This window comes from Onychomys torridus, chromosome 7, assembly GCF_903995425.1.
Source record: "Onychomys torridus chromosome 7, mOncTor1.1, whole genome shotgun sequence".
In the NCBI taxonomy this organism is placed as follows: domain Eukaryota; kingdom Metazoa; phylum Chordata; class Mammalia; order Rodentia; family Cricetidae; genus Onychomys; species Onychomys torridus.
The window spans coordinates 38,708,118-38,779,813 of record NC_050449.1 but is presented as its reverse complement, the minus strand read 5'-3'; the positions used below and the strand labels follow the sequence as shown (position 1 = coordinate 38,779,813).

Below are 71,696 nucleotides of genomic sequence, written 5' to 3'. Positions count from 1 at the left end.
AATGTTGGGGAAGGTGGTACAGAGCACGAGGCAGCTGGTCACCTTGCATCCACAGTAGGAAGCAGAGAGATGAACGCTGCTCAGCCCACTCCTCCATTGTATTCTGTACAGGAAGGGCCTTGTGGGCTGGTACCATGAACATTCAGGGAGAGTCATCTTGAACCTTCACTTTCTCTTGAAACTCTCTTGAAGACATGCCTAGGTGGTTTTAAATCCCAACATATTGATATCAAAATTAACCGTTCAAAAGGATTGTCAGTGAGGGACTGTCTTAGTGTTTCTTTGCTGTGATAAAATTCCTTGAAAAAAGCAACCTAAAGGAACAGAAAGTTTATTTTGGCCCGTGGTTCAAGGCCTGGCTCATCATGCCATGGAAGTCAAGGTAAGAGCTAGAAGCAGTTAGGCACATTGCACTCACAACCAAAACAGAGAAGGATGAATGGAAGTTGCCGCTTGGCTCCCTTTCCCACTTATGTAGTCTAGGATACTAGCCAAGGGAATGGTGCCACCCTTAGTGAGGAGGTTTTCTTTCATCATCTCAGTGAACATAATCAAGGTAATCCCTGTCCCCAGGCCTGCATAGAGATCTATCTCTCTGGTGATTTTGGATGCTGTCAAGATGATAATTAACACTAACGGGTAACAGAGAATAGTATTTTTCTGATCTCTCATTCCAACCATTAAGCTGTTACCCAACCCTCCCACAGGTCTTGAGAACATTAATCCTGTTTTCCCCAGGTCTGGGGAAAATGATTCAAGTGTTTCTGACTAGTATTAGCACACTCACCTGGGTGCTAATGCATCAAGACCAGAAAGTTAAGAACACTGGAATTCCTAGTCAACTCTTCATTCCCACCCCTGACTGTGCCCTCGGTGAAGCTACAATTACATCAATGTTCCTGTTCTTCAGCAAGACCCAGTCTCTTAGCACAAAGTCTTTGACCTCTTAGATTATCTACTTCTCCCACAACACTGGGAAGCAAAGGAAAGAGGAGAACACAGTTCCAGTAGTATTTCCAAGAAGGATCTGAACTCAGTCTCACCCGGTTTCATTGTGGCAGGGTTCAGTGTAGCGGTGGTGGGGTTCAGTGTAGCGGTGGTGGGGTTCAGTGTAGTGGTCCTCAAACTAGAACCTAAGACCTACTGGGGTGCCACAGACATTTTCCAGGGACCAAAACTATTTTCCTATTCACATTCCAATGTCATTTGACCTCTTCATTTGGTCAACATTTGTACTAATGGCACAAAAGTGATGGCAGATAAAAGTCTTGGCTCCTTCCCATGAATCAAGGCAGGGCATCAAACCAGACCTATAATTACTGTGTCCTGAGCATTCACGTGCTTGTCAGTTTTACTGAAGAACATCCTCGGTGAAGCAATTAACTTATTACTATCATTAAGTCTCAACACTGAGCAATAGTTTCTTAATATTTGTTGAGACAAAAAGGCAAATCTGCACAAAGCATTTCTGAAGCGTGTCCAAGTATCGTGTTTATTTAAGGAAAAGCACTGTTTTTTATTTTTTAGCCATATGCGGAACTAGCCACTTTTCTCCATAAAACATTATTTTTCCTTGACTGAAAATTGACAGACAAACTGTGATTTTTTTAGACCTAATAGTTGGGAGTCATTTTCCTAGAATGAACAAAATAGGCTTGTCATTCTGAGGAATTTACAACAAATCACAGAGAGTTTTTCAGGTGGAAATTAGAATTTTCAAGGGAAGCATGTCTGTTTCACCACAAACTTGACGGTCATCTAATCGCTAAAGCTTTTTTCAGATGTTAACACATGTAATTTTGATATTGCATAATAAAATGGATCAACACTAAAAGACATTTGAAATTCAGATAACTGATGTTTTCCAAATGGCCTTTCAAAGGATGCCACAAAATTAGACGTGGGTGAAACTCAGTCAGAGCATAACACAGAGCGAGAGACTTCAATTTAAAATGACTGGAGAAGGGTCCTTGGTATGGTTTCAGCTGCCATGCTGCCGAGTGTGTGTACAGTAGTAAATAGAAGTATTCACATTTATCTGAAAAAGGTTTCAAATACCTTCTGCTTAACAATTCTTTATGAAGTTGAATTTTCTTCATGTATGTTAACCAAATAATATACCACAACACATTGAACAGAAGCAAGTATTAGAATCCAGTTTTCTTTTGTTAAGGTACATACAAGCTTGCAGAGATGGCCGAGCAATTGAGGGGGCTTATAATTCTTCCAGAGGGCCCCAGCACCCATAGAGGGTGGCTCATGACCGCTTGTGAATCTTGCTCTAGTCACCTGAACATATGGCACTTACACAGGCATACATTAATAAAACAAATAAAATAAATCTTCAAAAAGATAAGTATATTAAAGAGTTTTGCAAAAACGTTCAGTAATTCTCTTAATTTTTTAGTGGTTATTATACTAAAAATGTTTTGTTAGCATGTGGATACTTAGCTGAGAATCTAACCAACTAGATGGAGGATGTGCATACTGAAAACTACAGAATCTGTAATCACTTTTTGAAAGAAATAAAAAATACCTAAATAAATATAGCAATATACCATGTTCACTGATTGAAAATTCAATTATCAGTGACAGATTCTTTCTAAAATGATATAAAGATTTAACACAATCTTAACCAAAATTCTAGCAGAATTCTCCATAAATACAAATGAATTGATTCTAAAATTTATGTTGTGATTGTAAATAAACAAACATAAGCAAAAATGGTATAAAAATATGAACATGGAGGATTCACTTCACTCAGCTTTGGATCATACAGTAATTAACACAGTAAGGTGCTGATTAAAGCATAGACTTGTAGGACTGAGGCAGCACAGCTCAGCAATGGAATACGTGCCTAGCATGCCTGAGGTAACTGGCATGCTGGGATTTCACTCCTAGCACTGAATAATAAAAATAAAAATAAAAAATAACAATAATAATAATAACAGACATATAGCTCAATGGAACAGAATGAGTAGTACATATATATGCATACTAATATTTTCAATTAGTTATTGATGAAGTGTAGCTAGAGTTTTCCTCCAGTCCTGCCTGGCCCACAGTCAGGACAAATCTCCTCACCCACCAGTCCTGCAGCTGTTCAGACCCAAGCAAGTAAACACACAGAGACTTATATTGCTTATAAACTGTATGGTCATAGCAGGCTTCTTGCTAACTGTTCTTATATCTTAAATCAACCCATTTCTATTATCTATAAGTTGCCATGTGGCTCGTGGCTTACCAGTATCTTAACATCTTCTCATGGTGGTGGCTGGCAGCGTCTCCTGACTCTCTGCCTTTCTGTTTCCAGAATTCTCTTCTTTGCTTGTTCCACCTATACTTCCTGCCTGGCTACTGGCCAATCAGCATTTTATTTATACAGAGCGATATCCACAGCAATGAAGTACAAAGACAATTGATGAAGAAGTGTAGATTTTTCAACACAGAATGCTGAGAACCCTGGACATTCATTTGCAAACAAACAAAACCAAACTTTAATCTATATCTAAACAGTATCAAAGTAGGTCACTGTCCTGATTGTAAGACTTAAAACACTAAATTTAAAAAAAAAAATCAAATGACATCCTCATGAGCTTGGATGTAGCAGTCTTGGCTGTAACACAATCCAAAAAGACAAAGTTAATAAATTGAAGTCACAAGGTTAAAATAATTTGTTTAGATAAAGACACAGTTAAAAAACTGAGGGAAGTCATACAGAGAAAGCATCTGCAGAGCATATTTCCAAAAAAGACTCCTGCCGTGTGTGTGTGTGTGTGTGTGTGTGTGTGTGTGTGTGTGTGTATGTGTGTGTGCGTGTGTGTACCACTCTGAAGATCTGTATTGGTTACTTTTCTAATTTCTGTGACAAAATGCCTGACAAAAACAAGTTAAGAACACAAAATTCTATATTGACTCACAGTCTGAGGATGCACAGCCTGAGGATGCACAGTCTGAGAATGCACAGTCTGAGGATGCACAGCCTGAGGATGCACAGCCTGAGGATGCACAGCCTAAGGATGCACAGTCTGAGGATGTACAGCCTGAGGATGCACAGCCTGAGAGTGTACAGTCTGAGGATGCACAGCCTGAGGATGCACAGTCTGAGAATGCACAGCCTGAGGATGCGCAGCCTGAGGATGCACAGCCTGAGAGTGCACAGTCTGAGGATTTACAGTCTGAGTGTGCACAGTCTGAGGATTTACAGTCTGAGAGTGCACAGTCTGAGGATTTACAGTCTGAGAGTGCACAGTCTGAGGATTCACAGCCTGAGAGTGCACAGTCTGAGAGTGCACAGTTTGAGGATTTACAGTCTGAGGATGTACAGCCTGAGGATGCACAGTCTGAGGATGCACAGCCTGAAGATGCACAGTCTGAGAATGCACAGCCTGAGGATGCACAGCCTGAGGGTGCACAGTCTGAGAGTGCACAGTCTGAGGATGCACAGTCTGAGAGTGCACAGCCTGAGGATGCACAGTCTGAGGATGCACAGTCTGAGAGTGCACAGTCTGAGGATTTACAGCCAGAGGATGCACAGTCTGAGGATTCACAGTCTGAGAGTGCACAGTCTGAGGGTGCACAGTCTGAGGATGCAGTCTACAATGGTGAGGAAGTCATCATGGCAGCAGTGTAAGGCAGCTGCTCACATGTCTGCAGCCAGGAAACTGAGAAAGATGAGAACTGATACTCAGCTTGCTTTCTCATGTGTACAACTGGAGTTCCAGGCACATTCAGGGTAAGTGGATCTCCTATCCTCTTTTAAACCTTCATGGAAACATCCTCACAAACACTCCAGAGGTGTTTCCATGGTGGTTCTAAAGCTGGCTAAGTAAACAGTGAAGATTAACCATCACAAAATTCAATAAGAAGCAACCAAAGAAATGTTTAAAAGAAAATTAAGCAGTACTTCACCAAAGATGATGTACAGAGAGCAAATAGACACACAAAAAGGATTGTCAGTATTATTAGTCTTCAGGAAAACACAAATCAAAACATCAGGGATAGCGTTAAACATCTATTAGAATAACTCAAAAATTGCTGACATCACCTAGTGCTGGAGAGGATACAGCACAATTTAGACTCTTACATCACAGGTAGCAATTAACAATAGTACAGACATTACAGAAATAAGAAGTTTCTTTGTTAAAGATGCAACTACAAGATGACCCAGAAAGGGCTGGAGAGGTGGCTCAGCAGTTAAGAACACACTCTATTCTTGCAGAGAATTGAAGTTTGGTTCCCAGCACCCAAGTCAGGTAGTTCCTAATCACCTATAATTCCAGTTCCAGGGGATTCAACACCCTCTTCTGGACTCCTCTGGCACATACACACATATGCTTATATGTACACACAGACACAAACCCATACATACAAAACAAAAACAAGATGATTCAAGAATTCTACCTACAGTTATTTGTTTCAGAGTAATGAAAACTTCTATTTGCATAAAAACCTGAGCATAATTATTGAAATCTATGCTCATCTTGATTTTTATTATGCATTTTTGTGTAAAGCTCTTAAGAGAAGCAAGCTGGTGTGGCTCCTGGAGAAGTGCCTGCTGGGGGTTGGACAGAAGAGAGCAGCCTGAGTCTGACCAGAGTATGGGATTTCAGAGACTATAGATAGGTTCTGGCAAGTTTGGAGGCTTCCTCCACCTGGGCATTCTTCTGGGTGACATCCGTGAAGACACCCAACCTGGAAAACAGTCTACCTTTTACTCTCTGAGGGAAGAACATGAAGATAGGTAGTGTTCAGTCAGGCTGCAGCAACTCAGGCAGGTTAATCTGATTTAAGATTTTGTGCATTTGTGACATTTCTTGCACCTTAGTGATATGAAGCAAATTCCTGATAACTCTATAGAAATCATTTGGAACCCAGGAAAAAGATGATATGAACCCTGGAGCACTGAACATGAGTATAGCTCACTGCTATATGAAATGTCCCTCACAGGCTCATATATCTGAACATTTGGTCTTCTCTGCCACTCTGCGATCTTGGTCCACTGTGTCTTCTCCATAAGGAGGGAATGAAATCCCTAAAATCATGAACCAGAATACACTCTTCCTCTCTTCTGCTGCCTCTGTGGAGTATTTTGCCACCATGAGAAGAGAAATAGCCAATATAATCATGTACCACAGAAGAGAAGAGAGCCTGGCTTGGTCTCCCAGCAACACCCTCACAGAGCTTATGGACCACTGAGAAAAGTCAACCAGAGGCCCAGAGAAGGAAGGGAGAGAGTTGGTGATATTTTATAGCTGAGTTGATTTTGTCAAGGGCAGGGGTGTGCTCAACAGTTAAAACCCACAGAGATCCCAGTAAAATGGGAACTTGTAAGTTTCTACTGGCTATGACAACCCAGACATTCATCATTGTCATGGGGCATGGGCAGGTGGCTGGGGAGAGAAGAGGACATGTGACCCTCACCACTCTGAACTGGCCAACTCCATTTGCTGAAGAGTCAGAGGCCACTGGGGACAAGATACTGAGTTCTAGAGGAGAATTCTTCCATGGACAGGCAACTGGAAGGGAGCAGATGAACTCAACTTGGGGTTTGTGGCTTAGAGAAATGACCAGCTGGCTATCCATCTGCCCTAGGTAACAGTGTCCCCTCCTGAAAGATGAGTCCAGGGCTCAAAAACTAGGGGAAAGTTTACACAGAGCAATGATAAATTTACTAGAACTTAAAGATTTGTTCACATGCCCTCTCTTGTTTGTTTGGTGAAGCGATACAGAGACAAAGGAACTGGATAATCTCTTTGTGACACTTGTTTGTCTACCATCCCATTTAATTTTACAGCATGTGGGAGATACACACACACACACACACACTATACATATGAGGAAACAGAGGGATTGGCTTGCCCAGGATCACATAGCTAAGTGAGTGGCAGAGCCGGAATTTGCACCTCCAGGTACTCCAGGTCCAACCCCTCCCTACTACAACAGTGTAAATAGGAGGAGCCCCTCAAGGCACAGGCGTGGCCTCCACCTCTGAGACTCAGACTTGGGCAGAGAAGGCATCCCGAGATATCCACATTCCACGTCCTCCTCAAAGAAGCTGAACTGGAAAGGATCAAAGATCGGGTCAGGTCTTCACCATTCTGGGAGGTCTTCTTTAACAAAGCTTTCTTTCTGGATGTTCCAGGACCGATCATCTAGTATAAGTCCCTCCTGGTTCTCTGGGCAGATGTGCTGTAAGATCAGGATGTTGTTTACTTATTGGGCTGAGCTGCAGCTTTTCCAAATGACAGGAAGTGTGGACCAGTGCAGAGGAGGTAGGGAATGAATGGCATGTGCCTTTTAAAGTCGTTGACCCAGATCAAGGAGACATGGAGGCGTACTGAAAGACAGCTTTGTCATGGCTTGAGAGAGCTTCCTGGAAACCATCCATTTGCAGGTGAGGGAGGGGCCTCCTCCAAGGTTCTGGAAATTGCCAAGTCTAAGCTTCTGGTCATGTGACTCTCCAAGAGTTGTGCCCAGCTGTCTCTGGGGAGTTGATCCACGCCTCCTATCCCAGAAAGATACACAGAGCCAGATGGCAGACCCTACTGACGTCACAAGTAGGAGAGGCTTCCCCTGGCTTTGGGAATCTGCCGTGTGCAGAGTTCAGGCAAACCAGATTCAGTCCAGACTCAGGCAGGATTCAAAGCCCAGCTTTGGCCCTTGAGTGCCGTGTGGTTGTGGGGAGCACTTTGCTTAGCCAAGCCTTTGTCTCCTTGTTTACTGAGTAGGGGGTAGCTGCCACGTGTGCCCTGTGGAACTGCAGGCTTACAGGAATAATGGATGTCAGGTGCTCAGCACGGCATCGGTCACAGGCAGATGCTGAATTATTGTCCCTGTCCTCCTCATTGTCATTGCCAGGAGCATGTGCAGCTCCTCATGTTCTCCCAATTGCATCAGAACAAAGGCGAGCAATTATGAGAAACAATGGCCCCTGGGAATCTAATCAAACCCCAGAGGCCGCCAGATCCCCAGCCAAGCGGGAAGTGGCTCCTCTCCACAGAGCCATTACCTGCCCTGCTCCCAACAGCTCAAGGGGTTTTTCATTTGCATGCCAGAGAAATTCCATGGAATCTCAACAGCCAACAGAGGTGGCAAAACCAAAGGGTTTGATTGTTATGTGGAGATGTTTGGGATCTGGGAACCTGGGATAGTATTCCTGTATTTGCCCCTTACATTTCCCTGCCTACCTCCCTAGAGATTCTGAACTAGTTTGGGAGTCCCATTACCCACTTTCTGTAAGATTTTTAGCCTTTAGAGACGTCTTGCGTTAAAGAAATTTATTTTCTGTGATTCTCCGAACAAGAACACTGCAGGTGACATTATGTCAGGTCTGCAGGGTTTTCCCAGGCCAAAGCATCAGTGGCTGCCTTGTCCTATAACCACTGGTGATACCAGACCTGCAGGATCCCCCTGACTCAGCTTCCTTAGACTGTAAGCATAAGCCAAGCTACCTTGCCTGGCTCGAAAGTTCTTAGATGGAAAAACAAAACAAATTCTGAGAAAGCTGGATTCTTCTTCACATATAGCCCATATACAAGACTTCCCTGTAGCCTTCCCTGAAAACAGGCTGGGTCTTGAGAAAGAACTCAGAGTTTTCTCGTAAGAATGTACAGGTTAGCAGGTTCCTTATAAGTTACAGTTAAGCCACAGTCAAATCACTTATTCCCCAGTGCCTTGGTTTCCTCCTTCATAGTCTGAGAATGATTTTTATTTCGTAGTGGTCTTGTGTTAAGTGAATTCATAAAATAAAATGGCAGGCACAACATGGTTCAATAAATATTAGCATTATTCCTTATGATGGTACCGATTAACTGAACAAAGTAGAACTTACAGAGACACTTAGGCATGGAGATTTATTTAAAGTTTTAAAAATGTATTGAAGTTTACTAAAGGGTATATGCATGTATGCAAATATCACCATGAGACCCATTAGTTTGTACAATTAATATAACAATAATTATAATTAAAAAGCTGTAGAGAAACTTTTGAAGGAAGGGATCATATCTCCCATATACTTTGTTCTCTCTGGCGCTGTAGACATCTTGGGTATTTACGGAATAAAAGTTGTTGTTTGCATAAAAAAAAAGACATTTTTTTTCCATTTCCTTTGCAGTCCAACTTTTTCCTTATACTGTTTCCATGCCCTTCCCTACCTGCCAATTCAGCTTATAATTTGAAAAGTCTGACATACCCTGGAAAGAGCTGGTTATATGAAGAAAGACGAACAGGAGCGGCCAAAATCCTGTTACTCCACCCCAGGTTTGGCTTCTAGAGTTATATTGAGCTTCTTCTGGTGGACAGAGATACCTGGCTGTCGTCTCTTATGGGTGTGAGGCAAAGGCTATAATTCCTGGCCCCACATGTATCACATCTGAGCCAGGCATTCAAGAAATGGGTGTGTCATCTAAATGTTTTCCTTTTGGCCAAAAGCAGACAATAAGGCCATGACAGTCACTTGATGGTAAGACACAGGTCCTAGAAGCCCCACAGGAAAGAAAGCCTCCAGCTGATGGAACACTCTCAGGGGACTGTTAATGGATGAGACCTAGACTCTGACTGAGTTAAACCATGGAAATCGTAGGAACCATTAGAGTCATGATACTGTGACCACATCCCCCACACCCCCACCACCTTCCTCTGCAGACAAAGCAAGAAAAGAGTCAGAGGAGGGATTGTTGGGCTCTGATACAAACTAAATAGTAGTCTCATAGGCCAGGCACATATAGTCTGAGAAAATGCTGGCTGTGGCCACAGACACGCGCACATGTGTGGTAGTGGGGCTGGACAATCAGTGGAGTCATAACTGTTAAGGTTAATGAAGTAAATGCTAGAAAACGTGAGGGTGCAGCATGGAGGGATTTATCTTGCAGAAGAGGCCAAAGGTCACCCACCCAGCCCTCTGGTAAAGAAGTAGATAATCACTGGGACTTTATGAGCATGCTTCTTGCTGAGCTAATAAAGGCAGAAGGCAGAGAAAGAGGGGGAAAGACTGGCCTAGAGTGCCCTCTCCTTGTCTACTTTAGGAATGTTTACCTACTCTTTAAAACGTCAAATCTCTTCTCCTCAGCCAGGCCTTTGCTGACCTCTGTAGATGGGGCTGGTGGCTCATATGTCCACGTTCCAAGCATGCTATTCACCCTTACTCGTCACTTCCATCACACAAGGTGCTGTGCTACTCTGTGGATAGCCTGGACTTAGCGTGAGTGCCTGGCATCACTGAGCTCTGATATCACTGGGGAAGGAGTCAACCAACAGATGTGGAATTGGCTAAACAGCATCCAAAGGCGAGACACTCAACAAGAAGCACGTCTGAGATGCCTGGGCACCGGGGCAGAGTGCAGGCCACCTTGATTTTCTGCCGATGTCATTAATGAAACATCCAACAACTTCTTCATGTCACACACTTTTATTATTGGAGCTCATTGCTGGGAAGTTGTGCAGACGTGAAGGCTGTTCCCCTTCCCAGCCCTGAAGATATTCTCTAATGTTCCAGCCCTGTCTAATGCTGCTCAATCCCTCTGGCTACCTCCAGCTTATCTGAGCTTCCCTGAGCTCGTCCCATCTCCTTGAACTTGCCTCTGAGACTCAGTGTCACAAGAGGTCTGATCGGGCCAAGGAAGGTAAAGGGAGCTGAGGAGAAATGGGTGACCATGAAGAAAGGCCTGGAGGAAGACCAGGACTAGGGACAACTTGGGCCTTCCAGAAGGGCTGTTAAAACCGTTCTGGGGACAGTTCTTGTTTTCTCTTCACGGACTCTTGAGTCAGTACAAAACTGAAAGATGGAGGAAGCCAGAAACAAACTCCATAGTCCCAGCTCAGCCCTTTGCGATGTGTCTAGACTTTCCCAGTGGTCCTGGGAGGATAAGCGAGGTCGTGCACACATCTTCAGTTCTGTCTGGCTGTAGTTCTTGGAGGCCAGAGCAGCATGAATTGCCTTTATCTGTCAGTCCAAATGAGGATTTTCTTCCCTGAGTATCTCAAAGGGCCCTAGTCTCCACACCATCTTAGAGATGTCTGTCCTGAGGATTTCCCTGAGGCACTTCACCTAATTTCATGAAGCCGGTAATATGTCACAAGATGCTACAGAGGTACAACTCCCATGAGTCCCTTGGAGTTCATGCAAAACCTCCCAAGGTCCCTAGGATTTTTGGAGACTCCTAAAAATTACATTGGTTTCTATATCTTAAATATAAAAATAAAATAAAATCATCCCAACAGCTTGTGACCAAAAGTACAGCAAGCCTGAGTCACAGACATCACGCAGACATGGACGGCCACAGCAGAGCCCAGCTCTGGAATCCACAGCAGCCACAAGAGGCTTAGAGGACCTGCCACTCGCAACACCAATGGGAACGGCTTTCCACCGAGGACAGATGGTCCAGGCACTGAGAAGCCAGACTCTGACAAAATTTGCTGCTGTCCCAGCACAGCAACGGTGTCACTGGCTGCTGGGTGTCTGTCCAGTCTGGGCTGGTCTACGAGTCTGAAGAGCGATGACAGCGGCTGCCATCTTCCAGGCCCCTCCCAGGCTCGTATTTGTCTCTACCTCCGCTTATGGACTCTTAGGAACACACCTGGTGCCCAATCTTAACTCCAGATTTCCAGCCAGGGATTCTGGGAAGAGTCAAGTTTTCCTGTTTTCGGAAGAACTTGAAAGAATAGTAACACCACACACACACAGACACACAGACACACAGACACACAGACACACACACACACACACACACACACTCACAGGCATGTGTGATACAAGCACACAAACACACACACACACACCACATATGCACTCTCACAAAGACAGCAGACAGCAGAGGTGGTAGGAACAAAGGTGCCCGGCGGCCACTGGTCCAGATGCTGCAAATGACTAGTCCCTTCAGCCAGGATCTTCATAGCAGACAGCAATGTGAGGTTAAGATTTCCGGAAGCGTACCTCGCTCTGAGGAAGAGACCAGGAAAACAGATTAAGGGTGGGCATGAAACTTAGAAGCCCAAGGGCTAGAGAGTCCAGGGCCTACTATTCCCTAGAGCTAAATGCCAGCGGGCACATGCTCTAGGAGAAAGGGAATGCACTCGGAGGCTCATGGCAGGGGGTTCTGGTGCAGTGTCCCTCTGCAGTGTGCATTATCTCCCCTTGCCCAAAGAATGGGGGAGGGTTGGCCATAGCACCACTTTACGGTTATAGACAGGAGACTGGCAAGGAGGCAGGGTCTAGCTGAGCAAAGCCAGCAGAGCCAGGGTAGATCTATGTTTCCTGATGGTCAACTTCCTGCCATGGAAGGTAGCCTCCTAGCGCACTCTAGTGGCCGATTTGGAAACCTTTGGCTATCGCTGGGAGAGGAGCACAGTACTGGTGCTTGGGTCATGCCCTTTGATCAACCTCTGGGCTCTGTTCCAATGGAAGGGAAGGAGGGAAAACAGATATCTTGGGCTGGTCCCATGCCTGACATCTAACCCTGTCTTGGACATCCCCCAAATGCACAGGGCTCAGGTGAATACCCTCCACCCTCCAAGCTCTGTCCGTGGGCTATGCTCTCACCTCCATCTTGCTATAAATCCAGGGAAGGACTTCTGTCACTTTGGTGTACACACCGGGCTTGTTCCTCTGGCCACAGCCTGTGCCCCAGCTTGTGACGCCTGCCAGGTACCAGCGGTTGTTTTGCTCACAGACAAGAGGTCCTCCGCTGTCTCCCTGCAAGAAAGAGCCAGAGAGTGAGTCAGCCTGGTGCACAGAGGGGCTCCAAACCAGGAAAGGATGGGTCTCCAATCCCCATGTCAATCATAGCATTCCAGCCACCTCCCATCTCCAGGGTCATGAGACCTGAGCCCCACCCACAGACCCTCACCTGGCAGGAGTCCCTCCCTCCTCGAAGATCCCCGGCACACATCATCCTCGGGGTAAGGTAACTGTCATAGACCGAGTAGTCATTGCACTTCTTGAAGTCAATGAGGTTGACCTGAACCTCTCGGAGAAAGGCAGATGTCTTCTCTTGAGTGAGGTGAACGTGGGGAGAGAGAATAGGAAGCCAATGAGACTGTGAAAAGCTTCACAGCCGTCAGCTGCATCCTCAGGACCCAGAGTCTGAGTCGCCTGGGAGTAGAGGGCACCATGTCTGTGTCCAAACCCACTCCAAGGGGGCCTTCCATGGTGGAACACACATTCTCACACCAGACACAGCTCACTAGCCATAAAACAGAGATTTGTTCCCACGCAAACTCACAAGCCTATGGGCTACCTGACGGTGATAATGTATGAAGTGTCAAGTTGGCAGGGCCTAGAATCACCTGTGAAAGGAGCCTCAGGAAACATCTGGGAGGGATTTTCTTGATTAACTAAGGTAGGAAGGACCCACCCTAAGTATGGGCAGCACCATTTCATGGGCTAGGTCCTAGACTGGATAAAAAAGAGAAAGGGGCCTGACTAACCGTCCTTATCTCCCTCTGACTACAGAGACAGTGTGACCAGCCGCCTAAGCTCAGGTTACCATGACACCCCTCCCAGGAGGGACTGTAGAACTGTGAGCTAATAAACACTTCCTTCCTTGAGCTTCTCTGTCAGGTATTTTGTGGCAGAGTAACTAATACCCTGAGTTGGCACACACTCATCTACATTCAAAGCACCATCCCACGCGCCATTTGTTTTCAGAATCCTAAAGATTTTCGGGCAGGTCATAATCTCCCACTTACATATCTAGACACATAGGACTGAAGAAACCACCTCTGTGTAACTAATCAGTGAAACAGGCAAGGTCAGAAGGCTGGATCCAGACCAATCAAGTTTCCATCATAGGAAGCAGGGAATAGTGAATGACCTGTCTGGTGTAGTTGACCTGAATGTAATGACCAGGCTGGCCAGGCCACAGTATCCTTCTGAGGGACATGGATGATTAACTATGGCTAACCCCAGACAAGGTGCTCAGAATAAGTGAGGCCAAGTGAAACTACTCCATCATCCTTCCCTTCCTTGTCCCAGCCAGGCCTAGTGGTGCAGGCCTATAACCTCAACTACCTTGGGGGCTAAGGCAGAAGGATCAGCTCAAGGCAAGCCTAGGCTGCTGCTAATTGAGTGCTGGGGTGACCTACTGAGCACAAAGGCCTGGCAATGCCGCTCAGCAGTAGTGCACTTCTGGTTTTAGCATGAAAAAGAGGCTCTGGGTTCAAGACCCAGTACTGCAAGTAGGAAGTCCTTCTGTAAACCACAGATTTGAAACATCCTCTCTCCCAGTCAGTCTAGGGTCCACTGCTCCTGCACCAGCTTAGCCTGAGACTCTACCTTCCTTCTGGAGGAGATTACTGCATTTTCCAGCCACTGGTTCTCAACAGCATCCAACTTAGAGAAAAGTACCACTTCTTTGAACTCTCCCCAAACTACCCACATCGTACAATAAGCTCTTTTTAATAGCATCTTTTAAAAATAATCACTGGGTGCTGAGAATAAAGCCTAGGTCCTCTAGAAGAGTACTAAGTGCTCTTAACACGTACCACTGAGCCATCTCTCCAGTTCTTCTAACAGCCTCTTGCTGACATGTGTTTCCCCTCACTGTCCTGAGCAGTAAACCCACCTTATTCAGCTGTAGGGGCTTTCTGGAAGTCTTGCCTAGAAGGTGTTCTCACATGGACAGTGTCAATATTATCACAGGTGTCCATGTTCATCTGTTAACCATGAATCTATACACCCAAACTCTCACCTCGATAGGCCTTCATCTGCACACACACACACACACACACACACACACACACACACACACACACACACACACGCAATCTTGTATCTCTTCCTCTTACCATCTGTCTCCTTGGTTTTGCCAAAGCCAGTGATCCAGCAGGTCTCATTGAGGCCGAAGGTCTGACCATGCATAGGGAGGCAGGCAGGGTGGATGTGAGCTGCAACAAGACAGTTAGGTGTTAATGAAAGAGCAAGGTTGGGGGTTGGGTAGAGGGAGGGGGGAGGCAGAGCAAACACATTACAAGAATCTGATCCTTTCTCTCTCATTGGCTCTGAATCCTTTAAGGTTTTGGACTGACGGGGTATGAAAGTCAATCATTTCATCTGAACCTTTCAGCCCTTCAGTGTGCTGCCAACATCCAGGAAGCCATTCTGGTTGCGGTGTCATTGTGAACATAAGTGTACAGCTGTGGAAGCTTGCTGAAACCAAGCTGGCATGGAGAGGAGAAAAGGCTCTCTCCATCATGAGCAACTCTCCTGGCTAGGACTCTCCCAGGCCTTTCCCTCAAAGCACGGACAGTGAAAGGTAAGCTTCTGGTGTTAGGTCCCTGTTGCATACCACCTGATCCAGGAGGGCACCTGTTGGCTGGTCTCCACTTGGGGCTCTCTGTAGTGGGTAGCCATTCCAGCCCTGGCCTGGAAGTTCCAACCCCCATTGAGGCTTCGGTAATGGTCACGCCCACAAGGCGGGGCAGAGGAAGGAAGCGGAAGACCAAGGATCGAGAGGAGAGCTCTCTCTTGGTTCTGAGACCCTGGACAGTCTCTCTCATGGTTCTGGGACCCTGGACACTGGAGGTAGACCGAGCAGAGTTCTCCAGAGAACACTGCCAGACTGCGCCATACCTTTCCCAGACCCTGCAACCTACCTATCCCTTCATTTGTAAGTTACCCCACAAAATAAACCTTCCTTTTAACTATGTGGAGTGGCCTTAATAATTTCACCAATAGCTCTCTGTCTAAACAGTCATCTGGCATGGGGTGAGTCGACTGTCCAAGCAAGAAGAGCACATAACTGAGCCCACAACTGCCTGCTAACTAGCTCCCATGCCAGGCACTATCTACAAGTGTTATTGCACATCACTTCACAAGCTCCCTCAGCGTGGGCTCCCCTTGGATGGTCTGTCATACTGACCACTCAACTCCGAAGCACAGGAGGAAACTGTTCGCTGGTAGGATTTTGCAGTATTCTCAGCCATTTGTTATGTTCACTACTGCATTCTGCACCCATGTCTAGGCCTGACCCAGGCTCAGGGATCTATGAACATTTGAGGAGGGAGGGGGCACTAAGGAGGGAGAGGCGAATTCAGGTTGTGATTGTTAGTTTTAGATGTCAACTTGCCATAACCTGGCATCACTTAGGAAGAGTAAGAAGTAAAGAAAGGTTTACAGAATAGAAAAAGATAAAAGCCCAGAGGCAAAATGTAGGTGGGATCATTTAAGTTAAGAAAAGCTGGCTAGAAATAAGCCAAGCTAAGGCTGGGCATTCCTAAGTAATAAGTCTCAGTGTGTGATTATTTGGGAGCTGGATGGCAGTCCGCCCAAAGAGTAAAGAACCAAAGAGATAAAAAACAAATAAACAAACAAACAAAACAACAACAACAACAACAACAATAAAAAACTACAGAGAGGAGTTTGAACTATTGAGTTTTCACAGAAAATACTGTAATTCAAGAAAATCCTGCCCTGGTTTGTAAACCAAAAATCCAAGCATATGGTCTGACCCTAGGGCTATATAAATCTGAACTGCAGTTCTTAGATTTAAGGACATGCCCACACCAGGAGAGAAACCAAGTAAAACATGGGTGTTTTAGCCAAATAGTTTCAGAGTTGTACAAGGTCAAGAATCCATGTTCAGGTTCATGATTTGTTTGTGTGAGTTGCCCAGAAAGAGGCTGCTTGATTCCACAGCTTAACTCTAGGCTCCATAGACCAGCCTGGGTGGGTGTGGTCATAGCTCTAGGCTCCATAGATGAGCCTGGGTGGGTGTGGTCATAGCTCTAGGCTCCATAGATGAGCCTGGGTGGGTGTGGTCATAGCTCTAGGCTCCATAGATGAGCCTGGGTGGGTGTGGTCATAGCTCTAGGCTCCATAGATGAGCCTGGGTGGGTGTGGTCATAGAGACAGATTGCACATCAGAGCTCTGCCCAGGGATCTTTCTCCTCACTCCACTCTGACGAACTAGCTGTTCTGATGGGTGGCAGACTCTGCTTCCATATGGATATGTGAGGAAACACCAGTTCACAGGCTCAAGACTCCAGAATGTCTGGACTAATCAGAGCTCTCCAAGGATCCGGGGAATCCTGGCCCTCCAAAGGAGAAGTGGCTGCTTCACTTCCATGAGACCTTTCTTATGTCCCCCTTCTTCAGGCTCTCTTCTAAACCCCTTAACCTTTCTTTACCAATCTCTTTAAAGATTTTAATTTCTAGTCGCGTGTATATGTGTGTCTGTGTATGGCTGTGAGCATAAGAGTACAGGTGCCTATGGAGGCCAGAAGATGGTGTCAGACCCCTGGAGCTGGAGTTAAAGGCAGAATGCACTGCCAGACACAGGTGCTGGGCACCTGGGTCCTCTGATAAGCAGTATGTGCTCTTGGCCACTGAGTCATCCCTCCAGTCCCACGAGTTCTTTAGAACTCACCTTAGCTGGCCTCTGCACTGCCCCCAGCCTGCCATGCCTGACTGCCCTCTCTTCTCTTTCTGACCCCCTAACATGACACCATTGGCCCTTTCTGGTGGTCTTGGTTCACCTGGTTTGTTCCATTTGCCATTGTCTGTGTAGTAGACACACAGTAAGAAGCGAGCAAATGAGTGAGTGAATGAATGAATGAAGCCTTCTTTGACATTCAGTGTCCCCTGTGATCTGGAAACTTCTGCGGTCTTTCTGTCAATGGAGTCGCATTTGGTCCTTTGTTCCCAAGTCGGAGCAGTGAGTCACACAAAAGTGTGCTCAGCTCATGTTCTCCACGGCTCCACGCCATCAGCTAGTCCAGGTGGGAAGGAGCTTGACTTGAAGTGAGATTCATCTATATACCATCCAGGAGCCCAACCGTCACTCAAGCCCTCAGTTAACATCTTTCTCTAAAGCCCTACTTTGCATATGTCAGACGGAGCTCATAGGCTCTGTGCTCTACTGGGCTGGTTGGGAAGAGTACACACAATCATGCATATCAAATGTCTCCCGTGTGTGTTATGGCTTAGATGTAAAATGTGCCACATAAGCATATGTGATTGAACACTTGGTCTCGGCTCTGCTTTGGGAGGCTGTGGCATCTTCAGAAGGTGGTCTTCACTGGAGAAAGTAGGCTGTAAAGGGTGGACCTAAAGGTTCATAGCCCATCCCCACTTTCTGATCTCACTTGGATATGAGCACGCTCCTGACACCAGGAAATTACCTGCCTTCTACTGTGCTTCTTCTCTATGGTGGACCGGACCCCCTCATGCCATGAACCAGATAAATCCTTCTGACCTTAAATTGCTTTTACTGTTGTTCTGTCACAGCAATGAGACAAATAACTAATGCATACTGCCTGGCAGCTGCTAAATACATCGTTACTAACAGTGAGTCAATTCTATTTATATTTATTAAGACCAGTATACAAGCCCTGGCCCTTTGACCAATTTATAACCTGAGATGTGTCATTTGGGGCACACATATTTCTAAATACTGGGCCTAAATTTCCCCAATTATTGTTTTCTTTCTTTCATTCTTTTTGTATTGTTCATATGTATGCGTGTATATGTATTTCTCATACACATGCATATGCTGACATATGTAGGTGCTATTGCCTATACAAGTGTATGAGGTCAAAGATTCATGTCAAGATGTCTTTCCTCAATTAGTTCTACACCTTGTGTTTTTGAGACAAGGTATCTCATTGAACTAGAAACTTTGGTTAATCATCAAGCCCCTGGGATCACCTTGTCTCTGGTCCCCAGTGCTGACATGCCCACCATGCCCAGCTTTTTACTCTGGCTCTGGGGATCTGAACTTAAGTCTTCACTCTTGTAGAGCCAGAACTTTACCCACTGAGTCAAGTCTTCCACCCTACCCCACCCCAGCTTTCCTACTTGTAAAAGAAATGTATTTCATGGAATGATCTCTGTTTCTTTCCCTTTTATGATGATACCCTGAAGCCTGAAGCTGGGGAAACAGGTCCTTCCAAGTCAAGGGTGCCAGAAAGCAGGAACACACTCACCCGAGAGGGTCAAAGGCTTGGAAAGCCTCATGAGGGCGATGTCATAGTCATCCTGCTCATCAGTGTAGTTACCATTGATGATGATCTGGGAGATAGAGGCAGCCTCAGGGAGCTGGTGTAGGTTGCTGGTGCCTGCATACACCTTCCAACCCTCCAGAACTTTCTCCCGGGTCCTACAAGAGTCACAGAGTGTGGATACTGTTTAGTTACACACCTGGCACAGGTCACTGGCAAGATCTGCTACACACAGGCAGTCAAAGAAAGAGCCCTAGCCCAAAGACAGGAGGATGGATAAAATGACCTCTGAATGACCCCTCTATCTTATAAAGCCCCCAAACTATCTCTCACTCTCCTCAAAATTGTTCTGAACTGGCTGTCCAGAACCTTAGAGTGTGGGGGGAAAAAAGTAAATGAATGAGTGATTCTTCTGTGTGTCATTCATCCTCACTACCACATCTGCATGCCACTAAGGACAGAGCCTAGGAAGTGGGACAAATGGCATCAGCCACAGAGATGTAGACAGGACAAGGTAATGAAGAATCATTACTCAGGGAGCCAGTTTCTACCAGGTCTGCACTATGGGTCCCCAAAAGCTGCTGGAGACTCTGAGAAGCCAACTGTGCCACCCTCCTGCTGTCCCTGTCCCTCAAGTCCTGAGACAGAATTCCTCATGGTCACCCTTCTGCCGTTCTGCAGCTGTTGTTGCGGGAGGTAGAAACAAGAAGCCTGGAGCTTCATTTCATCTGCTCTCCAGGGAAAGGATCCGAAGGTCTTCTTCCAGCCTGCCTCGCTTTGCTTGGGATTCTTGTTTTTCATCCTTGGCTCAAGCTCAGAGCCAAACCCTCATTCACACTTGATCTTTTGAGCAGTAGCTAACCCCAAGGAACTAGGCTTACACTAAAGCGTCCATAAGCACTTCCTAGTGGCTCCAAGTCCCCAGCAGCATCTAATCAAGCCTCCCTCCCTCCCCCGCTGGCCAGGCACTTACACAAAGAAGCAGTGGGCAGCGGTGAGCACCCACTGGGCATCGATGAGTGTGCCCCCGCAGATGTGGGTGGAACCAAAGTGTAGGCTGACTTGCCAAGGCCACTTGGTCTCTGAGGTCTGAGCCCCTCCCACGATCCTCCCGGTCATAGCCCTCAGACCGCAGTCTGGGGGTAATGGAGAGAACAAAAGAGGTCACGTGATTCTTTTACAGTCTCTCCTACTCTTCTGGGGCCCAGAGCAGGCTTGGGCAGTCCTATCCCGAAGGTCACCCTTTGGTCATACAATCTAATGTGGCACCCCTATTCCCTGCCCAAGCAGAAATAGTACAAGGCGGTCTTAGCCTTTGGGGTTAATCTAGTAGGAAGTCTAAGCCCAGGGAACATCTGCCTTGTTCCCATTCATCCGTTCTTTCACTGACCTGCCAAATGCTTACTTGGTACCCAATGCTATGGCATTGCATCTGACTTGGTTATGAGGGTGAGTCCCAGGACTGTCACCAAGGGCCCAGAAAAGCAAAAGATGCTACCACAACCCTGAGGGGATGAAACTGAGTGTAGCAACCTCCCATTTCAGATGAAGAAGTCCATGTCCTATGCTGCAGAGCTAGGTTTGCACAAGGAGCAACTCGGCAATGAGTGAAGCTTAGGACAAGGAGGGGCAGCCTCCTGGGTGTGCTCAGACATGGGGCTTTTCTGCTTGCAGAGGAGAGAGAGCAACACGCTGTCTGAGCAGTGGGCCCCGCAACCACAGCAGTGGGCCAGCCTGCACCCTGATTTCACCAACAACATAGAACTTGTGGAGTTACAGTTAGGGCTTAGGGGTCAGCTCCAAAGTCAGGTATCAGCTCCCCACTTGCCTGGGTTCTGATCTTAGGCAGGGGACATTGGTTAGTAATTGGTTAGTAATGGTAACTGCCCAGCAAGGCTCTCAAAGTCAGTACTACAGCTACACTTGTACAGACACAGGTGCAGTACCCTCCATGGACAAGCACTCAAGTGAGCATTGACATCAAACTCTCAGCTAGCCCACGCCCACTGTCCTCCCTCAGTTCCCAGCCTCTCCTGTCAAAAGTTCAGGAGACTCATATGACTCCCTTGGAGTGACAGAGATTGCAAGACTGAATTTCCCAAGGTCAGAAGGACTAGAAGGGAAATACTACCCAGGCATCCCAATTCTTAGGCTCCCTGGCCTTGAAGCAGACTCATGGGCTTGGATCCCAGGAGCAGCCATCTTCCCTAAAAGGTTCCGCCCCTCTGGCCTAGAGAGCCCCTCACCCCACTCCTCACAGGCCACACTACAAGAAGAAAATCAGCTTACGGGAACACTGGAGGGAGACGTACCGCTGGGAAGGACATTCGGACCTGCAGGTTGGGACAAGAAAGATGAGAAAAGGGGTCAGTAGCTGCCTCGTCTTCCAGACTGGTACCTGCTCACATCCTGTCCCATTTCCAGGGAAGCTGCCTTTAACAAAAAAGGTGGAGACTCCCCTTCCCTCTCCCAGTGGGTGATCCTCCTTAGAGTGCTTCCTCCGGGAATGTGGATGAGAGCAAACTACCTCCACCGTCATCCCCTTCTCTGCCCAGCTTCATTTGGTGAATCACTCACACCAGCTAGTTCCCTGTTCTTGGAACCCAAGCAAGCCTTCATGGTCCCAGCCTCATCCTACAACTAAGCAGACCCTACCTGAGCCCCTTCTATAGCTTCACGCTCCCCATGTAGCATGCAGAGGGCCTAGCCCAAAGCAGACACCGCGGGACCGTTGCGTCTCCTCTCACCCTCACATTAGGTAAAGCAATGCTAGAGGGAAGACTTCCATCTTGGGGGTGGGGCTGGAACAAAGAGGAACTGCTGTGCAAAGATGACAGGGGGTGCCGAAGCTTCACAGATGGACCTCCTGGGCCCTGAACACTTGTACCTGTCAGTCCCCTGCTCCTGTCCCCAGTGATAGTCTTTCCAATCTAAGTCCACCAGGTGGAGCCTTGTGCACTAGCTCTCTGTGGCCCCAGGAGTTTCTTAGTCATCTCTTAGATCTGGCAAGCCCTTGGAGATTAGGAGGCAGGAGCCTCTGACCTTGGCGTGATCTCTCTACCAGATCTCAGATAAGAGCGTCTAAGCCCTAGGTGTCCACAGTACTCCTGGCATTTTGCAATGGAGCCTGAGAGTCTGGATCCCAGGAAAGAATGGGGTGGGGAGGGGGTCTCCCTGACTCTAAACACCTTCTACTAGTCCCTCAGTCCTCTATTTGCACACGGTCAGCTCAGTTGTTCCACTGCACCTGTGGAGACTTTCCTGGATGGTGGAGTTGTATTCGGAGAGTAAAAAGCTGCTGGTGATGTCCCTGTGGGCCACCTCAGTTGTTCGGTAAGCACTGCAAAGAGGAGGGAAGAAGAATGAATACCCTGTAGTCCGCAGATCCCAAGTCCTTCCGCAGCATCAGAGCACTATGGATGCCCACAGGAGCTCCCTAGTGAGACCTTACTCAAGGTCAGAGAATCTGAGCTTGCTTTACCCAGCAGGACTGCATAATGGGATGATTTGGCCACAGCATGGTTACCAGGTGTTCTGAAGGGTCTACACTTGGCTGTATATTGTGCTTTGATCTTGAAAGAGAGAGGTCTTTTGCCTCACCCCTTGGCATTGTATAAAAAGCCCTTTGGAATAAACCTCAAGGTGACTGGGTATTGACCCAAGGCCCTCCCAAAGCTATCCAGTGTCTCTGTCTTTCTCTCTATCTATGCCTATATTTCTATCTAATACTTCCTCATTCCTCTCTCCTCCCTGCAAGAACCCTTTGATAGGCCAGAGCTGGACTCTGACAGAGCACCACAGACTGACAGAGGCAGGCTAGAATGGCCTGTATGGTAGCCACTCCTGCACAACATTCAAAGCCTGGCTCCCCACATGCTCTGCTCCTGCCCCCACCAACCCTATGACCGGCCCAATAGCTCTCCAGTATGATGCAGGTCTGGCCTCACCACCAGTACCTGGTTAGAAAGGCATATTCTTGGCTCCACCTCAGACTCACTGAAAAAGCTCTGAGAGGCACCCAGCAACCTATGTTTTAACAGTTCCAGGCAGTTCTGATGTATCCTTGACTTTAAGAACACCCACCTAGTCCATTATATCTGGGCTGGCTGGTTTTTACATCAACTTGACCTTAGCTGGGGGCATCTGGGAAGAAGAAATCTTAATTGAGAAAATGCCTCTATAGGATTGCCCTGTAGGCAAGTCTGTAGTGTATTTTCTTCCTTAGTGATTTGGGAGGGCCATTCCTGGGCAGTTGTACTAAGTTCTCTTAAAAAAAAAATAAAAAAAAAAAAGGCAAGCTGATAAAGCTGATAAGCAGCGTTCCTCCATGGCCTCTGACTTCCTTCAGTGATGGGGTGAGATCTGAGAATGTAAGCTAAAAGACACTCTTTCCTCCTCAAGTTGCTTTTGGTCACAGTGTTTTATCACAGTAATAGAAACCCTGACTAAGACACCATCCAAACTATGACCCACAGTCCAGTGGCATTGGCACCACCCCAGACCTACTGAGCATCAATCTGCAAGCTCAAGATCCCCCAGAGAGTGATCAGTATATATGCTGGTGAATCTCAGAACAGCATGCCTCAGAATTGGGCATTTGCTAAAGAAGTTCTAGGTCCTAATTCTAGAGATTCAGATTGTGAGATCCATTTTTACAAGCACCCTGGTGATTCCAGTATGTTCTACTCTCTGCCTGGAACTTACGTACACTTTTAGAACATTCTATATGCTTCTGTGAACTGGGCCTGTGAATATGCCGTTCCTCTAAACAAGCACAGTTAAGAACCTTCTCCACTGTGTCCCAACAGAGCCCCACACATACCCTTGGTGTGGGACTGCTGGGATAAGCCTTTCTCACATCACAAGAGGGTCTTGTCTTGTTCTTTTCTGCCTATGTGTCATATAATCTGCTGGAAGCTCTGTGGATGCTCTTTGCTTGAGATCACACACAGACAAAGACACCTGGGTCTTAAGTCTGGACCAATCAGTCCCTCCTTTACCCACCAGGACTCTGAGGCTGAGGTGACGGCAGGGAACTAGCTCTGAGTCCTAGCTCCAACCCTATCTTTCTAGGTGTTTCTTCTAAGGGGAACTCACAACCTCACACTCATCCATACATCCCTAAACCACTCAGCTTAAGAACTCAGAGGAAGGGCTCAGGACTGTCTCAGCTGGGAAAGTGCTTGCACAAAAGCTGGAAGGCCTGTGTAAAGAGGCAGGCATGGAGGGAGGCATGCTCAAAATCCCACTGTAGAGACAGGCAGATCCCTGGGGCTCCATGGCCAGCCAGACTAGCTTACCTCATAAGCTTCAGACTGATAGGAGACCTTCTCTCAAAAAAATAAGGTAGCTAACTCCTGAGAAACCCCTGAGGCTTACCCTCTGGCCTCCACATATATGTACATACATGAGCAGCCACACACACAACTCAGACCTAGATGGTGAATGGAGGCGCCCATCTGGCCTTCCAGTGGGAGGAAGTTTCAAGTAGGAAGGTTCACTCACTGCTGCTCCACCTGCCAGCACTGGCTTCTTGGCGTAAAACGTTTAAAGCCCAAACTTCACAGGGCTTGGCCAAACCACACCAGTCCTATCTTGTTTCTCATTGAACCAGCTTCATAACCAAGGCACAACTGCTCTGGTTCTAAGTCCACTAAAGGTTTTGCACATCTGAGCTCCAGTGTAAGAAGATAAGATCTGCCCAAATACTCACCCTCCTCACCGACTCATCCCAGAACCACTCATTGTGGTAATGGTCCTGAAGATGTTTTTACAAAAAGAGCCCTAGGGGAGACCAATGCAATCACGGCTGTCCCAGCACACAGGGGAACCCAGGCCACTGCCTTTATTAATGACTCAGGGGTGTCCTGCATCGGTGGGATCAGCAAGAGTCCTGCGGGGCCCCTTCCCTTCTTCCTCCCCCTCCCCTCCCCTCCCTCTCTCTCTTCCTTCCTCTTTCTTTAACTTTTTGAGACAGGCTCTCTCTGTAGCGCTCATGCCACACCCCCATTCCATGCTCACCTGTCAAAGCCCAGCTGCTGGCAGGTCCTCTTGGAGTCGCTGTCATTCCAGCTGCTGCTGCAGACAGGGAGCCACTCACCAGAGGATCCAGAGTAGACCTTCAGCAGAGACCGGTCCCAGTCGAACCTGACTTCAGAACAGGAAAGGGCAGAGCAGGGTCTCAGCACCCAAGAGGCTTCAAGTTTTGCAAAGGCTCTGGGAGGCTTCTGGGAAGGCCGAGCTACCCATCAGTGATGTCTGGAGGCCCAAGGCCTTCATGAGCACAGAGCTAAGGCCAAGAGGCTCTGGCTGGGCAGCTGTTCATCCATCAGGACCCAGGAGGCCATTGCTAGAAGAGGGACAAGCATCTCACCCTTAGAGGGCAATGACATGCTCACAGAAAAAGACATAAGGAGCATAGTATGGATAATCTGAGTGTGGCTCATAGGACAGCCTTGGGCATAGAGAGGTGTAATCATGGGCAAGGACATGTGCACTAATAAATGCAGATGTGAAAGGATGGGGCACCCACCCTCTCAGCAAGGGTATGTAGACCCCACAAGCATAACCACAGAGGGCTAGAGCTCAACAGGTCTTTGTGCTTGTTTAGGACATGAAGAAACCAAAGGGGTCACAAGTCTGAAGAAAGAAATTGGGTTCCGGAGCCCCCTCAGCCTGTCTCCAGTCCCATTTTCTGTTTTTCTCTGTCTCACAGAGTTTTAGATTTTATGTAACTGTCGCCAATCTCAACCAGTCCATTCATTTTAAGTTAGGAGCCCTAAGAAGCAGGTAATTGATCCATGTCACATGATGCTCAAAACCAAGTTTCAAATCCTTGTCTGCTGTGACTCAAACCAAAACTTCTCATTTTCTGCCCAGGCCTTTGCCCGAGCTATGACATTTCATAATATAGTGTGTAGACGCCAGAGTGTACATGCAGTCAGTCTCTCTCTCTCTCTCTCTCTCTCTCTCTCTCTCTCTCTCTCTCACACGCACACACACACACACACACACACACACACACACACACACACACACGCACGCACGCACACGCACACGCGCACACACGCACACGCGCACACACACACACACGCGCGCACGCACGCACACGCGCGCGCACACACGCGCGCGCACACACGCACACACGCACACGCTTCCCCATGTTCAGCCTTCTCACCACAGCCCAGCTCATCACTTCTCATTTTGCAGTCGACCACTCCGTCGCAGCGAACTGCGTGGCTGGGGCAGCTCTCCATTGGCTCTTTGTATTTGATCCCCGTGTGGCCTCGCCAGAAGTAGACTAGAAAAACAAAGCAAACAACAAGCAGGCAGCTGGTTATTAACAGAGCCTGAGGGACAGGACATTCAGCAGCCCAAGGCCCTGGGGGTTCTCAGACACCGACCTGCTGTCCCTCTTGGACTCTGGGGCTCTCGTCCCCCATCTGTATGGAAAGAAAGGCTGCTCAGGAATGCTCTAGAAAGCTCCTGCAATCAGAGCAGCCCCAGACAGATTTGAACAGCCAGCTACCCAGAGGGAGAAAGGAAGAGACCAAGAGAAGTAATGAGAGATGGACATTGATCCTACTTTGGAAGCTTCCTTAGCCTACAGGCTAGAGAGGATAGTAGCCAGAGAAACCTTCTCCTCCAGTATCCCAGAGTTCCCTCTCAGAACCCCTCTGGCATCCCCTCTTCTCTGTGCTACATACATACACACAAACAGAGAGGTGGGGAGGAGGGAGGGAGGGAGGAAAGAGAGAGAGAGAGAGAGAGAGAGAGAGAGAGAGAGAGAGAGAGAGAGAACATGCCACTACTTGGCCTTCTTAATGGATATCACGAGGCCAGCCTCAGTAGCTCCTAAGTTTGTATCCTCCTCCCTCACCCCTAAACATGGTTATCTCCTGTACTTGGTCCTTGCTTCCCTGCCTCTCTGTGCCTTTCAGTGTCTTCTCATTCAGCAAGCAATGTTTGGCTGATTTCCAAATGTGCAAGGAAACTTCTCACACCTTATGTAGGAACCAGCCCCAAGTCTTCCTCTGCCTCTAAACCTGAACTGTCACTCTACTGCCTGAGACACCTCCCTATGCAGCACCATAGACCTATCATCTCATGCCTCACCCAACCTCCCAGCCTCTGTCATCTCCTCAGCTCTAACCTCACATTGTCTTCCCAGTTCCATCATGGTCTCTGTCACTCAGGAGAAGGTCGCCCGCTGAGACAGTCCCTTCCCAGTCCAGACACACATCGTCCTAATGTGTCCTTCCCTCCTCCTCCCCCCACACCCTAGATGCTGAAGCTCTAGGGTTTCCTGGATGTCCCTCTTACAGTGCCTGGGAAGCTGCACATCCTAGGGCTGCTGTGAGGTGTTTGGATGGAGTGGGAGAGGAACCAGGAGGCCAGGCTTGACCTACAGATCATACTACCTCTCTGGCCTCCATGAAGGAGCTGTGGTTACTTTGGGAAATGCTGTAGAGCCAGGTTAGAGCTTTAAGGCTGCTCTGTAGCCCGCCCTTGAGTGTCTCATGGCCTTCCATAGGTCATACCCATTGTTCCCAGAAGCAAAGTACTCTGCTGGCCAAGGGAGATGGGGAGGACAGAGGTCTCAGCTCCTGCACTGTGATAATGACCACACCATCCAGTCAGGAGGTGGAGAAATTGAGACAGGAAATGATAACTAACTTGTTCACAACCTACAGCTCATGAGAGGCAGAGGCAGGATGCTGGAGCAGGAATGTGTGGTACCAAAGCTGTGCTATAACAGCACACCTTCTTCGCCTCTTCCCCAACAGCCATGCCACCGCGAATTTCCATGCACCTATCCATCCCTCCATTCACCATCTCATGCCACCTCTTCCATAGACTCCTTCTCAGCCTACATTTGAAGTTTTGCAGCCTCATGTAACTAAACAGGAGGACTCCAGGCTCTCAAATGTGTGTCTCCACACCGGGTAGATGGATTCCTTCCCTCTACCCAATGTAGGCCTTGTTCACCTCTTCCCCTACCACGCTACTCCACACACATGCACAAGTTCAAGAGAGACATAATGGCTCTCATATTTTCCAGGTCCTCATCTGGACTTGCATGTACCCTAACTAGTGCCCTGCTTGCTTGTTCCTGATAGTCACAGTGAGATCACTTAGCCTGACATACTTTTAGCTCACCAGGAGTAGGTGACCTTCCCGGTACAGAATAAGATATGTGCTCATCTTTGCTCCCTTCTAGGCTCCCCTTTGGGGCTGGCTTCCAAAGGATGGCTGATCAAAGAGCCTAGAGCATGTTCTGGGTATTTTTTTCCAAAGGGCAAGATGAAGGGCCTGAATCCCCAGACAACATATCTTGTCCCATTGACCTTTGGAGGATTTTTTCATTATTTTATGGCATGTTGGTTTTCATAAATATCTATATGTTTTCACAGTGAGATTTTATGCCAGAACTGTACATTTCTCTCACATAGTTATCCTAGTCTAGGTAGAGTGGAATAAGATCGATCTTACAAAGTATGTGCTGAATTGAATGATTAATGATTAACTCAATTCCATTTAATGATAATGAAACAGCCCAATATAGTTAGTGCAATTGTTCCAATGAATCATCAGAATTCAGATGCAATGATGGACCCAAACCCAGAATCCCATGATACCCCACACTCTTACCCCAGTCATCTCAAAGGAGCTTGATACCCTATGATCCAAGGTCCTTATGTGGATGTAAGTTGCTCTGTCCCTGTGGCATGGCTCCATGACTGACCCCATTCCATTCTGAGATGACCCAAACCCACCCTGGCCCCTCTGTTCGACTCACAGAGAAGGATGAGTGAGATCACCAGGCTGATGAGAAGGATGATACACCCGATGAGTGGTAGCTGTCTCTGCGTCTCCTGCCAGGAGAACTTGGGCACACTGAGACCTAAGAACAGGATGGTAGGGAAAGAAAACTGCTGAGGAGGAGTTCAGCATGGGGGAAGACAGAGACGGAAGCAAAACTGGTTCCTGAGGATCTTGCTAGGACCCTTGCACCTTGTAATACATCTCCACCCCTACCCACCACCCATCTCCACTCCTCTTATGTAGCCCCTCTTCTTGGCCAGACACTGTGCATGTGTCCGGCTATTTCATCCTCACAGCATCCCATGAGCCAAGTCTTATTAGTCACCTTCTCTAGATGGGGAAACTGAGGCTCATGGAAATAAAATAAGTTACCCAAAGTCACTAAGCTAGTGACTGACAGGACAGAGATTCAAATGCAGTGTCTCATTCCAGAATCCATGCCACCAAAGTGCCTCTCCTACCCTGGACAGGGACAGGCTAGGATGGGCCCTAAACCTTGAATATTTCTTCACAGTCAAATAGCAACCAGGCCTGAGTATGTGCAGGTATGGCAATGGGGACCGGCTGAGGTCTGGGGTAAATGAAAACAGTTGCCTGAGGGGAAGAGTCAAGTCTAGAGACCCTCTTTGACTCCCCGGCAACTGAAATGTGGAACCTCATCCCTACCCACAGGTTTGGAAGCTTGGACTGTCAGAGTCCCTCTCATTCTTCCTCCACATGTGGACAGACATATTGAACATGACCTTGCACTACTGCAGACCCTGGCTTCCCCAGCAGATGTGCAGATCAGTCCAAGGAAACAGCCCCTCCCATAGCCAGGAGCCCTTGTTCTTGAAATCAGTGCTCTACAGTAGGCAGAGCAGCCTCCAATGTTACTGTTGCCTAGCTCCTTTGGGTCCCCTCCTCCTTTTGCCTAATTGTTATCTTAAGCTGTCATGTCATGGTCCCTTCCTACCCTCACCTCTCCAGGTACCCCACATTCCTCTCTGGCTGTCCCCCATGTCATGATCTCAGGGTCAGGAGGAGCAGAGTGCTTTCCGAGAGCATCCCTCTGCCCAAAGACATTGCCCTGGTTCTCTGCCCTCCCTGCGATGGTCCTCTTACCTGGGCTCTCCCTGGTGGCCCTGGTGGCTGGTGCTGACCTGGCAGGAGATGCCCGGATGGGGACAGCCCCCACTGGTGTTGCTCTAACAAGGTACACTCTCGTTGGGGAGGATGTCGTGGAGGCTGACCTGGCAGATGATGACCTGCCCGACGATGACCTGGAAGGTGATACCCTGGCTGGAGATGTTCTTGCTGGAGAAGTCTGGGGAGGAGGTGTCCTTGATGGGGAAGCCTGGGGAAGAGAAGCCCCAGCTGGAGATGCCCGGACTGGAGATGACCTTGCCGGAGAAGCCTGGGGAGGAGGTGTCCTTGCCGGAGAAGCCCGGGCTGGAGATGTTCTTGCAGGAGAAGCCTGGGGAGGAGGTGTCCTTGCTGGAGAAGCATTCTGCAAACAGAGTGAAGGGCATTCCTGAGTCTGTTCCCAGCCAGCCCATCCCAGCTGTGGGCTCTACTGAATGGGAGGTGAACACTCTGGGGCAAGTGGCTGGGGACAGAGAAAGGCCTGTGCTCGAATATACTCAACACAAGTCCTGAGCAGAACAGTTCAAAGTTCTCTTGAGAAAATCTGGCACAAGCGGGACCGTTGTCACTACTGAGTAGGACACAGCGACTATACTTTTTAAATTCTCTCTTTCAGGAACCAGAGGCGATTGGTTTGGTGACATCTTCACCCTACTGGGGCTTGTGTGTTGGGTTCAAGAAAGATTTTGACCACACTCCAGGCGGGGACCAGAGAGTCTCCTACAGGGAGCTGCTGGGGTCCATCGATGGGCAGGGGTGGTTATTTCAGGCGGCTACACAGGGATGCATCTGAGCGTGTTTAGGGACATTCAGGCACCCGCTTCTGCTGCCCCAGCTGTTCTGACACCAAGGCCACCCTCTTACCACTGCTGTCTAGAGAATAGATTTCCAAAATAAGCAGACTCATGTCTGGCTCCTACAAGGGGGATGAGAACAAGGAAGGTAGAACAAGAGAAGCCATGCTTGTTTTTAATGGGTGCTGGGAGTTGAACCCAGGGCAGGAAAATGCTCCATCACTGAGCTACATTCCTTACCCAAACTTGGCCCTGAGCACACTAGGCAACGGACTACTCTGCCCCTTGGCTGAGAATGCACTTGATGACAGACAGGCAGGCAGCCCTCGGTCCCAATCTTGGGCCCGTCCTTGCATAGCAAAAGAACTGGAACCAGCTACTGGGTCACTTAAGCTTTTTGTTCATCTGTAAAATAGTCTGGCACTAATTGGGAGAGTCCTTGCCAGGGCCCAGGAAACAGAAGTCACAATAGTAAATAGTAAATAAGTTTCTTCTCCCTTGGCTTTCCATGCACAGGATCAAGAGGACCAAGGCTCAGTGGCCATGGAATATGAGTGAATCATGGGAGAAAAGAGTGTTGAGAAAAAAACCAGACTATGGTCCTTCATGTAGAGGGACAGGTCTCAGTGATGTGAGCCCCTGGGTGAACTTCCCAGCAGTGGTGGCCTGAACTTTGGCTCCTGGCAGGGACCTGGTGTTACAGTACCTCCACTGGCATCCATCCTTGCAAACTCATGCTAGGACTTCCCCAATACTAGGGAAATTCCTATGATTGGCTACAATAAAATACACTTTAGAATCTACAACAAACTTCCATGCCTGTGTCCTTGTGGGGTTCTAACCTCATCCTGAGAGCTGGTCATTCTAGAAACTAATTTTCTAGCGTTGGATTACCAAAACCACAGAGTCAGGATTCCACCCCAGGTTTCCTTACATCCCCCTTAAGGCAGGAGAAACTGCTGGTGTTATTTTCTGAACACAGACACAGGGCACTCTGAGCGTTTGGAGCAGGACGAAAGAACTGGGGTCTGGGGCTTTATGGGGGCTGAGGCACAGCCCAGTTTCTTGGTAGGGTCTTGACCTTGTGGTACTTTATGTTGTAAACTGTGGTTGCCTCCCCGCCCCTGCTCCCCCACCACCACCTCCCAGGTCTGGTTGAAGCCTTGTGACCCAGATCTGCAGCCATTAGAGGAGTTATAGCGACTATGCCTGAATTCAGCCTCATGACATGAGCAAGTGACATCACACCTTTCCGTGCCAGCTTCCTTATCTGCAAGGTGTGGGTGATCACCCTGCTTCATATCACAGTAGTCATAGGTGAGCCAAAGCACTGGTACACGGCGAGGGCTGGGGTGACACTGTGACGGAGGGCCTGCTTGGCGTTTGAGAATGCTTGGCTTGAAATCCCTCTGTTTGAATAGGGCACAGCCCATTCCCTACTAGGTTTCCTTGGGGAGATCAGCACGAGCCAGCCAGAGCTTGTTTGACTTGAATAAACTGGGCTAATCCTTCCCCCTACAACCAGGAATCTATGTGAACAAGCCTGGACTATACCTGAGGGTCAAGCTGTAACAAAGATAACAGCCCAGGAGGCACCTTTCTTGGTCCCATGTCAACCTCTTGCTTGCTCTTTGTAGTTGGTAGTGTTAGCACCACTTTACAGAGATTGGAACTAAGGGCTGGTGAGATATATCAGTGGGTAATAGAGTTTGCTGCCAAGCCTGAAAACCAGAGTTCGATTCCTGTAACCCACATGGTAGGAGGAAGTTGTATTCTGGCCTCCGTGTGAGTGTAACACACACACACACACACACACACACACACACGCACACACACACACACACAAAATTAATAATAAAAAGGTGATCAATTTTCAGATTTCTAGGTCCCGTCAGGAAGAGGGCTTAGGTTCTTTCTAACAGGCCAACTTGTAACCAATGGTGTCACAAGTGACCAGAGCAGGCTCCCTTATCTCTTCAGGGCTCACCATCTGTAGAGTTTCACACATACTGTCCAGTTTGGTTCTCACAAGTGAGCAAACTGGTAAGAATGGCCGTCCCTGCCCCTTCTCTGGCTTTGTTTGAGATGGGGTCTCATGTAGCACAGGCTAGCCTTGAACTCCTGGTGTAGCCATAGATGACCTTGAACTTCTGATCTACCTACAGGTGTGTGCCATCACACCCAGCTTCAGCAAAGGTGAAGGTCAAATCCAGGACTGTGTGCATCCTGGGTTTGCACTCTACCTGCCTGGCCATAGCCACAGATCGACCCACCGCACTCTATCCAGGGTAGCTGGGACTCCAGGGAACGACCCCAGCTTCCCAAGTAAAGGAACACTCAATATTCTGAGTCGCCAGTCAAGGACTCTGTCTGTCTCCAACTAGGCTTGACCCTGTGATCCTGGCACCTCATCACAAAGGGACTGGGTTAGAGGGGAGAGGGTTAAGAAGGTCCAGGGCAAGGTGTTCAGGGAAATGAAAAGAGAGGAAGATTTGTGAAATTAGAGTAAGAGAGAGTGAGAACAGAGAAGAAACTGCTGATGGGCCAGCAAGGTGGGAAGTCAGTAGAAGCCAGACTAGGTAATGCTGGAAAACTGGTAGGTACCACTGAGTCAGAGGGCATCAAGACCTGGCTTTGACAGAGTCAGCACTGTATTACCAGAGCCGGGGGTGGAAGCTGGGTAGTGTAGGCCTCTCAGACCTGTGCAGGAGGAGAACCCCCAAATCTGAATGAGAACTGGGAGTCCTAGGAAGGTGTCAGAATGAAAGGGAAGCCCCAAGGCAAGAAGATAGAAGCCACTGAACTTTGACCCAAACTTCACAGGACATTAGGAAGCATCCTCACCTTCAGAGTTCACGAGGATGCCAGCGCCCACAGCCTCCCTCTTTATGCATTTCATGGCCTGCCACTCCACCCTTTGGGAAGTTTCCTGATGTCTAAGCTACTACAGCACTAAGTCATTTCCTCCCCCTCCATCCTTGAAGAGCAATGCAGAGATATCACCCTCCCATATGGAGGCTTGACTTCACCCTGACAACAGATGGGGCCCCAGGAAGGGAGGAGACTTTTTGTCTAAGGTCCCTAGGTACTAAGGTAGAATCAGGGGACCAGAACTCAGGCCTCCCAATCCCAGCCTCTGCCAATGAGCACAACCCCCTAAAGAAAGAATTTATGACCAAGTCCTTGCAGGGTCCTGCCCTTTGCACAGCCTCCTACAGACCAGAGGCAGTTCAAGCTGCATGGGCAGGTGTCTATGACCGAGTGAGCACTTGGGTAACTTGGCCATTTGATACCACTGTCATTCATGCCTTCTGACCCACCCCTGTGGCCTCTAAGGTCACCCTTTGCCATAACAATTAGCCACACTGCATCACCTCTGATGCTCCTGGCTGTGCTTGAGAAGCTCTGGGGGCCTGTTCACAGCTTGTTGGACTTTCTAGAGGTTCTGGTGTATGATAGGAGACCAAGAGGGCAGGAAGCATATACCATGAAGGAAGGCAGAAAGTTGGACATGCCTGTGTGTGGCTGTCACCCTAGTGCTGGGGGTTCTGAGACTCTAATCTTTAGAGCTCACTAGCCAGACCAACAGCATCAGTACACTTCCAGCTAAAGGAGAGACTTTGTTTTCAGGCAATAAGGAAGACACTAGACGGCCTTCTCTGACCTCCACATGCTCATATACTTGTGCACTCAGATGCATGCAACACACACACACACACACACACACACACACACACACACACACACACACGTGCATATGTATACTTTTCCTAAGTCCCATATAACAGAACAGGGGCTAAAGACCCCCAAGCTCCCCCATTTCTAGTCCTGTGCCCATTCTGACTCAGCCTGAGGGAAGGATTCTGCACCCCCAGGTGAATGGGGCATTTTTTTTTTCTCTCAGCAGGTGGGGCATGGGAGTTAGTTAGCAGCCCCTGCCTGTGTCTTGCACTGACCTCCCCTGAGTTTCCTGTGGGTCAGTCAGTTAGCTAGCTGTTGCTGCAGGCTGAGCTCCCTGGCTTCTCAGCCCCACATGGCCCATGAGAAGAGCTCCACACAAGCTTTTCTGTGGACCCAGAAAACATGCAGTGACAGCTCATGAAACCTGCCTAAGACAGGCCTGTGGAAGCTCCTTCCCAGGGCCACTCCCTTGTAAGGCCATCACTCTGAGGATACACGAGGCCGGAAGGACCACTAATCAAAGCTTTCTTTCTATGAAAAGATGGCCAGGGTCCAGAGAGGCTCTGATGTGCCCAAGATGCCAGCTTGAGGCAGTGGTAGGGCCACAGGTCTAGTCATCTGGTCCCTTCTTTGGGTTGCTACTACCTAATGCGGTGTTCTCCATCGCCTTCTTCCTATCACCTCCAATGAGCAAGAGCAGAGTGCTCTGGGGCACCCCTCTTTGCCAGTGACCCTGAGTTTTAAGGACTTTGACAGGAGGAGGTGCATGGGCTAGACCATGGTCAGAGCCCAGCACTCTGGGGCCCTAATCCCTGCTGGAAGCTACTATTGTTTTGTCTGTCTGTGTTTTTAAGAATTTTGCTCTACAGCCCAGGCTGATCTGGAACTCACAATCCTCTGCCTCTGCCTTTCAAGTGCTGGAATAATAGGTGGGCCTCACATTGTCTAGTTGGGAGCTCCCTTTGATAAGGCACAGAAGTTCTTGTCTACTGGAGACTAGGGACAGGGGGTGAAGAGGCAGGGTTGGGGGAGCTCAGAAGCCATCCCCATGTGGGCCAGACTGGTCTGGGACAAAGCCGGGCTTCTCTCTCTCTCGTTAAGGAATTTTTTATCCATTTTATATACCAACCACAGATCCCCCTCTCTTCCCTCCTCCTGCCCCTCCAGCCTTCCCCCCCCCCCCTTCCCATGTGTCTCTTAAGGCATGGCTCTCCCCAGCTCTCCTCCTTTAGAGATCCCCACAGATACAAGGTCCTTCAGAATGCAGGCTGTTCTCCATTGCCTCCTCCCAAACCCAGGACCAGTTTTCCCAGGCATGTGTACATTGAGCTCAGGAAGCCCATCAGCCTGTGCAGCAACCCTGCGTGAAGCACAGGGGCTTGCTTCTACTCCCAGGCAGTTGTGTGAGCTAGGGGACAGTCACATCCCTGTCAGGCTCTAGACTACTTCATGCCTAAAATGAAGGGGTTGATAACTGTTTTCCAGAGGTTTCCAGAACACATTAAGGTCTCATAGAGTTACCATGGGGCTCAGTCATGGCGCTCATGGGGGCTTGAGCCCTTTCCCCACCTCAGACAGAAATTGACATTATTTTATGCAGTGGCTTCTACCCAATATTTCATTTGAATAGAAGAGACAGCTGCTGCTGCTGCTGCTGCTGCTGCTGCAAGAACTTGAAAATGACTGCCTTGGGAGAGCACCCCAGTTCTTTCCGTTTAGAATGCCTCTTGGCACATGAAAAAGACCAGGAAGAGGAGCCAGAAGATCATTCCTCACTGTTCACTTGATGGTTCGTTCGTTCATTCATTTATTTGTTCATTCACCAATGACTTTAAAGAACATGGTGTGTGGGCCCAGGGAGACGGCTCTAGCCATGAAGGCGTGAAGATCTGAGTTCAAATCCCCAGACATCATGTAAAGCCAAACATGGTAGTGCACATCTGTAATCCCAGCTCTCCAATGGTGTGATGGGAGGCAGAGACAGGAGAATCCCTCTAAGTGCATGGACCAGCTAGCCTGAAGTATGTATGCAACAGTGAAAAAAAAGAGATTCTGTTTCAAGAAAGGGCCAACACTGAAGGATGTCTCTGACTCCCACACAGCACTGTACACACACACACACACACACACACACACACACACACACACACACACACACACAAAGAGAGAGAGATAGAGACACAGAGAGCGTGCACATTCATACATCATATACACACTTAAAGATTAAAAACAAAAACAAAACACTGACCGCTCACTGTTGCCAAGCAAATGCTATTTCCTGCCTCTGTTTCCCTGTTCAGCCTCCCCTGTCTGCAAATGCTGGGGTGGTGACCATATAAAGCGAGGATCTAGTGGGTACTTTGGGGCTGTCTCATGCAGAGGAGCCTCCACCTAGGACTGCCAAGGCCTTTGCTTGGAGGACAAGCTGATGTCCTGTTGTGTTTTCCCACCTGTCCACCTGCCAGGGTACAGTCCACCTCCATTGTTGCTAGACAGGAGGAAGCTGTGTTGTCAAAACAAGGCACTTAAGCTAAGTGGTCATTGCTCCATCAGCCAGCCTTCCCGCCCAGCACTGAGCCTGGAGCCTGACACTCACTCCTACATATCCCCGCTAAGTCACAGGGGACAAGGCAGACCGAGGCTCAGTGGGGTGTGCCAGGTGCATGCTGATCAGCACCGGTGACAGCATGAAACAGATGTTCCAGGTGAGGGGTGTGGCCCTGCAGGACAAAGGCAAGCTGTTGGAGGGGCCTCTGGTTTGGGGCTGTGGGATGACGAGGAGTCCTGAGTGTACTGGTCTCCCCTTCCATCTTGGGAAGGTGGGCAGCCTCCTGGGAAGGGTATGCACCTTGGCTCATCCTGGGCCTCACACATCCTCACGTACAGCCAGCTGTACTGCAGAACTCCCAGCAGAGGAAAAGCTCTTCTCCAAAGGACCATTGTTTGATCAATGGGTTGACTTCAGTCTTCCTTAGAAGGCACTGCAGTTCCCCAAGCATTGAAAAACAGGACCCACTCGACAAAAACACGGGATACACGGGATCTTGACATTTGTCAAGAACAGCAAAGACACCCAGTAGGACACACTTGCAGCCCTACTCTGTATCATTCCAGTGACTGCCACGGAAACAGAACGAGGTCTTTGGGGCCATTTGTCCAAACTTCTTCTTTGTCAGGTGGGGAGACTGGGGTATAGAGAGATGTCTGTCCCCATTTAGGGGGGCCAGCACTAGACTCCAGATAGAGATGCTGGTGAGAATGTTACATGTCCTGACTGCGGCTGCAGCTGTGGGAGAGCAGACGCCATTGTAAAGGAGCCTTACCGTCCAAAAGACTTCTGAGACCCCTTGAGACAGCTGCTCCATTTTACAGATGAAGACACTAAGGGACAGGAAGCTGAAGTGGCCGTGTTCGGTCACTTCTGCCTACCATTTAACAAGTGGCTCTTTCTTGGGCTATTTTCTAAGAAGTAGAAGTAAGTAGCTAAGTAGCCCAGGCTGGCCTGGGACTAACTCTCTATCCTGCCTCAACCTCCAGCACAGTTGGGATAGCTGGTAGATACTACCCAGCTCATCCAACTCTGCTTTCCTTTTGAGTACAGAGCAGCAGAGTGCCTTCTCCAGCCCTTCCTAAGAGCCTCCTCAAGTTCCTGCACATGCTACAGGAGCACCAACAGCCAAAGCCCACTGGTCACCACTTCCTCTCTCTCTGTGAGAAGAACAAAACCCACAATGAGTCTCTCTGCCACTGAGCTCTCACAAAGAAAGCTCCAGTTTCTTCTTTCTCTTTCTTTTTGTTTATTTCTTTCTCTTTCTTTCTTTCTTTCTTTCTTTCTTTCTTTCTTTCTTTCTTTCTTTCCTTCCATCCTTCCTTCCTCTCTCTCTCTCTCTCTCTCTCTCTCTCTCTCTCTCTCTCTTTCAGTTTTTTGGGGACAGGGTCTCACTATGTAACCCTGGCTGTTCTGGAACTCACTATATAGACCAGGCTGGCCTAAACTCACAAAGATCCACCTGTTTCTGTCTCCCTATTGCTGCGATTAAAGATGTGCACCAACACACTGAATTCCTCCATCCCATTCTTACTTAATCTTAAGAAATCTGATGTAGACAAGATTAGGGGCAACTATAGGCTCCTTGCTCCTAACTCTGGGGAGGTAAGTTCCCCAGATGGACATCACCTCTGTAACCCAACTCAGGAGGAGGGGCAAGCTCTCTGCCCGTCGCTAAATAATACTCACTACTTTCTAGATAGCTCAGTCCCCCTTCTTTGGGGGACTGGCAAATTCCCAAGGAGTGTGGTGCCCCATGCTTCCTGCAAAACCCCATTCTTCCCTGTGTACTCCCTTCTGCTTATCTTGAGGGCATGAGCCAAAAGGACCAGAGGGGAGAGCAAGGAAGGCAGCCAAGAAAAGGGCAAGTCTAGAGGGGTCTGGAATAGGAGGAGAGAGGACAGAACCCTCAGCAGAAGCATACTCAGGTTCAGAATGGACCACAATCTAGCTGCAGCCTAGAACATAGGATGGGTTGAGCTTCCTTAAATCCAGAGCTTGTTAATCTTTCCCTGAGTCTCAGATCCCACTATATCAATAAAGTACAAAAATGTAGAAAGGAATAGAAAACATGACCTAAGGGAAAGTTAAGGAAGAAGGGGCACAGTGAACAAAGCTTGGGGGATGCCCAATATATACATGACTCGCTTTTCTACACAGACAGCCCATTGCTCTCCACCACCTCTAAAATCAGAAGAAAGAAGCCCAAGATGTAGCAGAGGACACTATGTTAGACATAAGTAAGTACTTTCCTTGTGCATTAGGTCCCCTAGTAAGTGACCGAGGCTAGATAAAAATCCCCATGAAAATCTTAAATGTATATAGGAAAAAAATCACATTTTTCTGGGAAGGTTTAGGCGTCTACCTAGGATGTAATCCTTGAAGATGAGTTCAATATTCTTGGTTCCCAAACCAGCAAAAAATAACTTAGATTAAATCATATTCTCAGCCAGTAAAGCTGACCATGTAACAGCAGCAATGTCTTTGTCAGGGCACAGGCCAAGCCCTGTCCGGGCCTCAGCCATACAGCCCTGGGGTGCCTAGTAACCAGACCCCATATTTTGTGGGTTTCTCCTCCTAGGGCTCCTTCTAGGGATGAAGATAAAAGGAGGCTGAGATCTCTGGGTCCTGGCCAGCTTCCAGTGAGAAGAGGCATTCTAGTCTCCCTAAACCCAGAGCAGGCCTTGGCAGCGCCCCGCCTGTCTCCAGGCTGTCACTGCTCCTGGGAGAGCCTGGGAGATGTTGGCACACTTACCGGGTGGCTGCCTCTGTCCATGGTCTAAGAGAATGTGTCTTCCAGGCTCAGCTGATGTCAAGGGGAAGATCCATGTTGGCCCCCAGGTCCTCCAGCATGTGGAGAAAAGGAAACTGAGGACTGAGGGCCAGCCCCCAGCAGGTGGGGCGGGGAAGCTGGTTGGATGTGTGAGGTAATCTCAGGTATAAACAACCTAGAACTTGCCAGACCTGTCCTTCAGCCCCATCCCAGGCCATCCCTGTTACTCAGCTAATACCTGGGCGCTTGAAACTGCCACCACCAGGGTTTGTGTGGAGCCTCGGTGTGTGGGGTCCCCTTCACCGTCTTTCCCAGAGGGTACCAGACAGACTCTGAGACTGTAGGAAGCCCCGTGAAAACCTCAAAGTATGTGCACCTGAGCCCACCACGGATGGCTCTGTCCTCACCGTGTTCATTTCCAAGTGCCCCAATCTTCAAATTCCAAATCTGGGCACATGAGATGGACTTCTATGTTTTTCTGAATTCCGTTTATTTTTATGAAAACACTTAACAAGGAAAAATTGAAATCGGGTGGTTTTGAATTGTGCACATAGCAAATTACGTCACTGACAGCAATAAAATATTATGAACTATACCAGAGTCAATTAGTATAAAACATGTAAGAATGTGGATGGAAACCGGTCCAGGTAATATTAAGCTGACTCACAGCTATCCTGTGCTCCGTTCTGATCATCAGAGGCAAAAGAAACAGGAAGAGACACGTGTCCTAACCCTAGAGTAGCTGTACTAAGAACTGTGGGAAAAGAGGCATTAGATGGACTTTGGGAAGAATGTTCTAGATTTGATCATTTGGAATGCTCAGAGATGTTTTGACAATTCCTTCTATTTCATTTTACAGATGGAAAGGCTGATGGTCAGAATGCCTAGGGACTCCGCAGAATTCACAGGGAGCAAACAGCAGCAGCAACAGCAGTAAGACACCAGCACCCATGACAAGCTTCACGTATCTGCCATTCATTCACATGACAAGTATCTACAGAACGCCTGTGACGTGTCTGGCCCTACTCCAGCGATTTCGTGAAAACCAGTGTGGCTGCAGAAGGGTCAAAACTGAACCAAAATCCTTTCCTATGCTTTGGGAATTTTTGTGTCAGCAAATTACCACAGAGACACGAGAGCAGGAACTGAATCTGATAGAGGGAACTGATTTCTGAAATCTAACAATACTTGGCAAGGGTAGAGAATTACTAGATTGACCAGTTTGCTTCAACCTGGTCCATTGAGAATAAAAATAAAAAATTGTGACCACTCTAGTCTGCTCCAGTTTCCAGCCACCTCAGTTGCCCCACCCCACTTATCTCCTCTAGGAATGATTCTTTTGTGACAAAGCCCCAGTCTTGCCCCAACTTGGAGGCGCACCATGGATTCCCCAACTGGGTCTGTGTTCCCACATACAATGATTCTGCACCTGAATAAAACTCTCTTTGTTTTTATTTTTGACTCTTTATAAATTCTTGGTTTCCATGTAGTTCTAGGAGCCCAATAGGCCTGGAACCCTGGACCTTTATTAGCAGCACTGACTGGGAAGGCCGATGAAACTCAGCAAACTAACAGAGAAGTCGGGCGTCGGGCAGTGGGAAGTCAGAGGAAAGCAAGGCAGGAAATGATGGTGGAGGCTGGGGATGCCCTGAGTAGTGGCCAGGAATGACCGATAGGGTAAAGTCTGAGGCTGGCTCTTACCTTTGTTTACATGAGTGGATGTGGAAACTGCTCCAGCTTAGGATGTTTAGGGAAATCTAAGAAATAGAGACTCATGGGAAAACTCCTGGAAGGTCCAGGCAGAAAGCCAAGACACCTCTGATTTGGGTGTGCTATTTCACGGGCTGTTCTCCAAGACAGCAGAACTTAGCCTTGGTCCACTCCCTCTTACTGTCTATGCTTGGGCCATCCAGGTCCGGGCACAAGCTGGCCTTGTGTCCTGGATCCTCCTTCTCCCTTCTCCTGAGGAGGCCCCCTCTGGGTACCAGTGAACTACAAGGCTGCTTGAGCCTTGGCATCCAGAGGCCAGCCCTGGGGGCCTCCACTCAGTCTTCCAGGCAGGTCACTTGCCTTTTGCAGTCCGGGCCTCCCCAACCTCTGGAAAGAGCTCAGACATGGGGGTTCTGAGGAAGTCAGGGGGAACAACTAAAGGCACTCGGAAGTCTATGGGCGTGCTGTCCGGAAATCAGTGATGGCACACAGGACCCAGGAACACAGCCTTGAAGCAGTGTCAGCTTTTCCTTGGTTTCCTGTACAGAGTCCTTGCTAACCAAGCTTTGTGTCCCGTACAGAGTCCCCACCAAAGTGGATTCAGTAAGCACAGAACACTGATCCTCAGGCTGCTGGGGTCCGGGTGGAGCAGGCATGGGAGCAGCAGACCACTGTAGAACTGCAAGGCATGTAAGGCTTCACTGGTAGTTTCTCCCCTTTCAGCGGAAGGCTTTCGGCTGTCTGGACAAGACTCAGACCCTTCCTCCTGCAGAGCCGGCCTTGAAGCTGCCCCTGCTTGGACTTCCATACCTGACCCTTCGGGTCTGCTCTTTCCTAGAGCCCTTCTTCCAGGCTCTGTGCCCCCCACCTGGCTGTCTAGTCCTGTCTCCCACAGCCTGCCTTCCCTTTCCCTCCTTAAGCTCCCTAGCTGCCTTCTGGAGGGAGGCCCGGCAGGCCTGACTTCTCTCAACCGGAGACTCTTGCGGTACTTTTGCTCCCTGAGTGGGGATCCTAGGCAATGATGGGGACCCCGAGTGATACCGGGCCATCTTAACTTGGAAGTTCCCTACCTCTGGCTCATTTCGTTTGGGGCCGGAGGGAGGTTTTACATAAAAGCCATGTCAGCCAAGCAAAGAGCTCATGGCTTCTGGCACCAGGAATGGAGAAAAGCTCAGTGCTGTGTGGAGACTGCTCCCAGCGCTGGCAGCTTCAGGGTTCTATCCAGTGTGGTAGTCTGGGACACCGAACTCTATGCCATCCTGTTCTTGACCCTGTCACCATCTTGGCCCCACTTTGGGTAAAGCTCTTCTTAGGGGAACCTCACCATGGAATCTCCTCCCCAGTACCTTCCTTGGGACCCCTGAGTACCTTCTTTTCTTTGCACCCCAATTCTGTTCTCTACCACTCAGCACAATGGGATTCTTTCCAGGCCTGAGGCCAAGCAGGACATAGAGGAGACACCAAGCCCACCCTAAGGGAGTGGGTCACTGGGAATTAGCCCTGAGGCCCAGGGCACCTCCCTCCCATTTCTTCTCTGCCCAGCTCCAGTGGAGGGCAGGTGTCTTCTACTCTATTCACCCTGGCAGTGATGATACCAGCCCTTTCACCCCAGCCCCAGGCCTGCTGAAGGTTGATATAGCTGCTGCCTGTGTTTGGGAACTAAAGACTGGTTCTTTCCTCCTGTTTTGTCCTCAGGGCTGGGTGAGTGTCAGTAAGGGAGGTAATCATTCAGGCTGTACAGTATAAAAGGGTTCCCAGTAACCAAGATTTATCATATTTTTAATGCAGTATTTTTAAACCACCAACATTATTAACACAAGAAGTCTATCTCTAACGAAACATCAAAAATTTAGGTAAAAACAAGATCATATTTCTGCCCAGATTTCACCTTCTATTTATCTTCCTTACAGGTTATCAGGGCCTCAGTTTCCCTGGTAACTAATCCTTCTGTCTTTGCAAGCTGCCAGCCTATAGGTTTTCAATGAAAGAGAAGCCTCTAAGGCAACCAATAACCCAGGGAGCTGCATCCTAGGAAGGAAGAGCCCTCTTTGCACAGAGCAGACCCCAGCCCTAGGGAGCTGCCAGCCTCACTGCAAATGCCCATTGAATCTTCCTGGAAGCGCAGTTTCACATTGAGTCTCTGTGAGCCTGTCTGGCTCAGAATCAGCACAGAGTGCTTGTCTGACCACCGCCCAGGTGCAGCTACTGCTGCTAAGATGTTCCAAGACTTCCTTTTTCTTTTTCTATACAAGGTCCCCTGTAGCCCAGACTGGCTTTGAAGTAGTTATGGAGCAAAGAGTGACCTTGTACTTCTGATTCTCCTGCCTCTACCTCCCAGGTGAGGAATGACACGCCCAATTTTATGTGGTGCTGGGGATTGAACCCAGGGCTGCGTGCATGCGTGCGTGCGTGCGTGCGTGCGTGCGTGCGTGCGTGGTAGGCAAACACCCTACCAACTGAGCTGCATCCCCAGTGCCAAGGTTTGTTCTTCAATTAACACTGCATCAGGAAGAAGCATAAGCCAGGTGTAGTGGGACAGGTGACTGTAATACCAGGAGGAAGGAGGAAGATTTTAAAGCGTTGGAGAACGGCCAACTCAGCATAGTGAGAAGACGGTGTCGAAGGCTATCCTGGGATCCGGAGAGAAAGATAAGAAAGGCTGTCGCAAAAACAAAACAGCAACAACAAAACCAGAGGAAGTATATAATTGGCCTCTGACAAAAAGAAGAGGTGGAGGCCATGTAACCACTACAACAATCCTGACCTACAATATTCCTTCCCATCACCTCAAAAATTCCTCCCCACAGTTCCAGGCAAACACCAGCTTATCTCCTGCCTCAGGGTTGACTTTCCCTTTCCTAGAATCTCACAGAAATCTCCCCTAAGATTACTGGTGAGTGGGAGCACAAGTGGGCGGGGCCACAGTCTGGCCCTCAGCAAGTGCTCAAGCGAAGCCTGATGGGGGTATTGGACAAGGTGGTCAGGAGGTGGGGGCGACTCCTCAAGACAGGAGAGAACACCCTGCAAACACCAGCACAGTCCCAGTCCCCCACTGCTCTCTCAGCCCTTCCAAGAAAGGCTCACAGGGACTCTCTGGTGGACCACCTCTGTGGTTCCCATTTTCAGGAGGAACTGGGCCTCTGGTTGGAGAGCAGGGCTGAGGAGGGGTCAAGAAAGACACACCCACAAGAAAAAAAAAAAACAGAAAATAAATATGACTAAAGGACCACCCAGCGGCCCCCTTTTCCAGCGTATCTGCGGCTCAGAGAGCCTGGAGCTCTCATCCTGGGGCTCTGGGCTTCTTTTGACCTTCCAAGGCTTTGCCAGGATAACATGGGCAAAGACAAAGATCCCTCTCCCTGTGCTGTCCCTGTTCTCAAAGTACTATCGGATCTCTGCAGTCAGAGGACACAACAGTGGGAGTGCCTTTCAGGACCCTGAGCGCACAAGGCCCCCTTGGAAAGGAAACAGCTGTGGTGACATGGATCCCCCACGCCCACCCCATATACCCACTTCAGGTAGTCCAGGCAAGAGCCGCTGAGTCACGCTGGTGCTTCGGTGACACTCCAGCACAGATGCCTTAGGGGCTGAGTCCAGTGGCTCCAGGGAATGGAAAATACCATGCTCGAATCTGCACAGGCCTGACTGGGTAGGTGCCACCTCTTTCCAAAGAAGAGCCTGGCGCAGATGCCCATATGATTCACTAGAGTGTCCCTGGTTCCTAGTCACCTCTGTGGGGACACACAGCAGAAGGCAAATCCCACTTCCCCATAGCAGTGCTTCTCAAGCTTGAAGACAGCGGTTTGGTGACCCTCAGAGTGGGTCACCATTCCCAGCTGAACATATCCAGTTCCTTCATCTGCTCCCAAAATGAGGTGGTAGCAAGCCCTTCTGCGGATTTCTCCACTGTCATAGTGGTCTTCCAAGGTGCCATACTTACTCAGGCACCAGTTATTCCCTCAGATTCCCCAAAGGACTGCTACTCATTTCCCCAGAGAAACAAAGCAGCCATGGACAAATCAGAGGGGCTGACAGCCAGGTGGGGCCTTGGCCAGCTGTGGTCAATGCTTACAGCTGGGTGCAACAGTCGCCCAGTAAGGAGAGACGAGTAGCTTGTGCTGTGACTGCCCGAACCCCATTCAGATGGGAGCATCTTTAACGACTAGTCTAGCTGATCCATCAGGAGCATTTTCTGGAGGAGGAAGTGAGAGTCCAGAAGCTATGAGAGACAGTGGGGCGGACTGAAACCCTCCAGCTGCCAGAGGGAGCGTGATAGGCCCGGGAGGAACAGTGGATGATGCCAGACAGAACCAAACCAGGGCTGTGCCACACACTGCTGTCCCTTACACCGAGCGTCCCTTACCCAGTGTGTAAGATCACCAGTGGTTTGGTCTTTGAGTTTTGGATTCTGGAAGGTTTTCACATGTCTAGTGAGCTACTGGGAATGGGCTTCTGCCTAACCCTGACATATACACTTTGTCCACGTGGCCCGAGGAGACTATTATACAAGGCTTCCAGTGTGCGTGTGTTTTGACTGCAATCCATCAGGTGAGGTCAAGGGTGGAATTCCAGGTGGGGTGGGGTGTCAACACTCAGAACATTTCAGGTTTTAGAGTATTTTGGATTAGAGATGTTCACTATACCTCTGTGTCCCTGGACAAGGTACTTAGCATTTCAGAAGCTCAGCTTCCTCATCTATAACCCAAAGATAATAGTTGCTCACAAATAGGAGATGTATGTCCTGTCAATAAAATCACTAGCATTATACAACTTGGCATAAGCTATGGTAGAGGGTGTTTGATAGTAAATAGTTGCCATTATAATATATATGTACACACACACACACACACACACACACACACACACACACACACACACACCACAGTGTGCTGAGCAGAAGGCATTAAGCTGTGTTCTTCTAATCCCAAGCCCAAAGACTATCTTTTGCTGAAGATTTAGTAGAGAAAGCTTGGGCCAGGCTTTAGAACAGGGATTTTGCTGTGTTGCTAGCTACCTGTAAGCAATGTGATGCTTAATTCCCTGGTGGTCTCTGGACATTAGCTTTCTTGTCTCCCACCCCACCCTCAAAGAAAACAGATGCCTCTAACTAGCGAGATTGTAAAGGAGACTAAAAAAGCAATTGGGTGAGCAGCTCTGTGGGTAAAGGGCTTGCTATTCATGCTTGAGGACTTGAGTTCAGATGTCCAGTAAAAAGCTAGGCAAGGTAGAATGTACCACTGGGGAGGTGGACATGGGGATTTCTGGAGGCTCTCCAGGTTCAGTGAGAGACTCTGCCTTAAAAAATAAGGTGGAGAGCAACTGAGAAAGACAGTCAATGATGACCTCAGTTCTCCACATGTGTGTGCAAGCACTTGGCGTGTGAACCGCCGACACACACACAAAAGTAATGGGGTGGTTCAGAGGTCCTCACCAAAGAGCTATGATGCAGAGACTCTGAAAGGGAGAAACTGAGTCACAGTGTGAAAAAAGGCAGCAAATGTAGCTAGGGATTGGCCAGAAATAGGGACAGAAAGGTAATCAGGAATCGGAGGGGAAATAAGAGCTTCTTTATGTGATAGACATTAGGAGGAGGACTGGGTAGGCATGCTTCTTCCATGGCTCACACTTGCAAGGCACTGGCCACATGTTATTGTGTCTTCAGAGCATTGTTGCACATGGTTCTCATTGCCCAACCCATTTTGCAACAAGGAAGCGAGAATTCTAAGAAATAGTTTCCAGTGTCAACAGCTTGTAAAAGATGGGGCAGAATCTCCAGCCCGTGTTGGTGCCTCTTCACCTGCGCCTGAACCGTGACAAAGCAATACAAAAGGCCATTGTATTTTCAGATTTTTCCTTAATGTCTACTGTTTGGATAATAAGTTTTCCCGTGTTAAATCTGCACATGCTCATTCAAAGCTGCATCTTCGCTCTTAACAGCCTAGAGTGCTTGAGAAGGAATGCCTCCTGTCAATGCCATTCTTTTCCTGGGTTGTTTCTCAGCTGCTCCAGATGTGTTTTTATCAGAGCAGGTGTAAGTGTGAAGTCACTGAAGGTGACCTCCGGCAGGTCCCCAGATGAGTCATATCATGCTTTGTCCACTGTTACCCAAAACAGACATTTCCCTTGTTGGTTCAGTAAAAGGAAAATGTTACGCACTTTCTAAATCATTTATTTTGCTTTTTAAGTATGTTATTAAAAATAGGCAAAATTAACCAGACTTTAAACCCAGTTAACACAGACACTTCTAGATATCTGAGTATGTATCCATGTTATTCCAGTACCCCTGTAGATTATTGAGAGTGAGCCTGAGCCTCTCTGTTTTTCCACTCTCAAAGGTCTTCTGTACACACAGACACAGTCAATGAAGCCAGGGACTGACTGTTAACCTGAATTTACATTCTTACTCTGTTATTCTGGCGGAGCCTGTGATATCAGCTTCCTTTGGCTTGACTTAACCCAACTCCAATGGGGAGAAGTTGATGGTATATGCCAAATCAGGCCCATGGGCAAGCACAGGGAGAATGCTGTCTCTAACAAGGCATGGATCTCCAGCCTGATGCTAAGATTCTGAATACCACATTTGCAAGTGCTTTCTCTTTCCTGATCTCATCTGACCCTTCAAATAATCCCCCAAGGTGGATAGGACAGGGGACGCTCTCTCTCCTACCAGAGGAGCTCAACACCTTGCTCCAAGTCCCAAGGCTTGGCTGAACTTGGCTGTGGCCCATGTATCTGTCAAGCTGTGTTCTTCACATTAGCGGAAACTTCCAAGTATCTCAGAAGCCCATAACTATGATCAACACAAACTTATCAAGATACAAATGCTTCCCTTGAACCTGTCTGTTTCCAACCTACAAGACTTTGTAGGAAACTACACCGTGGCTTTGGACCAGCCCTGGTGTGGTCACTTCCCAGAAGCGCCACCCAGGTCAGTCACTCAGCTTGAATCCTCTCAATGGTGATCCTGCAGAAGCAAGTCTGTTCTGCCTGCTTAGAAGTCAAAAGATGTCATGAGCTGGCCCGATGGGAGCTCTGAAGGACATGCAGGACATGGGACATTGTCACTGTCAGTTTTCACCCTCGACAAACAGCTCTTCCTATAACGTCTTCACCTAGTGCTTTGGAGTTGTAAGAGGCCCCCTTCTGCACCACATCTGACCACAGGTCAGCCTTAGAGGGTGTGTAGATTCAGCCTTGGTCCACCCGTAGAGAGGGTTTGTGATATTTATAGTAGCTTCTGGTAATGTCCTAGTCATGGAAGGGTCAAATGGGAGAGGCATTACACAAGACAAAAACCTGCCTCAAAACATCAAGAGTCCATTGGTCTTTTGGCTAGGAGCAAAGCTAGGAGCAGTCACTAGTTGGCTGTACCCAAGCCGTGTGCCCTAACTCTGACAGCTCTTCTTTGAGTCAAAGTCAGAGACTGGGAGCCACGACCCATGGGCAGAGCTTGGATTGTGTTGCTGAGATAGGCCCCCTTCCATTAAAATTTTTACTACATTTCTTGCTTTCTTTCTTGAGGGTATGGAGTGTGCTACAGCATGCATGTGGAGGTCGGAGGACAACAAGCAGGAGTCGGTTCTCTCCTTCCATCCCGTGGGTTTCGTGGTTCAAACTCGGGTCATCAGGTTTGGAGGCAAGCACTTCGACCTGCTGAGCCAGCTCATCGGGACCCTTCCGTTTTCTAATAGCAAATCAAAGAGTGCTTGCTCAGGCCCTGAATCTCACTTGTTTTTATGTCTCAGATAACAGCTGTTAGCTGTGGAGCCTCCTGTTCCAGGAGCAAGTGGCAGGAGCAAATGAGACCGGGGTAGCCTTCTCTGCCAGGCCTCTCAGACAGAGTGAGTGAGACACCTGAATCACCTTTCTCCTTGCCCTCACCATCTTGGGACTTCGCTACCAAAAAACAATAATAGTTAATACTAGGGGGCCCTCTTAACTACAAATAGATACTGTGCTTATACCCATTTTACAGATTGAAGAAGTAACTGAGGTTCACCAAGAGTAAGGTAGTTACCCAAAATTGTACAGTTGGTAGATACTAGTAAATGAGTATGAATGAAACTTCTTTGACTACCACAACTACTGGTCTTTATGAGCTATCCTCTTACCAAGTAGCTCAGGTTGGCCTTGAGTCTAAGATCATCTTGCCTGACCCTCCTGAGTCTTATAATTGCAGGTGTACCATCTAACCAGCTACTTGGACTTGTGAAACTACTAATACTGCTTTTGCTTCTCTATACATCAACCTCAAATGTGGAAGCTACTGGTCATGCTTTTTCCAAAGAGTTCAGGAAGTTTTGAATAGCCCTGCCCAGACAGATTAAAGAAAAATCAATAGCAAAACCAAACAAAATAAAGCAATAAATAAATAAATACATAAATAAATAAATAAATAAATAAATAATGAAGCTCGTAATACCTTATGTTAGAAATCGAGTTTTCATTACATTATTTACAAGATTACTATGTAAATCTCAGGTCCTCTCCTTCTTTTCCTCCTTCTCTCTCCCTTCCTCCCCCCCCCCTTCCTTCCCTCCTTACGTCCTTCCATCTCTCTTCCCTCCTCCCTTCTTCCCTCCTTCCTTCCTTACTCCTTCCCCCCACACTTAATCCTTTCTTTTTGCTATCTGAAACAGGATCTCACTATGTAGCCCAAGCAGGACTTGAACTCATGATCCTCCTGCCTCAGCCTCTCCTCTGCTGAGATCTCCTCAGCAGATCATCAAATTTGGCATTAGATAGCTCTTTTTGCTCACAATTTTTTTCAATAATTTTGGGTACAAGTCCTTTTCAACATACTGAGAAAATCTAAACAGATGTACACTGCTGTCAAGCTAGATTTGTAGATATATTTCATCCCATCCAGAATATAGTTTGTATTAATTCATTACTAACCTTTAAAATACAATTAATAATCCAAAGAAGTCTGACTTTCCTATGGATGTTGATCATAATGTGCACTTAATCAATATCCAATGAATGACTGATAGCAATTCTTTTACTTCTCCTTACATCATCTAACAAAAATCTAAGCAACCAATTAGTCAATCAACAAGTCTTTACTGAATCTCTACTATGCACCAAACAGAAGTTGCTTCACATCCAAATTGCTTCCAGTGAGCTCCCATCACAAAGAAAGATTTCTGGATCCTCCCACAAAATAACCTTAGTGGCTGAGTCAGGCCACTGCCTTCTTCGGATGGTCCATGCATCACTCGGACATTCCCTACACAAGCCAGAGCTTAGTTCCTTAGGATCACAAAGCTATGGAGTGTGGCGGTGCTGGGATGAGACCTTGATGCCTGAATCAGACCAACTAGAATTTGAATACAGGCTCTACTGAGTGGGAGGTCTGTGACGTGGGGCAGATAATTGACTTGACTCCTCTGAACTTCAGTATCCTGTGTAACCTGGCAGAGGAGGGTGGACCCTGTTGGGCTCTGTATGACGTGAGAGGACTCTGGTTGGGTCCCACAGAGTAAGTGCACAGTGGTTGCTAACAAATGCATGAATAGGATGTGGGAATGAGTCTCAGGCCATCTTTTCTGAACAGTCTGTGCTTCCCTTGGGCTTCTAACCCTGGCTCCCTGTGCAGAGGGCTTGAGAAGCTGGAATTTTCCACACTTCCTGCACATGGTCTTTCTTCCCTGTCTCAGCCCATGCCTGGGGCTGAGGACTGCCCACAAATCCTGGGGCCAGCACCAAACCACAGGTCTTGGCATAGAGTTCAAAGCCTCCAGGCTAACACAAGCTTAAGCCAACCAGATGTTCTCAGTCCCTGCCTGGAACTTCCCATCCCTACTAGCTACAGGCTCTGGTTTGGGGGTAAGGACTGAAGAACAGAGAACCCTCCTGTGTTGCCAACCCCCGCCTCCTGGTTCTCAGTGCTGGGTGCCCTGGCTTTCCACTCACTCTAGGGCCTGGATGAGCCAGTTCTCCCAGTCTGCTCTAGGGCTGGTGCGATACCATGTGGTCTAGTCATCAGCCCCAAGTTCTGTTTAATTACCCCAAGTGCAGATGACACACACAGAGGGGGTCTAGTGGTGCAATTACCAGGGGTGAGGTGAGCCCAGCTAATGAAGGGAATGCTTTACTCTGGCTGTGGAGCATGGGGGGCAAACTTATCAGGGGCTCTCTGTATGTGACCCATGAGTCCCTTCCCACAAAAATCTCTTGCTACATTCAAAAGCCTGTCGCAGGAGAGAGAAGGTTGGGTGTGCATAGACTATAGGAGCTGTGTGCCATCAGCGTCCATTTCCAGGTCAAGTGACCAGGCCTTGGAGCTCATTCTGCCTGACTTGTCTACCTAAGAGCCAGGAGACAATCAGAAGGGGCAGATTTAACCAGTGTAACCCAACCAATAATCCCAGCACTAAGGACATGGAGGCGGAGGGATCATCGGGAGTTTGAGACCAGCCTGGGTTAGTGTGAAAAGTTGTCTCAGAAAACCAGTCTCTGCTCCCAAAATGGGGAGCAGAAAAAGAGATTCATTTATTCATTCCATAAAATGGTTTTAACAACTCACTTCGTTGGGACAGAATTCACGTACGATATGTGTCAGTCATGGAGAGTGTACAATCAAATGGTTTTTATATCCACAAAGTTGTACAACCATAAGCCGTTATCACAATTAATTTCATTTTCATCATCCCCTCAAAGGAACATGCTTCTCATTAGTGGTCAGTCCCCACTTCACCCCAATGTCCCTCCTACAGCCATAAATAATGTCCAATCTACTTTGTGACTCTGTAGATGTGTCTAGCCTGCACATGTCTTATGAATAAAACCACAGATTATCTGGTCTCCTGTGTCTGGATGTTTCGTTGGTCATAATGTGCTCAAGCCCATTCATGTGTTATAACTTTAATCTGTGCCCGTGTTTGAGTGTGTTGGGGGTGTGCATGTGTATGTATGTATGCATGCATATTTGTGAATATGGAGGTCGGTATTAAGGATCTTTCCTTAATTGCTCTCTACTTTAATTTTTTGAGACAGGCCTGTTCAGTTCACAGAACCTGGAACTCATTGGTGAGGCTGAGGCTGGCCCGTGAGTTTCAGGGATCTACCTGTCTCCTCCCCTGCCGAGACTGGACTTACAGTCATGAACCGCTTTGCCCAGCTTTTTACGTGCATTCTGGGGATCCCAACTCAGGCTCTCATACGTGTGCCCCAGGCGTCTTAACCACTGAGTCATCTCCCCATTGTTATTGTGGAATAATGTTCCACTTTGTGGATATGCTGTATTTAATTTGTCCGTTCATCATCCGTTGGTCGTTTAGATCACTTTCACTTCTTTGGGGCAGTTATGAGTAAGGCTGCCAGGAACATCTGCGGACAAGTGCTTGTGTGGGTATACCAGTCCAAGTCTGTTAGGTCTATACTCCTAGAAGTGGACTCGCTGAGCCGCACAGTAACTCTGCATATCCTTTTGACGGAATTGCCTATAAATATGTTTTTTTAACCAGTGATGGGGGGGGGGGCAGTGTACAGCCTTTATTGTTTGCAACAGTAAATGAAAAAGAGGAAACATGTCAACTGAGGCTCCAGAGGTAGCTCCCATAGGTCCTTTGAAAGCCAGTGAGATTCTTTTAATCTATCTTATTTCATTTTTCTTAATCTTAAATACTTAAAAACCATGCTTCCATGTGTGACAGCAACGGCCTCTCTTCTGCCTCTGGGGAATTCTAGCTCAGCGACGCAGATGCAGGACCAGCTAGCTTGTTGTTTGTTTGTTTGTTTGTTCCTTCTTTGGCAATTTCATACATATGTACAGTGAACTATAGTCCTTTCACTCACCACCTCCCCTCACCCCTGCTCCTCCCATCCACCTCTCCTCACCCCTGCTCCTCCCATCCACCTCCCCTCACCCCTGCTCCTCCCATCCACCTCCCCTCACCCCTGCTCCTCCCATCCACCTCCCCTCACCCCTGCTCCTCCCATCCACCTCCCCTCACCCCTGCTCCTCCCATCCACCTCCCCTCACCCCTGCTCCTCCCATCCACCTCCCCTCACCCCTGCTCCTCCCATCCACCTCTCCTCACCCCTGCTCCTCCCATCCACCTCCCCTCACCCCTGCTCCTCCCATCCACCTCCCCTCACCCCTGCTCCTCCCATCCACCTCTTCCTACATTTATTTATTTGTTTGTTTGTTTGCTTATTTATTTATTTTCCTCACAAATAATTTTGAAGTCCCATGTGCCAGACCTGAGCTCAGTGCTGAGATTCTGAGTAAGTCTAGAACAAACAAACAAACAATAACAAAACTGGAACAAACAAACAACAACAACAAAATCCCTGAATTCTGAGTAACTTTAACCACCCAAAACCCAAGGGACCCTCCATTGTCACAGATGAGAATTCCTTTTAGAGCTGGGCGGTGGTGGCACAGGCCTTTAGCCCCAGCACTCGGGAGGCAGAGGCAGGAGAATCTCTGTGAGTTTGAGGCCAGCCTGGGCTACAGAGCGAGATCCAGGACAGGCACCAAAACTACACAGAGAAACCCTGTCTCAAAAAAACAAACAAACAACAATAACAACAAAAAAAGTTCCTTTTAGAACATGGAACTCATTTTCACGAGGAAGATAGGCAAGAGGAAGAATTAAGAAGGACGCTCCTTCACTTTATACAGGGATACCTAAAAATACATGCATAGATACAGATAAACAGAGAAACAAACAAACAAACAACATACATACATATATACATACATTCAATGAACCAGAGCAGAGTAGGGGATGAGTTTTGCATGAGCCAGCCTAGAGAAGATCCTAGGAAATGGGGAGTAACCAGGCTGCAAATAATTGGAGGTACTGGATTCTTAGCAGAAAGAAGAACTCAGGGAATTTGAAGAAGAAACACTGAGGCCAGCATCGTGAGGGGAGAGTGAATGAACGCCAAGAGGCACCCAGGCCCTCTGCACCACAGCATAGGGCCGGACTCTCACTCTAAGTGCAAGGGAAAGCTCTTGTGTCATTTTAAGTAAGTGTGGAGGACGGCTCTGGCACGACTTGATTCTTCTTTTAAAAAACGGGGTTGGGGATTTAGCTCAGTGGTAGAGCCCTGGGTTCGATCATCAGCTCCACAAAAAACAACAACAAAACAAAACAAAACAAAAACGAACAAACAAAACCCCTCAGAGTTGTTGATGTCTAAGTATTCACCTCACCACGATGGCCTTTAACAGATACTTCTCATTGTGGTCCATTGCTGAAATCACAGCATACAGCATCTTCATGACTCCAAAACTTTCTCAGTCTTGGTTCACCCTCCCAGCCCTCAACACAGACGTGTTTCTAAGTCCCATTTGGGACATGTCATGGAAGTCACTTTTACCATGAGCCTGTGATCCCTTGTGTGTGGCTTCTTTCCTTCATCATTTTTTTTAGACAAATCCGAATCTGCGTTGGTATGAAGCAGTCCTTTGCTTCCTTTTCATTGCTGTGGTATGCTACTATGTATCACTGTCACACTTGGTTTGCCCAGGTGATTGACACTGTGTTATTCCCTGTGCAGATCCATCTGGCTTCTGGAAACACATACATTGCTGCATAGATGATGTTTTCATTTCTCTTATGCAAACACCTAGAAGTAGAATCATTTGGTCCTATGGTGTTCTGTTCAACCTTACAAGAAATACTAAGCCATTTCTTCATTTTCATGACATGTATTTATATATGCAATGTGTATGTATGTGGGTGCACACATACTGTGGCCCGTGTGCAAGTCAGAGGACCACTTGAGGGAGCTGGCTCTCTTCATCCACCCATGAGGGTGCTAGGGATCCAGCTCCAGTTGTCAGGCTTGGCAGCTAGCATCTTTACCCATCTAGTCGTCTCACTGACCCACTGAACTGGTTTGTAAAGCGCTTGTGCTATTCACTTACCCATGAGGGAGGGAGGAGCGTCCTGGTGGCTTCACATTCACAAAAGCCTGCCCACATCTGCTGGAACACCTGCACTGGGCATGCATTGCATTTCACTAAGTGAAGGGACCCTGGCTAGCTCGAGCGTGGTAAGCATGGCTCTGGCAGGCCTTGCCCTTCTCCCCCATTCCCTCTGTCTTGCTAAACAGATTATAATCCTAAAGCTAGCCACCAAGGTCTATTCCCTTATTTGGCCACTTCATCCTCTTGAGGCCTACAACCAAGGTCCAGCTATCGAAATATTGAGGTCTAGCAATGAGAAACCCCCCTTGATTCACCTAATTAACATGCCCAATTAAAATTAAAGACCTCATCCCAACACAAGGTTTCCCCCTTGATCTTTATAAACCGCCATTTTTCCGGGTGCCAGGGCTGTCTCCTCTCTATCCAGAGGCAGTCCTCTGTCCCTCTGGGACAAATACCCCTGGCCCTGTTCCTTGTCCCCTTCCCTTTCTCCCTAGTCCCCCATCTCCTTTACAACTGAATCCTAACCCGTTCTAACTCAGACCTCTCCTTCTGCTCTTAAAATGACACCTGCAAGGCCATTTGCTGCTGGTTTTCTGCCAGAGTCAGAGAGCGGCCATTTTAACTTTCTTCCCTGTTTAATAAAGGGTCTCTCTGAACACACGTGTTTGCATGTGGGTTGTGCCTAATCCGGCCCGGGAAGGAGTCCTTGTACAAGAGTCCCCTTCACTGAGCGTGACTCCTCCCCTTTGGCGAGGAGTCAGTAAGAACTTGGCTCTCTCACCCGTCTGTCCCCTAGAATTTTTATAATTTCACCTTTTACATTCAACGTTGGTGGCATACACCTTTAATCCCAGCACTTGGGAGGCAGAGGAAGGTAGATCTCTGTGAGTTCGAGGCCAGCCTGGTCTACAAAGCAAGTTCCAGGAAAGGCGCAAAGCTACACAGAGAAACCCTGTCTCGAAAAACCAAAAAAAAAAAAGAAAGAAAGAAAAGAAAAGAAAGAAACCCTGTCTCCAAAACCAAACAAACAACAACACCCCATGATTGTTTAGTTGTTTTTCCTGTTCCTACAAAAGCAAGTTTAAAAAGGGTAGTCACAGTTCAAGGGTGAAGTCCATCATGGCTGGGGAGCCCTTGTCTCAGGGGTCCCAGGCAGTGAGTCCACCGTATCTCCAGTCAGGACAAGAATGGTGAATGCACAGGTCACTTTTCTCCTTAACCTCAGCTGAAGACCCTAACCCATGGAATGATGCTATCCACGGTGGGGGAGTCTCCCACCTCAATTAACCTCTAGATAAACCTCCCAGATGAAACTAGAAGCTGAATTGATCATCTAGGCTGTCTTTCACCAACATGCCCAAAAGCTTGTCTTCCAGGCAATTCTAGATCCAGTCAAGTTGATAGTCAGAGTTAATCACACAGCTATTTCAGGTTACTGCTTATAGGCGGTGTGAGGTAAGGATCATTTGGTTTTCATTGTCAGTATCTAACGACTGAGGTATCATGTGTCAGGAAGACTTTCTTTGTTTATTAAAGTACCTTAGCACTTTGTCAAGCATGGACTGACTGAACCAGGGTTGGAGTTCTTGGTTGTGGAAGCCCTAGAAAATTCTGGGGGCATTCTTCCACGTTCTGAGTTGACTCCTCATCAGGACTGAGATGGTTTAGAAATCATATCCTATCTAGTAGGCAGAGTAGATGTCTAGTGTCCACAAAACCTCCCAAAGCTCTACCCCCTAGGCAGGAATGAAAGGAGGGTCTTCTAGAAACCTCATGTATTATCACAGGACCTACACCCAGGAGGGCAACTGAGAAACATCTCACTGAAGAGAGTAAGGAGGAACTCCCAAACACAGCGCTGGGCTCTGTCTCATTCATTTATTCATTTTGTGTGTGTGCTCAGGTGCTTGCAGAGGCCAAAAAATAGTGTGGAGTCCCCTGAAGCTGGAGTTACTAGTAGCTCATCAACTCACTACACTGTTTTGTAAAGCTGTTTTGCTATTTACACATCCACTAATCCCTCATATGGGTGCTGGAAATCAGTCCTTCGGAAGAGCAGCAAGTGCTCTTCACTGCTGAGCCGTCTCTCCAGGCTATGCTCTATCACAGACACTACCCCAGAGACCTCTTTCAGTTTCTCTTGTGAGGTGTCTGACTGTCAGGGGGATGCCGTGGTCTGAGGTGGGATAGCGGGGAAGACATCACTGACTGAACTGTGCCTCAGGAGCACTGATGGGCAGAGTTAGAGACTGGCATACCAACATTCCTAGGTAGAAAGAACAAAAGAGAATCAAGAGAGAGAAAAAAAAAAAAGCTATGTTGCCTCACTCATAGGAACAACAACCCAGGCTAGCCCTGGAACCTGACAGTCAATGAACTAGGAGTCGGTACATGAAGGTGCCACAAAGCATTTAGATTACTGAGGACAATGGTTCTTAGTCCTGGCCTCACATGACGTCACCTGGCAACATTCAATAACTCGCCAATGGCCAGGCATGGTGGTACCTACCCACTATCCTAGAATTCAGGAGGCTGAGGCAGGAAGATCTCAAGTTTGAGACTAACCTAAGCTACATAGTACATTTCAGAGCAGCTTGAATAACCGAGTGAGACCTGAGGAACTCAATGGTACTTGAGCCTTTCCCCACCAACTCTGCAGGAGCCGCCTGCTTGCCAGTGTTTTTAGTCCTGAGGACCCAAGTTCACCTTAGATAGGTGGAAGCCAAGAAGCAGTGTTGGGAAGAGCTCAGGTGACCGACTGCCTTGCCCAGGACTGAAAAGGTCCCAGGAGGTGGGAGTTTCAGGTTTAAGGCAGAACAGTTCCAGAAGATGAGCGTTTCAGTGCTAAAACTGGGGAAGTTCTGGAAACTGGGACGAATTGCTCATCTCATACACAGTGCTCAGTGTCTGTTCCCACTTAAGATGCCAGACCAGGTGATCAGTGAGCCATGGACAGCCAGTTGGGTGTCGGCCTTCAAATTCTTAGTGTGTAGAGCTTTTCTGTCTAACTGCCTTCTGGGCTGGACATCTTCAAAGATCAGTTACAGGTAGTTGGTCAATCCACACACACACACACCCCACCCCCCGCAGGAGGCATGCATCAGTTTGGAGGAGGCAGGTGGGCTCCATTGAGGCCATATACAGCCTGGCTCGGACATCTGTTCCCACAGTTTCCTGCTTCTGTGGAGTGCATGGGGCTTCTCTCCTGCCCAAGCCTCCTTCCTACAACATGCTTACAAGCTCTCATGTACCCCTCCTATGGAGCACTTGCCATAGCCATAATTTTGTACCTCAGTGCGAGACAGAGTCCTATAGCTCAGACTATATAGCCAAGGATGCCCCTGAACTTGTGATCTGCCTGCCTCTACCTCCTGAGCATCCCCATGTCCGGTGTGTGTGTGATAATTGGATTGCTAGTGCACAGATTTCAAACTCAGCAAGGGCAGAGGCCAGGTCCTCTTTAGCTCTTTCTTGCGGCTCATTGTCAGTTGATAGTAAAGTAAGTGACACCGAGGAGGTGCCCGAAGAATGGCTGGATGATGTTTCCTTGCATGAAAGAACCAGTGAGTATCATTACTGATTTTCATGCCTTGCCTCCCTCTATTACCCGATTTCAGACCAGCAGGAGGTGAGGATTGAGTCTTTGTCTGGTAGGGTCCAAACTGCTCTGGCAGAATCCTCCATATTTATACAGAAGCACGGGGTAGTAATGAGGGTGGTGAAGGCTTTGCTTCGAGGCCTCTCTATGCCATTTCCTGCCCAAGATATTTCCTGCTACTCCTGGAGCAGAACTACTGATTACCCTCACACCCAGCCTACGCACCTCCCCGCTTTAGTGACCTTTGTCATCGTTATTAATATCTATGATGTGTAGGACTTGCTAGGCAGGGTACACAACCTCATTGTAGATGGCCTATGGATTCTTCATCATCATTATCACCACCATCATCATCATCACCATCAGATCGTTACCAAACTTGCCAGTGGTCCACGTACTATGCTGAGTGCTGCGTGGAGGCGGGGGTGGGGGTTGTTGATGAGATAAAAGCTATTAATCAGACATGACCAGCATATGTTACATTCCACAGTTGGGGAGATAAGCTATGCACTTTTTAAAAAGCTCCTCAGGCTGCAGGGCAGTTGTAACAAATGCCAGCACAAGGTGAAGTTGACACGTGGTGCCTGGTATCAGAGGAGGGAGAGAATGAGCTAGAACTGTGGGCTGGGCTGGGTCACAGCGTTCTCCTCTGTGTCAAACATGTCCTTCCTGCTTCATGTGCAGACATCAGCCCCGGGCGACCCCACTACACTGCCCACATGCAAAAGAACCTGGACTGGACCCTGGACTGGACTCTGATGATGAGTGGAGAGCAGATAATGCATACATAAACGAGCCAAGAAGAACATCTCATCTGCACCCAGCGCCGGCTGTGCTGAGGTGGTGTGGTGCAGGCTGGGTCTCAAGCAAACACCCAACTGCTGAAGTCATCCCTGCTGAGTCATTTCCGGGGAAGTGACTTGAAGAATCCACCTGCTCTTGCTGATGTCTAGCCTTCCAGTACCTGTCTTCGGGCGCCACCTAGTGACATCATTCGGAAAAGCTGCCTGCTCCTCCCACCTCCTGCTTACCTCACTTGCCTCCTCACCTGTCAGTCCCCCTCCCCTGCACCCACTCTAACCCCAAGGTCCCAGCTCCCAGTACAATAAGACACCCCTCTTTCCAGTCCCCTTCGTCTATGGTGTTCTCACTGTGACCTTTGCCCTGAGCATCCCCTTGAAGACTATCATCCGGTCAGCTTCCTGGACTTCCTGGACATGTCTTTCTAAACTTAGCCTATGCTTTGCAGGTTAGGTGTGGGGAAGCCAATGCCACACTTCAAGTCCCTGAGAATGCTGGGCTGGGGCTTATGTCTCCCAGTGTTACCTGTAGATCTGTGTCTTTTTCATACTTCTCTTTCTCTGTGCCAAGTGCCACACTATACCAAATTCTTGAGTCTTCAGTCCCCAAAGTGCCACCGCTGCTCATGTAGCTCACTTTACCCTCAGGAGGGAAGGGTTAAGGCGTTGGGGGAGGGGGGCCTCACTGTCAAATAACCTAAAGCAAAGGATTAGACATCCATTGAACTGCCCAGAGATGGGGAGCTTAGGGGAAGACGCTATTTGCAGCTCTGGCCCTTATGAAGGGGTAACTACAGTCCTGGTGGCCCAGGGCTGTTTGGGGTACAGGATCCCCTGGGGTGTGCAGACTGCTAAGGGTCCTACTATCAGGAGATGTCTGATGGAGGGAGGCAGGGGACAACTAGCAAGTTAATGAGTGCGTGATTTCTGTAACAATGCTGTAGAGGCGGGAAAGAAAAATAAAGCGGCTGGTCGAAAGCAGAAGCGTCTACTTGGTGATCCAAGCCAGACCTTAATGGTCAGAAGAATTCAGAGGGAGACAGTGAAGAGGGGGCTGGAGAGATGGCTTAGCAGTTAAGAACACTTGTTGCTCTTGCGGGAGACCCAGGTTTTATTCCCAGCAACAACATGGTTTCTTACAATGACTTACAACTCTGGTTCCAGGGGGGATCCAGCACCTCCTCGTGGCCTCTGTGGGTAACACACACACACACACACACACACACACACACACACACACACGCTGCACAGATACACATGCAGGCCAGGCACTCACACACATAAAATAAAATAAATAAGTAATTGAAAAGAAAAGAGGGAGAACGGAAGGGAAGAAGTGAATGGTGGGGTCAGGGAAATGGCTGTTCACTCTGGAGTTAGGTCCACGAGGCAAGCACGCTTGCTTCTCCTTATTTTTGGTGAACCGATCACACACAAGCATATTTTCCGCAGGGGAGTTTCTCCTTTTTCAGTTGGTTTCTCTCTTGGTTTGGGTGGGAATCACAGGAAGAACTGAGATTGCCCCCCAAGGAGCAGAGCAAGAACACAGCTTGAAAACAGAAGTGTGGAGGTGAGCTCACACAGGCTGCCCCTGGAAATCCCTTCTGAGGAACCTCAATGACGCCTGCCCGCTCTGGTCTGAGGAGCAGGGAGTATTACCAAACTCAGGGTCACAGTCTCCACGCCAAGAAGTCAAGTTCAGCCACCTGCCCTCAAGAAGCCGATTTAAACAGCCAAATGAATAGTGAAAAGCAGAAAAGGGGGATTTGTTCACTGTGGCCACTCTGGGAAGAGGAAGAAAGAGGTCCAGTGACCACTTCAGGCCCACTACAGAACCTTAAAGGAAGGTGAAATTTAAACAGATGTGCTAGGGACATGCACATCTAAGCAGCCCTGGCCAGAGTGTGGTAAGCCTCTTACTGACCAATCATTGTCTGGGCTTCATTCAGTCTTGTCCTGTGAGGTAATCTGACAAGCTGTGACTGTGTTTCTGGGAAGCAGGTAACACACACACACACACACACACACACACACACACACACACACACAGAGCTAGTTTGATAGTTAGATAAGGGGAAATACATTTTTCCCAGGCCTGTTCCTGGAGCATAGCTGGTTTGTTGGATGTAGTCCTCAATACATTCACCATGTGTGGTGGCCCACAAAGGCTTCCTAGTGAGACCTTACTCAGGGTCAGAGAATCTGAGCTTGCTTTACCCAGCAGGGCTGTATAATGGGATGATTTGGCCAGGGGCATGGTTACCAGGTGTTTGGAAGGGTCTATACTTACGGGTACTTTGTGCTTTGATCTTGTGTGTGTGGGGGGGTCCTTTTACCTCTCCCCTTAGCATGTTATAAAAAGCCCTTTTGAATAAACCTTTGGGCAGCTGGGTATTGACCCAGGACCCTCCCAAAGCTATCCTGTGTCTGTCTTTCTTATTGTCTCTTTCTATCTTTCTACCTGATATTTCCTCATTCCTTTCTCCTTCACCCAAGAACCCTTCCAAAGGTGGTAACAGGTCAGAGCTGGACACCAGCAGACTCCTAAAACTGTGCCCTTCTGAACTTGCCTTTGGATTGGTATCTCATGGTGTCCTAGACCCAAGGTACCACTGTGATTCCCAGTTGATAGCTGAGAGAGGCCAGAAGGCATCATGTAACTTGCTGAAGATCACAGAACTGTGAAGAAGGAGAGGAGGTTTGACTCTACCCTGGCACCCAGAACCACACATTATGAGAAATGCTTGGATGAATTTTAAGATGGATGCTTCTCCAACCCCCTGACTCCAATGTCCAGCTGTGCATGGAAAGTGCTTCCTCGTTCCCATCATGGTAAGTCTGTGTTGAAAGCTGAAAGAAACCTGGCAGTGTGAACAAATAGCTCTCCACCAAAGGCACTCTTTGGTCAGTTTCTGGAGACATGTTTGGTTGTCACTGAAAGTCCTGAATGCGAGGTTCAAGGAACACTGAGGCAAGTTGTTGAGGGTAAGAAGTTTATTAGAAGAATTGTTAACGCTATGGAGAGACAGACAGACAACAGCATGGTGGGAACTTTGAGCAGAGTTCAGGGACAGACAACATGGTAGAGGCTCTGAAAAGAGGAATCAGGTCCACATGGCAGAAGTGGGCATCTCTTGTGAGGATGTGGTGGTTTCAGAGTAGGAGCCTGCAGCCAGGCACTCTGATTCCCAGGCAGGCAGCTGGGGAGGCAGTGGGGAGAAGGATGTGGGCCACCAATACCCGCTTTGATATATGCTCACTTCTGCAGAAGAGACACGCTGTCATCTGGAAGCATGTTAGTCACAGACCCCCCAGGCCCCTTAGCGGGATTGACTGTCAGTATCTGGGAGAGGGGATGGGCTGTGGTGTGTATTGTGGTCTGAGCGGAAGTCTAGTCTAGGTTCTAACACTATATTCTCACGATCCTGTTGGTGGGATTATGCTAACAAGAGGGAAGTTAGGCTAGGATGCAGCAGATCGTCCCATCATGCACGACACAGCCACCCACATCAGAGTCAGCCAGATCAAAATGTCACAAGTACTGAGGTTACAAAGACCCGATAGGGTAAGGTGAGGTGGGGACACCATGAAAGCAGCAGCTAGCCACTGTGACTTTATCTTCACAATTTAACCTCACTCTGGGGCCTGGGTTTCAGCATGTCAAACCTTGAACCCTGATTTTGTGACTTCTCAGAGATAAAGATTCTAAAGAAATGATTCACAATCAAGCCAAAAAAGCCTGGAAATTTTACTTTGAATGGTTTTAAAGCTGATACTTCCCAAAGCAAGGCAATGAACTCTCCCCATGATTTATGCCATGCCTTAGAAGCACCCAAAGAAAACAAAATCCAAAATGCAACAACAGAAACTCCCCTCAACACCTCTCCCCATACCTATCCTCATCCCCTCACCATCACCCCACCCCACCCATGCCAAGTCCATTCCAAACAACATGGTACCTGACTTCCTGCTAAGCAAGGAACCTGGAAGCTGGGACAGCCACCTGCTGCCTGTCCAGTTCTTGTGACAGCTGAGGAAGAGGCAGCAGCGCAGCCATTGTAGAAGGATTCAGACCTAATGATAATCCAAGACACAGAGACAAGAGCTGTGTGTTCTGGAATAACACATTCATTCATTCACCACAAAAATCCTGAGGATAACAATATCTAGACTTCTCTTTTTAAATTTTTCATTTATTTTATGTGTCTGGATACTTTGTTTGCATGTGTGTCTGTGTCTGTGTACCAATTACATGCCTGGTGCCCACAGGACACCAGTGTTCCCAGGTACTCTGGAAGAGCAGGCAGTGCTCTTAACCACAAAAACATCTCTCTAGCCCCTCAGCAAAGGATCCACCACTTCAGGGAGCCACCGGTGTTGGGGAATATTATTTTAAGGTGTGTCACTTTGTTTATGTTGCATTTGTTTAACTCTGAAGCTATGTGACTTTGCCTATCTAAAGCACCTGATGATCTAAAAAGGAATTGAATGGCCAATAGCAAGGCAGGAGAAAGGATCGGTGGGGCTTGCAGGCAGAGAGAATAAATAGAAGGAGAAATCTGGGAGAAGGAGATCTAGGAGCCAGAGAAGGAGGAGGACTCCAGGGGCCAGCCACACAGCTACACAGCAAGTCACGGAGTAAGAGTAAGATTTACAGAAGTAAGAAAAGGGAAAAGCCCAGAGGGAAAAGGCAGACAGGATAATTTAAGATCAGAAAAGCTGGCTATAAACTAAGCCAAGCTAAGGCCGGGAAGTCATAATTAAGAATAAGCCTCCGTGTGTGTGTGTGTGTGTGTGTGTGTGTGTGTGTGTGTGTGTGTGTGTGTGATTTGTTTAGGAGCTGGGTGGTGGGCCCCCCAAAAGAGTAAAAACAAACAACAGCAAATAGCTTACCCAGTGGGGAGCAAGTCTGCAGAGTGGAGGGAGTGATGCTTAGAAATCCTCAGCCTTCAATAGTGTTTTCCTCACTCCAGGACTGGTAAAGCCAGATCCTATCACAGTCAGGAGTGTTGAGTATCCATGTCGCTCAAGCTCCTTCTGATGTTCCCTCCACCCCCATGACACATTTGCCCTCTGGTCAGCACATTCCCCAGGCTGTGTTTGGGTCTTTCTGCAGCCTGAAGTCCATCAGGCTCTGTGTTGCTAGTTTACCCTGTTTCCTTTGTTTACTAGCAGATCTAGCTCCAGAGGGCTGGAGACACCTTACCCTGGCCCTGTGGCAGGTCACATGCCACTTTTTATGCTGGGCAGGTTTAATGTCACAAACTTCCAGCTCTGGCAGAATCAGGATTAAGTCCCAGCTATGGGCACACACCGACCAGGCAACCCTTCCATCAAGCCCTGTAAGGCTCTCTTCCCCATCTGTGAGCAAGGACTACCAGCTAGCTACCGTTTCATGGCATTAGGATAAGCCTTAAGTACAGTGGTTAGACTCTCTGTCTCTGAAACAAAGGGAAGAAGGCTCATTTGGGTCCACCACTTCAGACGTCTCAGAACATGACCCCCAGCTCTGTAGATTCTGGGCCCAAGGTCAGGCACGACCTCATGGCAGCAGACGTGTGTGGCCAAGGCTACTACTCACCCCCTGGCAAACAGGAAGCAGAGATCATAATAGAGCAGGGACGGAAGCAAGGTATATCTCCCAAGAACACATCCCCAGGGGCCTGCCCTCTCCAGCTAAATCTACCTTCTTAAAAGTCTCCAGACCCTCCCGAAATTGCACTACAAGCTGAGGACTAGTCCTTCATACAAGAGCCTCGTGGAGCAGACACTTCAGAGCTAAACCATAACATGTCACCATGTCTGTAGAGTAGCTAGCAGAGTACCAAGCAGAGAGAAAGCCCTCCGCAAACCAGTCACCAATGTCACAAACCGCTGTCACCCATGGCACTTAGCACTGAGCCCAGCAATAGCAGCTGGCCCCTTCCATTATAGGTACCCAGCATATTTCTGTTACTCAGGACTGCTTTGAGCTCCTGGTTCATAACTTGAGTCAGGCACAGGGGTTGCCTGACCAGTGTGAATCAGAGACTTGAGAAAGAGGCAAAGGACACAGGGATGGTCAGGTGGGTCAGAGGCCTGTGTGTCCAGCCTGTTCCACCTCTCATGATCCATCTGATCCCTGAAGGTGACCTAATTATTCACGTGAAAAGTGAGGCAGACAAAAACTGCTTCCAAGGCCAGCACCGCCCGAGAGGAATATAACATGAGTTACAAACACAGGCCACCTATGTGGTTCAAAAAAACTCACATTACAAGGGAAAAGCAAAACTAAGTCAGTGAAATAAATCTCACCTTCTTTTCTTTAACCTGAGTATCCAAAATATTATTTTGATAAGAAATCAATTCTGAAAAAAGTGGCAGAACACTTTATATCTTCTCTGTCTCTCTCCGTTTCTCTCTGCCTCTGTCTCTGTCCTTCCCTGCTCTGTGTGTGTGTGTGTGTGTGTGTGTGTGCGTGCGTGCGTGCGTGCGTGCGTGCGTGCGTGTGTGTGTGTGTGTGTGTGTGTGTGTGTGTGTGTGTGTACATGTATGTGGAGGTCAGAGATCAGCATTAGATGTCTTGCTCAGTGGTTCTTCACCTTGGTGTTGAGGCAAGGTCTCTTGCTGAACCAGGAATTCTTCTATTCAGTGAGGCTAGCTAACCAGCAGAGCCCAAGGATCCTTCTGTCTCTCCAGCTGGGAGGATAGGCCAGTGCAGCCATGCTTGTGGACCAGACGCAGGTTCTCAGGCTTTCATCGTGGTGAGTACTTTACCAACCCCCATACGGTTCTTTTTATAATATGAGCCTTTGAAATGTAGAGTGTTTTGTGTGTGTTGTGTGTTTTTGTCCAGACTAGCTGCCAAGTGCTCAACTGCCACACACTGAGAACATCTACCATGTGGGACAGCACAACCCTAGCCAGCAGAATCATAAACGAGCTCACAGGTAAACCAGGGGTTTCTAAACAGGTACATGGAAAATATTAGTTTTTATTACTTCACCATTTAAAATAGACAACACAGGCAATTCTCTGAATATTGTGTGACTGCGAGGATACTTTTTAATACCCACATTTCCACACTGAGAACATGGAATGTAACAGGGTGCAGTTGGTAAGTACAGCCTCTGCCTAGGTGGATCCAACCTGTGGGACTTGCTATCATATGGCCTGGATAAATGACACATCTCTGTGCCTCACTGACCAATCTGTAAAAGGAATTAAGTAGAGTCCACATCTCAGGGAGGTTGTAGGAGTGAATTAAGCTAATGCATGGAAAGACAGTGCCTGCATACAGTAAACACACAGCAATGTTAGATATTATTATGTTTTTTTTTTTTTTCTGAAAACACAGAACAGTTGAAGGAAATGTTGGTTTATTAATTCAATAGATTTTTCCACACACACCTCCAAACCCACATTTGACATTTTTCTTCAGTGGTTTCTTGATAAAAAATAGGCCCCACCTATTTCCTCTTTTGATAAGTTATAAAGAGGTTTTATAATGTTGGTTAGAAAATGCCTTTAAAAATCCCTCCCTCCCCTTTCTCTCCTTACCATCTTGGGTCCCAGAACATTATCCAGAAGCCAGAAGAGGGTCAAAGAACATTCCTTGAATAATAATATAAAAAATTTTAAAAAGAACAAGCCAAAGGGCTTGACCTTCGGCCCAGCAGTGTTTCTCTGGTTGCTGTCACCCAGCGGTTGTGTCATGGACAATTAGCATATGACATCTTGTTTCTGACAAATGTCAACTGAGATGAGATTGTTGATCTAGTCATATGGTAGAAGCTCTGCATGTCCAGGATGTGACACTATTATGTGTGATAGGTCCAGTGCCTTCCTCACTCACCCTTAACACTCCCAGCATGCTTTGGTGACTCAAACATGAGCAAGGAATGCCTGTGTGTGGCTACCAGCCTTGTGTCATCTGAAATTCTGGTGCCAGGACCCTCTTTCTGAGGCAATGGTTGACAAACTTGGGGTGTACTTAGAGACTCACTTGGAGAAGTTGTTCAAATTCTTATCCTGGATTCAAGTCTTAGAAAACGGTCCTTAAAAGCCAGACATGGTGGTAACGTACCTGTCACTGCAAAACTTGGGAGCCTGAGGCAGGAAGATGAGGAGTTCAAGAGCATCTTTGACTACATAGGATTCTGAGGACACCCTGGGCTACATGAGACCCTGCCTAAAAACAAACAATCAAATAACATAAACAAATGTTATGCGATAGCTTTTGGATGCCTACAGAGTCCAATGTCTCCTTTCCAAACCAGTGAAGACATGCCAGTCACTGGTTTTGGAGATGATGTGACTTACACGCCACATACCACTCTTAAGCATTCCCGTGATACTGGAGGGAAAGTGCTGTGTCTGGAGTCTAATGACACCCTTGCAGCATGTTAAGGATGTGGCTTCAGACATGTTATTCCCTCCTTGCCTCTCAATGTATTTATCTTGAAAAGTGGATAACGAAGCCAACCCTTGTGTTTATGAGGGTTATTAAGTAATGTTATGGATGTGAATAAAGTACCATCAGTACCATCTACAGAGCAAACAGTGAGTATTCATTTATTCAACAATTATGCCTTGTTGTAAATATGCTTTTTTGGGGTTATATGTTATACATAGACATGTGCCAGGCTCCATTCTAGCTATTGGGGTCAAAAAGGGAGGTGCTGTCTAGCTGCCTGGTGCTCTCCACATGCTGGCAGAGAAGGGGTGATAATGAATCTCCATTATGAATAGAAGGAAAACAAGGAGGCTGGGTTCGCCTAGGAATATGAGTCTCCTTATTTTCCCCAGATGATAATTGCTACTTGTTCAAGAGTTGAGATATGTCCACTGTTGACCCTTTCTTGGCTGTATCAAGTAAAACTAGTCTGCAGCAAAGCTCAAAGTCACTAAGATGACTATGGAGTGAGGGCCCAGTCAGGCTACAAAACCCTTGCCTTACTAATATACATCCAAGTACATCTTCAACACTCCTATGGCCTATTACCCTGTAATTTAGGTTCTAGAAATTTCCTCCAAGAAAATAATCTTTAAAAGAGGAAAACTTCACCTTCAAAATTAATGTCAAAATGTATTTCAACAAAATGCATGCCCCTTAGCCATGAACTCCCACTTGTGAAAGTCCATCCTGAGGAAGCCATTATAGAGTATGTGGTACAAGGATGTCTGCTTCAGCACTTTAAGTGAGAATTTTCAGTTTAATGTCAATTAAGAGAGGAGCTAACTAGGTAGACGTGGTATTTTCAGAAATAAAACTGAAAACACTGAACAACCAATACAAATAAGAGTTCTGAATGGCTGTTTTGTACCAGGTGTCAACTTTATAGGTGCTTGATCGGGGGAAGGTTGAGGAGAGTACCCTGGGGCTGGGGTGGAGGACAGATTGAGTGTTGCACCAATGGTCATACTCCTACTAAGTTGAAAAGTCAATATCCAGAGGAAAATTACGCAGACATAAAAATGGTTTCAAGACAGGCATAGTGACTTACACATGTAATATCGGCACTTCGGGGATGCTAAGGCAGGATACTCCTTAGGCAGTGAGCTCCAGCCTGGCCTAGACTGAAAGTAAAACCATATACATATATGTAAGAAACCAAAACTCAAAACTGAAAACAATTGTGGTATAAATGTCTATACATTTGTCAAGAGTCACCAAACCATACTGAGGCTCTGTGGGACTTCTGTGTGTCATGCTATTACTGCCTTCTAAAGCACTGTGGTATAAAGTTTCGATTACAATTCCCTGCTCTGAATATAAATGGGTCTGCATAGTCCTCCATGTGGCAGTGTTGGAAGATAGTAGACCTTCAGGACATGGGCTTAGAAGAAGGAAGGCCTCTACTCATTTTTCCCAGCCCTCTGGCTTCCTGTCTTGGGGTGTTACATGCCTCATACAAGATCTCCCACCACGATGCCATCTGTCATGAGGTGCTACAGCCAAGTGTCCTGAACTAGGCCTGGTGCCATGTTGCTTGGGCTTGTGAAGGACAGAGGAAGGATTCAGATAGGTGGCAGCATATTTCTCAGCAGAAACCATGCAAGAAGGAAGAGTCTGGGGTGACATATTTAAAATATTGAAAGAGAAACAAAACACAATCTGGGCAAAACTGCCTCCTGAAAATAAAATCTTCAGACACACCAAAGCGAAAGGAACTTCCCCTAGATGAGCCACACTGTTCAGGGAAACCATTCAAGCAGGAAGAAAATGATACTGAGTGGAAATCTGGACCTTCGTAATGGGACACAGGAAGGTAGTAACTTGGTTAGTAAATTGTACAGATTCTGAAAAGTTAAAGCCCTTCCAAATATAAAAGACTATTAAATTTTTAAAAACTACAATGTGTTGTGGGGTTTAGAATTATGTAAAATGCATAACAAAAGCAGGATGAAGGCTGGGAGGAGAGAACCATGCGTGTGGTAGGTTCCTGTACTATGCACAAGGTAGAGTCACGCTGCCACTTGAAAGTAAAGATGCATATCCCAAACCCCAGAGCCACCAAGCCACCCAGTAACAGAGTTATAGCCAGTAAGCCAACAAGGGAGAAGGTGGAAACAAAGAGGAAAGGGAAGCATAGAAAAGATGAGGTAACAATAAAAGAAACAGTGAGGAGACAGACTAGAACCTAACCACATCAATAATCACTTTAAATGTCTATTAAAACTCATTAGGAAATGTACTGTAAATCCAAAGATGCATGTAGGTTAAGGGAAAAAGGACAGAAAAGATATACCATGCTAATACTGGTCAAGGAAAAGTTGGGGCAATTGTATTAATAACAATCAAAGTAGAATCAGAGCAGAAAAATATTGCCTGATATAGAGAAGTTAATGTCATAATGATAGAGACATTGGTTAATCAAAAGGGTTGCTAATTTTTACTGTTTACGTGCCTTCAACATGGCTTGGTGGATTAAGGTGCCTCTAGCCAAGTCTGAGGTCCAGAGTTCAATTCCTAGGGACCCAGATGGTGAAAAGAGAGAAGTATTCTCACTCACTGTGATCAGTACACACACACACACACACACACACACACACACACACACACACACATTCACATACACTAAAAAAATCTAAAAGCAAAGATTTTTTTAAAAGAGAGAAAACACAAATTATCCGTACCAGGATGAAGGTAACCTTTCCTACCACGCTCTGTAGATAATTAGAAAAATAACAAAGCTACTATATAAATAATAATTTCATGTCAAGAAGCTGAAGATAATGAATGAAATGGACTAATTCTTAAGAAATGGAAAGTACCGGGCAGAGGTGGCACACGCCTTTAATCCTAGCATTCGGGAGACAGAGGCAGGAGGATCTTTGTAAGTTCGAGGCCAGCCTGGTCTACAGAATGAGATCCAGGAAAGGTGCAAAGCTACACAGAGAAACCCTGTCTCTAAAAACAAACAAACAAACAAACAACAACAAAAGAAATAGAAAGTACCATGACTTTACTTCAAAGAGATTCACTAACCTGAGCAACCTTGTAACTATGCAGTGACTGGAGATTAACGTAAGGAATCTTCACACACAGGAACCTTCAAAGGTGAAAAATTTCAAAACATTTATAGAAGAAATAATGCCCACTTGACACAAACTTTTCTAGAAAATGGAAGAGAAGGGGGGGCTCTTCCCATTTTATGAGACCAGTGTCACCTGAGACCAAAGTGTGACAGAGACACTTGGGGGGAAAGAAAGTCAAAGGCACCGTGATGCCTCAGATGAGCACAGACAAAAGCTTCCAGAGTCTCAGCCAGCAGAACCCAACAACATATTAAAAAGAAAACAAGTTACAGGGGGGTCAACTTTATCCTAGGGCTCCGGTGCTAAATCAACATTGAAAACTCCCTCAGTGTACCCCACCAATGTTAACAAAGTAGAAAGAGAAACCTGCGTGATTATCTCAGCAGATTCAGGAAAAGCACTTGGCCAAATTTAGCACGTGTTCCCGATAAAACTTCTCAGAAAACTAGGAATAGAAGATAATTTATTCAGTTGATTTTTAAAACTACACGCACA

The 71,696-nt window shown here is 47.7% G+C and overlaps 2 protein-coding genes across 2 annotated transcripts; one reads left to right on the top strand and one right to left on the bottom strand.

The window, feature by feature from the left end:
- Positions 1 to 2,862: 2,862 nt before the first annotated feature.
- On the top strand, positions 2,863 to 4,633 carry LOC118587575 (submandibular gland secretory Glx-rich protein CA-like). The gene is made up of 2 exons (XM_036193605.1): positions 2,863 to 2,871; positions 3,923 to 4,633. The coding sequence occupies exons 1-2, from the start codon at positions 2,863 to 2,865 to the stop codon at positions 4,631 to 4,633; spliced, it is 720 nt and encodes a 239-aa protein (XP_036049498.1).
- Positions 4,634 to 11,911: 7,278 nt separating this feature from the next.
- Positions 11,912 to 39,685, bottom strand: Tmprss13 (transmembrane serine protease 13). The gene is made up of 13 exons (XM_036191639.1): positions 39,665 to 39,685; positions 29,866 to 30,250; positions 28,736 to 28,840; positions 26,114 to 26,236; positions 24,958 to 25,087; positions 22,184 to 22,276; positions 21,226 to 21,269; positions 19,910 to 20,072; positions 18,922 to 19,094; positions 14,785 to 14,883; positions 12,846 to 12,988; positions 12,539 to 12,691; positions 11,912 to 11,938 (listed from the first exon to the last, which is right to left on the bottom strand). The coding sequence occupies exons 1-13, from the start codon at positions 39,683 to 39,685 to the stop codon at positions 11,912 to 11,914; spliced, it is 1,659 nt and encodes a 552-aa protein (XP_036047532.1).
- Positions 39,686 to 71,696: the final 32,011 nt, after the last annotated feature.

Excerpts from the sequence above, each read along its gene's own strand:
- Tmprss13 (XM_036191639.1), bottom strand. The coding sequence starts at position 39,685 with ATGGACAGAGGCAGCCACCCG. Across the intron at positions 28,841-29,865 it reads GGCCACCAGGGAGAGCCCAG|GTCTCAGTGTGCCCAAGTTC; the intron begins GTAAGAGGACCA and ends TCCTGTTCTTAG. Across the intron at positions 21,270-22,183 it reads ATCCAGGAAAGTCTCCACAG|GTCCGAATGTCCTTCCCAGC; the intron begins GTGCAGTGGAAC and ends CCCAACCTGCAG.